The sequence below is a fragment of the Cyprinodon tularosa genome, unplaced genomic scaffold, assembly GCF_016077235.1.
Source record: "Cyprinodon tularosa strain WSP-4 unplaced genomic scaffold, ASM1607723v1 ctg715, whole genome shotgun sequence".
Taxonomy (NCBI): domain Eukaryota; kingdom Metazoa; phylum Chordata; class Actinopteri; order Cyprinodontiformes; family Cyprinodontidae; genus Cyprinodon; species Cyprinodon tularosa.
In genome coordinates, this window is record NW_024039469.1 from 73,758 (window position 1) to 125,334 (window position 51,577).

Sequence of the window (51,577 nt, forward strand, 5' to 3'; positions counted from 1 at the left end):
AGAAAACTGAAAGACAACAAAAGACAGAGATCAAACAGAGAAAAAAAAGAAACATCCTCTCTTTGAACTGTCAACTCAATACTGTAGGGTGTTTCAGTGCTTGGGTGATCCCAGAGGCTACAGGTGCTGGTCATAAAATTAGAATATCATGAAAAAGTAGATTGATTTCAGTAATTCCATTTAAAAAGTGAAACTTGTATATTATATTCATACATTACATACAAACTCATATATTTCAGATGTTTATTTTGTTTAATTTTGATGATTACAAATGACAACAAATGAAAATCTCAAATTCATCATATCAGAAAATTAGAATATTACTGAAGACCAATAAAAACAAAGGATTTATAGAAATGTTGGCCAACTGAAAAGTATGAACATGAAAAGTATGAGCATGTACAGCACTCAGTATTTAGTTGGGCCTCCTTTGGCCTGTATTACTGCAGCAATGCGGCGTGGCATGGAGTCGATCAGTCTGTGGCACTGCTCAGGTGTTATGATAGCCCAGGTTGCTCTAATAGTGGCTTTTAGCTCTTCTGAATTGTTGGGTCTGGTGTATTGCATCTTCTTCTTCACAATACCCCATAGATTTTCTATGGGGTTAAGGTCAGGAGAGTTTGCTGGCCAATTAAGAACAGGGATACCATGGTCCTTCAACCAGGTACTGGTAGCTTTGGCACTGTGTGCAGGTGCCAAGTCCTGTTGGAAAATGAAATCTGCATCTCCAAAAAGTTGGTCAGCTGCAGGAAGCATGAAGTGCTCTAAAACTTCCTGGTATGTGGCTGCGTTGACCCTGGACCTCAGAAAACACAATGGACCAACACCAGCAGATGACATGGCACCCCAAACCATCACTGACTGTGGAAACTTTACACTGGACTTCAAGCAACGTGGATGAAGTGCCTCTCTTCTTTTCCTCCAGACTCTGGGACCTTGATTTCCAAAGGAAATGCAAAATTTACTTTCATCAGAGAACATGACTTTGGACCACTCACCAGCAGTCCAGTCCTGTTTCTCTTTAGCCCAGGCAAGACGCTTCTGACGCTGTCTGTGGTTCAAGAGTGGCTTGACACAAGGAATGCGACAGCAGAAACCCATGTCTTTCATACGTCTGTGTGTGGTGGTTCTTGAAGCACTCACTCCAGCTGCAGTCCACTCTTTGTGAATCTCCCCCACATTTTTGAATGGGTTTTGTTTCACAATCCTCTCCAGGGTGCGGTTATCTCTCTTGCTTGTACACTTTTTTCGACCACATCTTTTCCTTCCCTTCGCCTCTCTATTAATGTGCTTGGACACTGAGCTCTGTGAACAGCCAGCCTCTTTAGGGATGACCTTTTGTGTCTTGCCCTCCTTGTGCATGGTGTCGATGGTCGTCTTTTGGACAACTGTCAAGTCAGCAGTCTTCCCCATGATTGTGTAGCCTATAGAACTAGACTGAAAGACCATTTAAAGGCTTTTGCAGGTGGTTTGAGTTAATTAGCTGATTAGAGTGTGGCACCAGGGGCCATCAATTTTGAACCTTTTCACAATATTCTAATTTTCTTATATGATGAATTTGAGATTTTCATTTGTTGTCATTTGTAATCATCAAAATTAAACAAAATAAACATCTGAAATATATGAGTTTGTATGTAATGTATGAATATAATATACAAGTTTCACTTTTTAAATGGAATTACTGAAATCAATCTACTTTTTCATGATATTCTAATTTTATGACCAGCACCTGTATGTTATGAATGGCTTAGATTCTCCTGATAGGGTCTCTTAAACAGGGTGACAGGCCAGATAAGGTGCGCTTCAAAGGCTTTCATTACGACCAGAGAAATGGGACAAGTGATATCGCCGGGCACAGGGGAGCTGAGACCTCACCCTGGAGCCAGGCCTGGTAGGAGGGTTATTCATCGTCCAGCCCAGACGAGTAGAGCCGCAATTGGAGACTGAGGTGACCTGATTCATGAACACCTACACTGGCTCTGGGGACTTGGAGTGTCATTTTTCTAAACTTGACAAGCATATTTAGTGATATTGGCCAGAGATAGTCGGGCATACTTCTACACAAAGCCTAGGCTCTGGCTTCCAGCTCCTTAAGACCAGACTCTCTTTTACTTTGGAGTTTTCCACAGGGAGAGGTGGTTGACCTGTCCCGGCCAACTCACCCGTCTCGTATTGTAGCTCACCCTGGTGAATATCAAATGCAGCACTGAGATCTAACAGGACAAGTACAGAGACAAGTCCACCATCTGATGCTATGAGAACAGCATTAGTAACTTTCATCAGCACTATGATGAGCTCTGAAGCATAACAGAAACTCTCCAAATTGGTTATTCTGTGCATATTTTAACACACTTCATAATAAACAATTTTTTCTTAAACTTTCAGATAGAAAAAAAATGTTTAGAAACATGTTGATAATTTACTATGTCATGTTAATTAATAGAGGGTTTCTTAAAAACTTCTGCCTTTTAAGGTAGCTGTAACCCTAACCCATATGTCTGTAGGGGGAATAGATCAATAATATCCAAAATAGAAGTGGAATTCCTCTTTTGTCCTTTATTTTTGCTGATGTTAACTAGCACAGGAGAGGACTCGTGATTTTTTTTTTGTCCATCCATCCTGAATACTGACCCATATTACATACTGTAGTTGTTTCAAGTTGGCATTGAATTAATTTCTGCCATTTTTACTCCAATCACAAAATGCCATAATATTTTTGTTTGACATATGTGTCCTCTGGCCAGCAGATGGTGATGTCTGCACACAAAACCTAACTACCTACATAAGCTGATTATGCTCTTATGCTCTCATACTAACAAAAAAAAAAAAAACAACAAAAAAACACAGCCAGACAAATCCAATCATCTGGTCTGTAAAATGCCTGCAGACACATGAAATCCACCGTTTTGTAACTGGAAAACCTGTAAAATAGATTATACTTACATAAAAAGGCCTTTTGATAGCTTAATTTAGTATATTTCTGATGAGAAGCTTCATATTGTACTTGTAAATATTTAATATGCCTATATATTTTTGCACAGCTTTTTTAAGGATATGTTCGATTGCCAGTCATAAAACAGCTGCTTTTTAGGTGACTATTAAACATTTCGGTGCATAGTGCAATTGCAGTGTCCTCAAATATGCCGTGTCCTCAAATATCAGATTCCTCAGTCATGTGATTTGTTTTACATTTATGAGAATGACAGTGTTTTTGGGTGTCTGGCTGGGTTATTCACAAAGCAGTGCAATTTCCCTTTTTTTCATCCTTGATGTACACTTTTTGTTTTATTTGTGTACATGATTGCAAAGCAGACTGCACTCTGAATACATGCAGATGCTTACCAGGTCCAGCAGATGTGAATAGTTTTCTCCTATTTAGAGTCATTTATTGCAATAAACTCAGCATACTGTATATCAACATCTCATATCTTGCCTATAATAAACCCATGTATTAAATCCTGCTATGTCAGTTTATTTTTTCATTAAGTGTTGACATGATTTACGAAGAAACAGCCATGAAAATACTAAAATACAATAAAAACTATTCCTATGCATAGCATTTTTTTTATTATTGTTTTAGTTTCAGATCTTTGGTCGATATGGGTATTACAGAATTCAACAGATTCCTATCAGTGATCAAAAAAACTAACCTCTAACTGTTTGATATATGCTGACATTCCTGGCTAATTAAAAGCTAACCGCTGTTAAATTTGAAAATCAAAGGGTTACCCCTGTGAAGAACTGTTTGGTGAGATATAGGAGATGACTTACTGTTCCTTTCTCCTTATAAGTTGCCAGATCAAACTGAAATTCCACTATGGCCACATCTAAGATGGCCATAGTGGAATTTCGGGTGTTCACAAATTAATTTCAGAATATCAACAATCTGTGAGTTAAGAAACACAAATCCTTTTAAAGGAATAGTACACCCAAAACATGATTAGCCTTCATTTTCTACTCACCCCCATGCTGAACAACACTCTGGAGTACTTTTTTGATATCTCAAATGCATCTGGAGATCTGGGAGGCTTCTTGCTGTCTGCTGACATTCAAATAATGGAGGTCTATTGTGCCCGAGACAGAAAGGTCCATAAAAGTCCACAAAAACGTGTCAATATTCCTCCATACTGCTCGTCCAATGTATTCCAAGTGTCCTGAGTGGGTAGCATCCAGAATTTACTCGAAACGAAGTCATTTAGAATGTTTTTAGAGCATAAACAGTAGTGTATAGGATTTCCTGAAAGCGCGCACATGCGCGTTCACGAAGCTACGGAAGCCGGCAGACCAAACCAGCGCATTCAGCTCGGCAAAGAACTCATGCTCTTCCTCAACACTGAAGTCCTCAGACATTTTTCTTTCGTTGTTTCTTTCTTTGCACAGGTAAACAGCACATTTCTTCTTCTACGCTTGCATTATTGGCAGAGCAGACGCTGAATGCGCACTTTCATCTGGTTTGGTCTGCCGGCTTCCGTAGCATCGTGAGCGCGCATGTGCGCGCTTTCAGGAAATCCTATACACTACTGTTTATGCTCTAAAAACATTCTAAATGACTTCGTTTCGAGTAATTTCTGGATGCTACCCACTCAGGACACTTGGAATACATTGGACGAGCAGTATGGAGGAATATTAAAACGTTTTTGTGGACTTTTATGGACCTTTCTGACTCGGGCACAATAGACCTCCATTATTTGAATGTCAGCAGACAGCAAGAAGCCTCCCAGATCTCCAGATGCATTTGAGATATCAAAAAAGTACTCCAGGGTGTTGTTCAGCATGGGGGTGAGTAGAAAATGAAGGCTAATCATGTTTTGGGTGTACTATTCCTTTAAAACTGATGGCTTATGACCACGTCATCATAAAAAATAAAAAAAATTAAAAAACATCTATTAATAGTAAGACAGCCACTTGCCTTCCTAGCATAACAAATACTCTCAGCTGGTTTACTGGTTATGCCTAATTGTTCAACCACAGCTATCAAGGTGGAGGGGGACCAACTAGAAACCACTAGCTGTTAATGGGAGGATAATGCTCTAATTTCTTTTACAGTTTACTGGCGATCTTATTTGGAGTGGGCAGTAAGTGTTCTCTCTTTTCACTGACTTAATCACTCTGATCATTTTTTTTCTTTGCTCCTTTGTAATGCCTCAGAAATTAGACCCAGAATTCAGGCAAGACAGACAGTGGATTACTTAAAACTAAATTCAAATAACGACGGATCAATGCTGCAGGGGCAGTGGCTGCATTGGCTTCAGCGACTAGGGTATCTATCGGAGGGAAATACAAGTTAGTGACTGCAATAATCTAACAGAGGATGATTATGAACACAAGAGTCACTAACCTAGTTTGACAGTTTAGTCCGTGCCCAGAGAACAAGGATGATTCCAACTGGTCGACTGAACATATGCAGTGGACGATGCCAGAGAGTTCCAGACACGGCAAGCCAGAAGGCTGCAGAGCAGACAGGATATCAGATCCAAGCTGACGAAGGAAGACAGGGTAATCCACACGGGGAAGTCAAGAGGCAGATCCAGGTTCAGTCAACAGAAGAATCCGACAGGAAACTGAAGACAGGCAGGCAAACAGAAACAGATCAGGGCCAGGCAATCAGAAAACTATAGTAATGCTAGGGAACTCCTAACACCAAACGGCTTGGAAACTGCCAGCTTAAATTGGTAACTGAAACAGGTGGATCTGATGAGTGATGACGAACAGGGCAGAGTTGGACAGGTGAATGAAATGAGCAATCAAGTCAGCCATTAGAACCAAAATCATGACGCATCTCCAGGTGAGTTGCGTAATTCTTTCTACACTGCAAAAGCGATCTAGAAATAATATTTCTCAAATTAAGTGTATCTACCCTTAATTTGAGTAGGTAACTAAGATGATCTGCCAATGGAAGGATTCTTTTTACTCTTACAATAAGATAATTAATTAATATGCACTTGAAATAAGAGGCTGCAATAGGTTTTGTTATTGTTTGTAAAATGTCTTGTTCCACTTGCAAAGTGTCCCACTTACATCCTAAATTCAAGAACAAATGCACCTATTGTTAGAAAAAATTATTTGTTTAGATTTATATTTTTTCCGACTGGCGATCTGTTCAGGGTGTATAATTGCACCGCATAAATTCTTATAATATTTTTACTAGTTCATTAATTCGATGCTCATCCGTTTTATATGATTTTCCACTTACTCCAACAACTTAGCTTTGTTGTGAGACCTGGGTACATTAAAAAAAACATTAAAGTATACTTTCAGCTGATTTTTAGACAGTCTGTGTTTTTACACGTTCCTGTTTTCCTCTATATTTTAAAAGCCTTATGTTATGTTATGTTATGTTATGTGATGTTGCAGAATGCTGTATATTCTTAAATGGTTTTTCATGGCGGGGTTTTTCTGGATCAAAAAGCTCCAATATTGTTTCAGATGTGTGTGCAATTTTCAGAGATACATTTCTGTCATCATTACAGAGAGCATGTCAAGATTGTTTAAACATTTTTGGTGATTGTATAGTACAGAATTCTCCACAAAGTCCATGCAAAATGGCTCCTCTCTTTATTTACTTTGCTAATCAAATGAGGCTGTGTTACACCGATATGTACTTCTTTCTGCGTCACTGAGACGATTTGAAAAGCACAGTCAAATTGAAGTCCAGCTCTTAAGAGTCTCAAACTTTCCTGCTGCTCATTTAGCTGCTTTTTAATTTTAATTTTTTTTTTTACATTTTATCCAGGAGAGATATGTCCTCCCACACAAAACAACCACATTTTAGTTAAAGCCTTTTAATGTTATTGGATCAAACTTATTTATATTGGTTAAATATCACTATTTTAATTACTTCTGAAAATGAATTTGGCAGAATCTGCTAAAATCAAATAAATAGATTAAAACTAACAGCAGTAATAGGATTAAACACCTCAAAATTATTGAGAGAAGACATACATCAGTCTCTAAGGCCAGTATTTTGTTTGCTGAGAATAGCACTTGTTTTTCAAAGTTTACTTGCACACAAGCACAGAAAAACTTTGCATCCTCTAATTTAAACACATTTTGGGAAACTGTGACTTAGTGGGAAAAGTATTCTTCTCTCGGTCTTTTAAAGGTTGAAGGCTTGATTTCAGCTTGCTCTTGTAACATGTTAATGTGCTCTTGGAAATGCATAACTTCAAGCAGTCTATGAATCTGTTCAGCAGTGAAGAAAAAGGCATGTTTGTGAGCTTAACTGGGTAAATGGAGCTTTAATGTAAAGTGCCCGGTAAAAATGATTAGAAACAAAGTAAATAAAACAACATAAATCAATCCATTCACAATTGTATGTATCTTTTACAGAAAACTATAAATTAAAACAATCTCCTGACATGATAAAATACAATAACATACACCCTATATCTATAAGGGGAATTCAAAATTAAAAAAAAGACTTAAAGTGATAGGGAAGTCCTATTTAAATTTCAAATTATTCTGGCTTTAACATGTATATAAATGTACTCTTTATCAGATTATATAGTCCCAAAAGTTAGAAAATTTCAATAAAAGAAAAAACCTGCCTTATATTCTGTGGGGGGTTTTTTCTCATTATCTTATGCAGGCCAGTTAGTTATATGTCAGCTTGAACAGCTAAATTCGCCCAATCATATACCAAAGGTCATCTGTCAATCAATTTTTTTTTATTAATACACACAACGGTTGAAATAAGATATAAAAATTATTTCCTTTCCCATTGAGTTATGTCCCAGTGTTCACGGGGATGGACGTCTGTGTCTTCAGCAGGCGTAGAGCTAACAGAACTGGCAGCGTTGTGAGGCAAGGGCTCAAACATGTACGGCTGTAAGCCTTCTACACCAAACCAAGCTTCTGCCGCCCTGGCGTCCTCTTTGGTTCTGGGTATGCATTGTAAGTTTGAGCTAGACCCTAGAGTCTTTTAAAGTCTGTTCTCAGATATAATAGGGATGATGTGCTTAGCTTTTTAGTGTTAGTGAGGACGCAGGTAGCAGTGTTCTAGATCAGCCGCAGCAGTCTTATACCACTTTTTAGGCAAACCTTTGAAGAAACCACTGCAGTGATCAAATTTAGTAAAGATCAACGCATTAATTAGTTTTTCAAGGTCCAGCTGAGACATTAGTCCTTTAATTCTGTACACATTCTTAAGGTGACAAAAGGCCGACTTTGTTAGTGTGTTGTTGAACCTCTGAAGATTCAGGTCTGAGTCCATCACTGTACCCAGATTTAGAGCCTGATTGGTTGTTTCTACCTGTAATAAACAAAGTTTTGCACTAAGATTTAAAAACTCTTCCTTAGGTCCAAAAATGTATTTAGACTACAAAACGAGTTTTCGGTTTTAAGATATTTGATCTTTTATATTTATCTTTATTACTTTTATTTGTGGTATTTTGAGGCTAACAGTGTGAAGTGCTCTACAAGTAATATCAAGTATTATCATTGCAACTTCCTGTAAAACAATCATTCTCCTCATTCTAACGGGGGAAAGCCGATCCGGTTTCCGTGTCTTAACATTTGTACAGCAGTCTTTGTAGATCTCTCACAACACGCCCACTTATTGCATGCTCAAATTTAGGGCCCCTTATTTGGAAACTGAAATAGGTTATAGAATGTGTTTATGGTTCTTGCCCCCTAGTGCCCTTTCCTTTCCCCTTAGCTCCTTCTAGTTATTTTTCTCTACACCTGCTCCCTATCAAGGAGAAGAATTTAACTTTATTGTCAGAAGTACAAAGCAATGAAATTCAGTCTCTGCATTTCATAGGGGAGCAGTGTGGGGTTAAGGGTCTTGCTCAGGGACCCAGAGTAACAGTCTCTGGGAATGATTGGGGCTTGAACTCAGAACCTCTGGGACCCAAGCACACTGCTCTAACCACTAGACCACCACTCAACCAATTAAACTAATTAGTCCTCCCATTGTTCTTTTCTCCTATATATATACACCTCCTGTTCAGTTACTCTTTGCTGGATTCTAGCACTGATCTCTATTTATTCACTGGATTGCTGATAGCCAGAAAAAAGTGAAGTCACCTCCTACCATCTTGGTAATTCTCACTTTCATGGAGAGGTGCTATTGAAATGCCTACGTGAAAAAAAATAGTTTTCTGGCTCTGGAAAGTTTCACAGTTAATTTAAAAGTCACTGGATGTATTCACCAAGAAAAACCATATATACGCCAATGTATCCTATAGTATAGTATGTAGCATAACATTAGTCTGGCTTAGAAAATAGATAGTATAGTAAATGGAAAGTAATTCATGTTGAAATGTCAATGTAGTAAACTTTGTAATCTTTGTAATCTAGTAATCTATAAATTATATTTAATATGTAATTACCATAATTAATTTCAGAATAGCAACAATCTGTGAGTTAAGAAAAACAAATCCATTAAAAACTGATGGCTTATGACCACGTCATCCTAAATAAAAAAAACATCTAATAAGAGTAGGACACCCGGTCACCTTCCTAGCATTACAAGTACTCTCAGCTATACGACCACTGGTTTACTGGTGATGCCTAACTGTTAAACCACAATCATCAAGATGGAGGGGGATCAAGTAGAAACCACTAGCTGCTTCAAGGGAGGATAATGAGGATAAATTTCATTTAGTTTACTACTAAGTACCTACCAAGGGGCAATCAGAAATCCAGTGAATAAACAGAGATCAGTGGATTCTAGTCATACCTTTGGATTATTCCTCCCCAGTGTCTCCTAGGTCTTTGGTTCCAGAGTTTCTGTCCATCGGTTATGAACCATAGATTGTATTCGTAGAATGTATTCCTAATACCTTTTTAAAAAAAAGGCTTTGTCTAACTGACCATTTCAAACAAAATGTCATTCCCTAGAATAAACATTCTGGATGTCTATAAATTAATTTCAAATCTCCACATTCCTAATATACAGGTCATCATTTGTATTATTTTGAATATGAAGAAAGGTATTTCAGATATCATAAATGCATATTCAGTCAAGCTGATAAATGTCAAACTGGCCACTTAAAATTGTGAACCATTCTAGATATATAAAACTTATTCTTTTTACTAATATATATTAATTCTTATTAGTATATATATATATATATATATATATATATATATATATATATATATATATATATATATATATATATATTTTTTTTTTTTTTTTTTTTTTTTTTTTTTTTTTTTTACTTTCTAAAATTCAGTCTCTGCTACAAAAATGTAATTTAGAAAATATGTTATTACAGTTCAACCTAGGAGTGTGATTTTGATCAGGAAGAATCTTTTTAGTGATCTAAAAATGAAACAACAGAGAGGAGTGCTTTTATTAAATGTAAATACGGCCTGCCATAGCCCACTTCATATAAACTTATGCATTAATTCGAGCAACAATCTTCTCCTTTATAATCTTCCTCTCTTTTGCAGCTGGAGCACTGTTTCTCTGTGCATAAACACCTTCTCACTTTTTTTATTTTATTTCTGCTTTAAAATGTCTAGTTCCAGGGGGGTGAAATAGGCACTTCCTGATGCCTGTTGTCAAGGCAACTCTCTGAATCTGTGCACCACTGATAATGGCTTTTCATACTTACTTACACACGTATTAAACTCTGTGTGGACCTACTTAGAGTTGATTAAACTAATTCATAGCAGCTGTTGTAAAATCAAAAAGTCAGAGTTTCCGACATTAGGAAAGGGACCCCTGCTTGTCTACCTATTAGCTGTCTTATCCAAGCGGGAGCTGCTCCTGTTCTTCACTACTGAGCTGTCTTAGTGGATGTCTGCTTGACTGGGCCTGCTGCGACTGATGTAGTCACAACTCTTCTAATCGTCTTAACATTGTACTTTATTGATACAACCTATCCAGTTTTACTATACCAACCCTGGTGTGGTAAAATCAATCAAGAATTAGGACAAAATTTCCATTTGCATCTTATTTGCAGCTGCAAATGTGGAGAACACACTTCTAAAACTAGTTTAAAACAGGGAAAAAGGATTTCGACAGGTTTTAAATGTGATTGTTCTTTATCATCGCCTTCTGTCTTTGTCTTAACCTGTTCAGAACCATACTGGAAATGTCTGGTTACCGACGTTTCAAGAGTTTGGTGAGGTGATCGTAAACGAAATTAAACAGAATCAGAAACTATATCATTGTTGCCACAAATATGGTTCTAGTTTAGACTGATTCCTGCATTGAGGTTTAGCCTAGCACATGTCACCAGTATTCACATTGAAGCTCAACATAGCTCTTTTTTTTATTTGCTGATGGAGTTATCTCTGTAACGCTATTATACTGTATGTCTCCTTCCAGCTAAGGCACACCTACTTCTAAGAGAAGTCAAAGTCCGAAAATAAACTGTGGCTTCATCTTTGCTATCATGCAAATATGCAATATACGGTGCTCATTTGCCAACACAAAGTAAAGCAGTGAAATATATTTTAAAAAACTAGAGTCTATTAAATAGTGTAAGGGTTGGCTTAAGAGAGTGAGAACTTGATGCTTAGTACATTGCCAAATAGATATCATTGTGTTGTAATATTGCAGTGCCTTGTTGAGGAGCAGTGGCGTGCTTTAACTCAGAACATTAAAATGAGAAGGTAAATCTTGAGAAAATGCAAAGACATCATTTGCACAAGGTTGTGTGTGTGTGTGTGTGTGTGTGTGTGTGTGTGTGTGTGTGTGTGTGTGTGTGTGTGTGTGTGTGTGTGTGTGTGTGTGTGCGTCTAAGTTTTCTTATTCCAAGAAAATGGGATCAGCATGGACTCTTTTAAACACCGTCAATAGTTTTCTGTACTGTATTGCTACGATTGCACACTTACTAATATTTGCTGTAACAACTTTGAAAGATTTTTTTTCAACTTTGCCTTCTGAAGTTTAAAAAAATTCATTTAAATCCTTTACTTTGACAAACTGGTGTACTTGTTGATGTCACTTTTTAAACAGATGATTTTCCATCTGGAATATTTTTCCAGTGAACACGCGCATCAAATGGTTATAGTTTTAGGACAACAGATAAACGAAGACATTCAGTCATCATCATTTTCAAACAGCATTTTGCTCACATATGAAACAAATTATAAAAATTATTAAATTATTAACAAAAATAAAACAACTCCAGGTTATAAATATTTCAGTGAAAGACTCATAACTAAGCTAGTGAAACTCAACTTAAATTACAACTCTCTATGTACACCTAGAAGGAAAAGGAACCAATGAAATTACAGGTCAGCATAGATTTTATATTTGAGAATCAAAGTTTTCTATAAAAGAAGTTGAAAAATGGTAAAACAATCTCTAAAACTAATTGTAATCAGTTTGAATGTGTTCAATATGATTATTAATAGAAATCAAATATGCAGGTAAATCATTATTTTGGTGAAATATCTTAAAGAATGATTTTCCTGATCAGAATCCAGTGCCTGTTCAGATATTTGATTCTCAATGTCATGTGATTATTCCTGAGGGGATAACTAAGGGGGTTAGGAACCCTGAAAACAGCAGAGGGAAACTATGAGCATGTGGACGCAAACAACAGATAGACAATAATGTGTCAGAGTAAACAGTAGCAAACAAGCTGGAAGCCTATTTGGCTTCAAGCTTAACAAAGTACCATGAATCACATTAAACAGCACCATTAATCTTTATAAGGATACCAGCGTGATCTAACAATTATGAAGCAAATTAAAAAATAAATGTATAAGGTGAGTAAAAACTGATAACAGACTCATCAGAACTTATTTTAAAGGACCACTGGATCATATTCCAGCATTTATTGTAATGAGTCGAATGGAAAAAAAGTGAAAATATGTTAGTGTTTTAAGAGAACCCTGTTTACCCTGTTCATGTTTCTCCCGATATTACATTTGGCGCATTGGCTGGGTGAGATTGGACTCTGGCAGTGACAACCAGGGGCGTTGCACGTAGGGTGAAAGGCCCTGTGTTGGCTTTAAAAGAGTGAGGCACTGCTCTTTGATGTAAATGTGTAATTGCGCATGAATAAAGGTTGATCTTAGAAAAGAATTACTATAATTGTTGGATGAGACAAAAAATGTTGTAAACAACACATTTATCTACTGTTTATCCTTGGGGCTTCTCCTCGTGTTATTGGCTACTGAGCTTCCTCAGCGGATGTCTGTCTGGCCTGCTGCGACCAAGGCTACCAGCCCCTTTGCTGGTTTTGGGTGCTGAGATTTTTAAAATCAGCACTCTTCTCATCATCTTAACACTTTATTTTATTGATATAAGCTATCCAGGTTAACACAAAATGCAACATTTCTGCTTGTAGGAAAAATTATGGCTTTGTGGAAGTATTGTCTTTTAGTATCACAACAATTAACCCTTGAGAAGAACTTACTGACACTGTTGGATGACATGAAGAAGCTATAAAAATTGGAAACAACTTTTTTTCTACTTCTTCTTGTATTGTAGTGATCTTTTAATATATGTACAATGGTCCAGCGGGGAAAATCCAGATGGAGAATAAACTACTTGCTACATGCATCAGGCAGTTCTAAGTCATACCGGTTGAAGCTGCTACTCTATTGATATTCCGTAAAAATTCAAAAAAATATCCACTGGACTTGGTTTTCAAGATTTGAAGACGTTTCGCCACCTCTCCAGGAAGCTTTCTCAATTCAAATGGCACACATTTGAATTGAGAAAGCTTCCTGGAGAGGTGGCGAAACGTCTTCAAATCTTGAAAACCAAGTCCAGTGGATATTTTTTTGAATTTTTACGGAATGACTATGACCTGGATGACTGAGAACCTTCATCAGCATACTCTATTGAGACCCAATGCCACTGGTGTGGTTGAGCCTCCTGAGGCCTCCAACTGATTGGTAAGTTAGTGATAATAATTTGGATATTTAGCCCCACTCCATTCACACATTCTATCAAAGGATGTGAAGAATATAGTTATTGTTCAATGGAGGCCATAAGAAATCTTCTTAGCAGTTTCTCAAAAGACATGTGTAGGACCAGAAGAAAAGGAAGGTGTTTCTGTTCAGAAAATCTAAAACTAAGGCTGTTTCTAATTTCAAGAACGTGAGTACGGACTCATGTCCTTGCCAAGTAGGTTCTTGAGAATAACACAGAAAAGTATGGACTTGTATAGACATGGGGAGAACAGGAGCATAAATATGGATCAATTGGAACAGAAGCATACTTATGACATCACCACACGCTCGGCTCGCCTGCATTTCACCTCTTGTTATTAATCGTCACCAGATAATAAATTCTTACTTTTTTTATTTATTTGGGGAATAATAGTTAACACAGTCAGATAAACACAAATCAAATGAACATTTTGCCAAAGAAAACAAAAAACTTGCCATCATAGCCAGCGGTCGTTAACACACCGCTATGCAGAGAGAGGGCTGCTGCAGACGGGCTAAGATTAGATCTGGTTGCCGTTACCCTCGGAGGTCCGCTGGTTGCCGCGGTCCTCTCAACTTCGGAAATAATTTTTTTAATTATGCATTAAAACAGCAAATGGGCCAAAGATCGGCAAATGGGCCAAAGATCGGTAAATGGGCCAATAAAACATACTTTTTAGAGTACAGAAGCGCATGAGAACGCACATGTACACATATTGCAAAAAAGGCCTACATTTTATTTTATAACCTATGTGTATATAGTATTTGTGGAGGAAAAAGAATCCATGGCGACACCCAGTAGAGACAGAACCATGCAGGTTTCCTTTAGCACTCACATATAGCCTTGTCTGGGTTAAACCGATGATATATGGAGCTTAACAGAGAGAAGTTTTGACTGGAGTGTAAGTTTTCCTGTTAGCAGAGCAAACCAGAACATCACACAGAAATCAAATCAAGTTAATCTGCTAGAATGGCTCAGTCAAAGTTTAGACCTTCATCAAACTGAAAAATCTGTGGGAAGGCTTGAAAATTAATCTGACTGATTTAAGCTAAATCAGCCCTTCAATACGAGTATTAGGGCCAGGCTAGAGATTTTTGTTTTTCTTCTATTTCAAGAATAAAGTCATAACATTATGAGGATAAAGTCGAAAAATTACAAGAATAAAGTTGTAAGATTACGAGAATAAAGTCGTAATTTACGAGACTAAAGTCGTACAATTACGAGAATAAAGTTTTAAGATTATGAGAAAAAAGTCACAACGAGAATAGTCATAAAATTACAAGAATAAAGTCATAATATCAAGAGAATAAAGTCCTGAAATTATAAGAAAAAAGTTGTATTTTATGACAACTTCTACAAGAAGCACTTTCTTCACTAAAATGAGAAATGTGGAGCATTATGTGAAATAAGGAAATCTTTGAGCGAACCAGCATCAAATTGGGCACCATGTCCTGCAAGTGGACTCAGGTTGCTGTTTGGTGGAGCTGGTCGGAGCTCAAAGCTTTGTTTCCAAAATGGGTCTTTGTATGCTGATTTCATTCTCGTAATATAACAACTTTATTCATGTAATGTTACGACTTTATTCTCGTGATGTTATAACTTTATTCACGAAATAGAAGAAAAAAATCTCTAGCCTGGCCCTAATACTCTGTTGTAAAAACCTAAAAACAACAACCTGAATTTATGATAGAAATATGTAAAATAAGCATTGCATTGGAACGGACAGAAACGCCATGCATGCAACTCTTCAACCTTTTTTTAGTATATTTTTTTACCCCTTCCCATCAGTATATTGCTTTCCTTCTGTCACATAAAACACCAATTATATGCAATAAACTACATGCTTTTTACATGGCAGAATACAAAGCCTTTAAAGAACGTTTTTTGTTTTTTGATAATAAGGTTTAAGGAGTCATCTTACATAACACCCTCAAACGAACTCTAAGATGTCTTTATAAGACGAGTAGCTTCGCTATGACCTCCTGAAGGAGGGGACTTGATTTGCTAGACAAATATTCATGGAAAATCTGAAGGCTCTGGGCCTTGCCTAGCCAGACCAGCATGCATGGAGACGTACCATCAATGCAAATAAGCTTCCAACAGAAAACTGTGACACATGAGCATCCAGCAACTCCCCAAAACTCCCAAAAGAAAAAAAAAAAACAGTAGCACCTCCCTGCTCAGCATAAGCCAGTGCTGCAGACGAATGTGAACACTTATTTCTGATTGCTGATCGGCTGTTGGTAGATATGGAACTACATTCTTACTTGGTTAGCTAGTTGCAGCAAAGCAAATACTTTAAAAACTTTTTTTTTTCTGAGTGCTGGTCAGAGCAAACAGAGGTAAGAGCTGTTTTTAATGGATTCATTACTTTATTTTGGATATCTTAACATTGTTTAACATCTCTGTAAGGATTTTAATCTGTTAAAATGAGCTCAGTTTTATATTTGTAAATTTTACTTTTCACTGGATGAAGTTACACAAATAAAGGCAGCCTATGTTGAAGTTTTTTTTTAGAATTGTATTATATTTCCAGTATCTCTTTAAACCTCAAAGCTATTACTTTTATTTAAATAATATAGAGGTGGACATCTACTTCAAATATAATAGATGCACTCTGCAGGATTTTATTGAGAAATCTGCTATAGTGACTTAGTGGATAAGTTTATAGAACAACCTACTTTATCCCAGCAGTGTACATTTATTTAATTCAATTTAACTTGTGTTTTTTGTTTTTGTTTGTTTGTTTGTTTGATTTTTGTTTTTTTTTTGTAATAGAAGTACTGATGTTACACAAAAACTATAACCAGTAGCCTCAGTCCTGTTTCATAAATCAGCTGTGGAACAATGACCAATAGCAGGGACTGTCATCATCCAACAGTAAAATATTGTGGCTAAAGAATGAGCTATTTACAGGCTTCTTCATGTAGGGTTTTTTTTTTACAGCTGCCTCTGTGGGCAGGAGTTAGCAGTTCCCTGTACCAGAAGCAGTAAAAAAACACCGACTTGTTTACATTCATAGACAAGATGCAAAGTAATGCAAACGTGTTTGCCTAGGAAAATACGAGCCAAGCAGCTTCAGCAGAAAAATAAATGAGAGGGTTTATGAAATGAATAAAAAAAGTACAGTCTATAAAACTGGTAAATACAGACCAGGAAATATAGTAGAAGCTTAAATAAACCAGGATAATGGCATTGTTCTGAAGAGGATAACCGTTTGGGGTTATTCAGTTTGACTTACTAAGCCGTAATAGAGAATGCTGATTTGACCTTACCAGTGTAGCGCTAAATGGTTAAATCATGAGTTATAAAGTGAAATACCAGGTCACAAAAAGTCTTAGTCTTCTTTCCAACTTTTTTTTTTAATAATTCAAAATGCAACAGTAATATATTTATCTATCTATATATCTATGTATTTTTAAACAACATTAGCAAGCATATATATTTTTCCATTGATTTTAAATAGCAGCAGAAGAACGATTATTTCACATATTTAGGACTATTTTGACTCTACTGTTGTATAAACAAAAATATGTAAATATATGTATAATTGAATGTATGTATAAATAAGTTAAAACAATCCATTTTTTATGCCTCACCATACATATATGTATTACTAAGCATGTCAGTATTGGAGAATAAATACAACTTTCCTTTTGTTCTGTTGCTTGTTTGTTTTGGGGGAATTTTAAGGACATTTATATGCATATTATCCCTGGCAGGTTAAAGAGTAGAGAGAAATATATGATTTATTCACGTTAATACTTTTATGCATTTAGTTCAATGCCTTTACAAAAGGGCCAGCATTAACCTTTTTTTTTTTTATTTCGCATTAACTTGTTAGTTTGGTTTTACTGGCTCTTCTGGCTGTGGTTGTGAAGTAAAAGTATTATTTATTAGACCGGTTCAAGTCTGAATTTAACTTTAAATGGAAAGTTCCCACATGCATTAATGACTCAATACCCGTTACAGCCACCTACTATTACTAAAACTAAAGATCTTATTCAAAGTTATTTTTTTAAACGAATTATTATCATATTTAAGGTGAATTTGGTTGTTATATTTGTGATCCCCCACCAAATGAGTTTGACAGAACATATAGAGATCTCATTTAACAAATATTCTTCTATGTCGTCTGTATTATCCTACCAGAGGGACAATGTGGACCAAACAGTTTCTGTTCGTGGTGGTAATCCTGGGCATGTATCAGGTAGAGATATCCCTTCTCTACTTTAATATAACTGTACAGCCTGCATTATTTGCTCATAAGAAAATGTAAAGAACATATAAGAAAAACAAGATTTGATTCAATAAAATATTTGACGCTCTGAGACCCATTTTTGGCATTTCCTTGTTTTTGCCTTCGCAGGTTATTTCACAAGGTGAGATTGCTGACAGCACATTTTTCTGCTCTACTGTAACTCAGCACCTGTATCCTTTGGTTTAATCAATAACTGATTCCTTTCATCCACAGTCAGTCATTTTATTAAAGATGGCAAACTAAATCTTTGCTTTTGTTCTGTTTTTCCCTCTGAAATTGCCCCTGTGCTAAAGACATTTACGTCGCTGAAGTAATGGTGGAGAGCAACGTCACACTGAGCTCTGAAAACATCCTGGCAAGTTGGAGCAAAGACACAACTATTACAGCAAACACTGTGATAATCAGCAGCGAACTGGTTGCAGGTATTCTTTCTAAACAATACTTTCAGTCTTAAGTTGCTTTAGTATCACTAGTGTGGTCTCCAAACTTGCAGAACACAAAAATCAATTAAATAAAAAAGTATTTTTTATCTGTTTCTACCTGTTGGAAAGTTATTTAGGTATGCGATAGCTTAATGCAGGAATGGCAAAAAAAAACATCCTTAAGATGTGGAGACCTTTATGTTTCTGGCTCCAACACAGCTGAATAGAACCTTAATTATGTCATAAGTACGTTACCATGTTTTACAGAGGTTGTAAAGTGAACCATTCATTTGATTCAGCAGTGTTTAAACAAGGATACATCTCTTAATGACTGGAGTTGGTCAATCCTATTAATCCTTTTTATGAAAAAAAAAATGAATTTTCAGGAAAAGGTACCTAAGATTTTTGTGTTTTGGAGAGTTTGCTTTTTGATTCTGGGTGTGGAAGACATTTTAAAGTCCTTTATTACAAAAGAGAACGAGTTAAAGGTCACTCATCTTTTTTGACAAACAAGTGAAAAAAAAGGAATACCAAAAATAAATTTTTTTTATAAAAAGCCTGTGAATTAAATGGATTTGAAAGAATGTGTGAATGGAGTGGGGCTAAATATCTAAATTATTAAAACTAACTTACCAATCAGATTCTGTCCCCCTTCTATGGTTGGATGCCTCAGGATCTGGGTATCTCTAGAGCCAGCAGCTCCAACCTGTATGACTTAGGACTGGAATTGCAGACAATGGATACATAAAAATTTATTCAAGTTCTGCTAATTGCCTCATTTTGGGCACCCTTTTTACTACGTATTTTCTATAATGGGCAGAAGCATATGCTATCGGTCTGTGACAGTGTATGTCACTTCCGCAAAAGCGCAATTCATTTAGGGTAGTTAGCGCCATTTCTGTGGTGAAGAGACAGCAGCAACAAACAAAAGAAAACTAACAGAGAGTAGAGGTGTTCTAGTTGCTTCTTTGGAAATAATGGGACACTGGTGCTGCGTCAAAGGATGAAATAGTAATTCTAAACAGAAAACAGCAGATGGGGCCGTACGGTTTTTCGTATTCCCCACTTGGAAAAAAAATACGGACCGCAGACAGAGGACTTAACAAAGAGGCGTCGGGCTGCATGGGTCGCTGCTGTAAGAAGGAAAGACATCACGTTTCATAAAATATCTCCTCATGTTCGTGTTTGCTCTCGGCATTTTCACAAAGGTAAGTCCTTATAAATATACACTAATAGAAATCAACACGCTGAAATGGTTTGCTTATAAAGTTGCAGGAGTTCATGTAAACCTACTAAAACATGCTGTGGAAGAGAAGCGGAAAGTGATGTTTGTTTTATTTCTTTTTTAGACCGCTAAAATTTAATAAATAATGCATTCTCTGTATATAATCATTTACACAATCTGCAATACAAATATATTTTTTTATGAATAAATATATATAAATACAGTGTACATATAAAAACACTGTACATATAAAAACACTGTACATACCCACTCATCAGCCAACTCACTGCATTTATTCATCCTGTGCAATCTACTTAAGTTTATTTATTATAATCCTTTGTTCGTCCTGTAAGCTTTTCAGTTTATTTATTTACCTCTGGCCTTACTAGTCCGATGTACTTGTGCTGTTTTGGTATAGCAAATTTCCCCACTGTGGGAAACATAAGCATATCTTATTTTATAACTCATCTAATCTAATGGGCTCTGTTATTTAGGTGCTTTATATAGTGTTTTGAATAGATGTGTAAAACACTCAACCTTTCATCTACTTTGCAGGTCAACCCGCATATGAGATGATGGAGACTGACCCAGACTGGGCTCCATCCCTGCATCTGGGCCACACTGACATCAGACCAACAGACACAGACCGCTCTTTAAGACGTGGTTATCGGGAACAGCTGAAAAAGAATGCCCTGCAAGCAACTGAAACGGGGCTCCATCAGGCTGATGAAAGGACAGGAAGGACAGACAGAATGTAACCTGTGTGTGCTCAGGTGTGCAGAGATGAACCGTCTTTTGGAAGAAAACAGAGAGCTGCGGCGTGAACTTGATGAGCTACAGATCTCTGATTGCTTCTTTGGAGACAGTAATGAAAAAGTCAAGTACTATACGGGTCTACCAAACTTGGCAACCTTTATGGCTTTGTTGTTTTATGGCCTCTCATGTCTGCTCAAAATAAAATTCTCAGTCCATTTCAAATGCTTCTGTTAACCTTCATGCGTCTGATATTGGATCTGCCCTCACAACACCTTGCTTATCTCTTCTGTGTTTCACCAAAGACAGTGTACAGAACATTCAATGAAATGCTGTAATTTTTATATGCAAATCTATTGTGCAATTGTGTGGCCAGATAGAGACACCTTGCACAAAATTATGCCTCATCAGTTTGTGGAGGCCTTTGGACATACTGTAGAGTCACAGTGATTAGTGACTGTTTTGAAATTTTCACAGAGAAACCAGCTAATAAATGAATGCAAGATCAAGTACTGTTTCAACTTTATTCTTCTTTTTTTATTCTTCTTTTCACACAAATAGAATTTTGCTTTTTTTAAAGTTACTTTTGAAAAATAACAGCAAAACAAATATAAGTTTCACCATCACTTCAAATATTAACAATGTTTCTGAGGTTGTAAAAATGTGTGTACAATAAAGAGTGGATTTGAAATTTGAAACAAGTGTTGTTATTATCTTTTCAATCAAGCAGAGAATTTATGAAAATGCAATACAAAATCTCAAATACATAAATAATGCAGAACAGTGCAGGGCTTCAAATGTTTTACTTTGTCTTCCTCCCTCGTATATAGCCGATTGCTCTTTAGATTAAATTAGAAGATTTTCATTTTCCCAGGACTTGTTTTCACTGTGGTCTGTGGTCTTCTGTAGAGATATTACCTAACGGGTGATATCTGTGAAGAAGACTGCAGATCCCAGTGAAAACAGGCCTGGATAAAGTGAACAGCAAATACAGTGTGCAACTTATCAATGTGCAAAAATTATGACAAGTTTTTTCGTTCAGCCTGATGAGCAGCACAAACTGCTCTAATAACTGCAGCTATCTGTGCAACTGCCCACAACATCTGCCTTGTCACTATAATAATAATATATAATATCGTTCCCTAGCAGCTTTAGAAAGTTTGTCTGGGTAGGGTATCCGTTCAGTTTTCTTGTTCTTTTCCATTTAACTGATAATCCTCACTGCTGGCAGCGCTCTCCTCTTGTTTTCTGCTGTTTTGTTTTTCTTCCGCTCACCACAAAAATGGCGCTAGGGGGCGTGTCAGTCACGTGTCTGACAAAGACCGATTGCAAATATGCTAATACTTTTTACAGACATTCTCTGAAAATGCAAACATTCAGTGTAGCAGAACATTAGCAAGGAATGACTATCTATACTGCATTGGCATTTACTAAAAAAACAAAAGCTACCTCATAATATAATGCAGACACTATTATGTTTCAAAGGGAAGGTGATCAGCATTACCTTTTAAACTCATAGTGTTTTTTTGTAGACCAAAAAGCCTGGTTTTCCCAGCTTTGTTTTCAGCCAACTTTTATGCACTACATTCTGTTGGTGTATAACATTAAAAATTGGCTAAGGTTTGTATAGTGTTACTAAAGATTAAAAAATTCAAACCCCTAGTTATTTTTATTGATGGCAGATTTAGGCCAAAACTAATTAAATTTTCGGTTGAAATCAAAAGCCATGTTGGATTGCATTTTTCACTAAGATATCAATGGTAGCAATACAGGATTTGAGAAATAAAGCAAACATTTTTAGATTGGTGTCACATTGTTCGTCAGCTGAAATTTAAATACCATGGTTTTGTTTTCTGTATTTCTGTCACCTCCTAGAATGCCTAGTCATTGGGGAGGACTACAGCTGTAACTGCTCTACAGGCTATGCTTGGAGTAACGAGGTCTGCTACAGCTATGGTTGCTGCAACGAAAGTACATGTAAACAAAATGTGTCTCAGGCAACATCCATATGTGTGCCCAAGACTAATGGTAATAAAGTATTTTCTTATACTAATGAGCACATCTATATTCATTTCTAAAATAAAAATCTGTTATTTAAAGGAGGAAAAAAAAACACTAAAATACCGTACAATGTATAATTTAACATGTTCTAATTGTTATATAAGAATAAACTAATGGCAATGTTTGTAATTATCACAGTTCTCATCATCGTATCGGCACCCACTAGTATCACAGTCACAGATGTATGTCTCTCTCTTCTAAAAATAAAGCTGATATATCCGTTCCAATATTAGCTCATGTAATAATGAAATTCTTTCTTTTCAAAGATTAAGAAGAAACTGACGGAGATGAATGCCGTGAATGGTTCAATCGATAACAGGTAATGTACTTCCTGATTTTATCATTAAAGTTCATTAATTGTATAATCTATTGGCAAAACAGATGGTTGGCTGTAAAATTACACCCTTGGCATCAGATTTATCAGATTTAAGAGAGACAGACAGGCTTACAGTGGTGAGGATAAATGCACAGCTAGAGGTCATGGTTCAGAAACCTTCAAATTGGAGGGTTGTGTTTATGCAGCAGTTTTCCAGTTACAGCATATGCCCAATACACATAGCATAGAAAGTGGAGTCTATGTGTCACTAGGTTCAGTTTTCAGATAGCATGGAATGAAAATCTCTTGCAGTTAATGAAACATAACCAAACCTGGCCTAAGGACCAGGTTGTCTAACACTCAAAACAACCCAGATTTTTGAAACTGACACTGAATTATAGAACTACGGAGCCCCTCTGATGACATGGTCAAAAAAAATGTTTAATTGAGGCCACGCAATAAGTTTAACGTGCGCACGAAATACTTATTAATAATATCAATAAATCCGCCCCTGTTTTCAGGCTTATGTTAACTGTAATGACTTATCTTGGACAGGCTGCTATGTAAACGGGCCTTTAGTCCTTCATTTAGCTATGCTGCGGTTGTTTACACTACGCCTTTTCCACCTAAAATGGCGTCTTAGCAACAAATGTCACGTGACTGGCGGAGACCGACTGGGTAAGCAAATCGAGCACGCCTTAGACCTTAGAGAAGGCGCGCTCGATTTGCTTACCCAGTTGTCCAGGAATTATATTAATATTATTAATAAGTATTTCGTTCGCACGTTAAACTTATTGCGTGGCCACTAAGTAGTATTTCGTGCGCACGTTATACTTATTGCATGGCCACGAAATACTACTTCGTGCGCACGAAATACTACTTCTTGGCGACAATTAAAAATTTTTTCCATGTCATCAGAGGCTCCGTATAGAACTGAAAGTAAAAATACACAAACTGCACATTTTCAAAGCAAACAAATAAATAAAAAAATAAACAAAATCAGTTAAATTTAGTGAAATTTATTTTCAAGCTTATGCCTTTAATTGGAAATTAAGTCAATATAGATTCATGTAGGGTTTGACAAATTCAGTTTCTAATGGCAAAATTTTCTACCCATACTTCACAGCATTATTATATATATTACTTTTATTTTTCCTAAAAACATTCCTGTTTATTAACTGTTTTTTTTTATTCTGTTCCTTAAATTATCTAGCGTCCATCCCACAATTCCTGATTATAATGAATTTAAGGTGAAAGTCAATGTTGACGTGAACTCATCCAAGCTTCAAGACCTTCTGGAAAGTTTATCATCATCAATATTAGTTTCTACACAAGGTCAGTACATCTTTTGATACATTTTTTTTCATGTTTTTAAAACCTTGATTTTAAAAGAATTTCTGTATAGTGGCTAACTATGGTTTTACTCGGAATTACTCTAATTTTTCAACCAAATCCCTCAAAACATCCCACAGAGTTTGGAGAATGGTTTCATTTATTGTATTACAAGAAATGTTTTTAGGTGCTTGGACCCTGATTTCCAGCAAAATTGTTGATCTTTGGAGGCTATTTTGGTAGGAAAAATCAAAATAGATAATAAAAAAAAAAATGGGCTTAAGAAAAGTAAATAAGCATAAATACGGCTCTCAGTGATGCTCATGTTCATGTTAACATCTTGATCACTTCATGTTAAATGATATAGCTTGCATTGCTTGGATAAATTGTGATGTTTAAGAACATTATATCCATTTACAGCTGATTCTACCTGTTAATTGTGGTTTTTTTTTTTCTCAAAAAGACTAAATGAAATCAGTGCTTTTCAATCAATCGCTGATATTTTTGTCTTTCAGCATGGCTCAGGTTAAGCAGAAATAGCTGAAATATGTTTTCTCTATATTGAAATGCTTTAATTTAGCAATTGCTCTGTCTATAATTCCTTTCATAGGAATGGTAAACATTAAAGGACCTTCAGCTACAGTGAAATATGAGTCAGATCAAACTTTCAGTTGCACTTTTGAGTACGACTCGGACAGTGCTAGCTGGAACCAAACAAAAGGGACTCAGAACCTTGGCGTCAGAGAAGGACTTCTAACAGAAATAAAGAACTGTCCCCCCACAGTGGATTACAAGTCCTGTTCTGAAATGACTCTAAAAAAAGTGACGGGTGCATGGGAAGGTATGTTTTTTTGTTGTTTTATTTTACCTCACAAGATAACTTTAAACCTTCTTTTTGTCCATGGACCCATTCCTTATATATATGTGTATTTTTTTGGTCCTGATATGATGCCGGAAAGCTGGCTGTGCGGTATTGCATTATTCTACTTGGATGTAAAAAATTGCCATCATGGCTTTGTCAAGCTGCTGCCTACCTTTTTGAAGCAAGAAAAAGACGAATACAAAGTGAATCCAGTAGAAATTTTTATTGCCTACTGTATCTGAAAATGGGTAACAGTAGTTGAATAAACTTTTGGCCCTATTTGTTGGTACTCGCCGATACCGATACCACCATTTTAGTGCTGGATCGAGGCCCCGCCTGATACTGGTATTGGTATTTATTGTGATGACCCCTCCTCCCACCTGCAGCTATAATAACTTCAACTCTTCCAACATGACTTTGTACAAGATTTCAGAGAGTTTTGAAGACATTTCTCACCATTCTTCCTCCCTCATTAAGAATCTGATGGATAACGTGATAATATATTAAGTAATGATATAACACGGGTATCTCCTGCAGAGCCTTTTTTTTTACCTTCCATGTGCTGAATATCTCTTCCTTTCCTCTATGTTTCAAAACATTTTCTGGCAATTTTCACACCCTCCATATGGCATGCATCTGTTTTAAGCAATTTCCTGTTTTTAAATCATTTACTCCAGTGGATAAGATCAAACGGGCATGTTTTACCTTATCCATGTGAGTAAAGTACTAACATTATGCTGGAAAAATGTGAAATCTAGATAAGTCATTTTTTCTTAAAATAAGTGTATTTGTTCTTGAATTGAGGAGGTAAAAGAGACATATTGCCAATAGAACAAGACAATTTACACTTAAAATAAAAAACAAAACAATTGCATTGCCTTATTTCAAGTGCATATTATCTAATTATCTTATTCTAAGATCAAAAATACTTAATCCATTGGCAGATCATTTTATTTACCTACTTAAATTAAGGGTAAACACCCTTAATTAAGGGTACACAGTACACCCTTAATTTAATTTCTTCTTATTTCTAGATTGTTTTTGCAGTGTACATTTAAATATGAGACTGAAAAAGTATAGTTTATTTCAATTATCATTGACTTATAGTTTTTATTTAAATTTTTTAATTACAATTAATTTTATCAGAATTTTGCTTTAGACATATCTACAGTAAGCACATTTCTTTGGGAGTTCAAAAGAACAGAGTTAGAATTTTCCTTTGTGTCCCAACAGGTACATATATGTGTATATTTACCATTGGGAAAATCAGACATACTGCCAGCACTGCCCTGGATGTGGCTCTTCTGCCGGATGAAATCACCATGACATACAGTCCACTCATTGCAGACTGCTCAGAAAAACCAGAGACTCCTGCAAAAGTCACTGTAACAGCAATGATTCCAGAAACCAAAGAAACATATAAGTTGACATGGGAGGAAAATGGAGAACAAAAATCTGTAGAAAATGGTAGAACAAACATTTTTTTTGACTTTCTTAACAAAAAACAACTGAATTATGGGCTTAAAATCACATAACATGCTAATCTATCTTTACTTTACAGTTTCTAGCAAATCCGAATTCAAACACACCGCTTATATCGATTGTAGGAAGGACAATACAATCCATGTTGTGAATGTCACCTTTAAAAACTCAGAGCATCAAATCAAACATAAACACGTTAACATCTCAATATTGCAAGGTAAGGAATACGGTTTTCCATATTTCATTTGTTTGAAAATGTTGCCTTATAGTAATATAACATTTAGAACTGTGTAGCTTTAAAATATTTCCTTTCCAGATATTTGTTTTTAAATATTCCTCCTATTTTCACATCTTCTTAATTGTTTTTCCTCCAGGCCAAAAATCATGTGACTTGGAAACTGAAGATGGAGTGGATTGGCCTAAAACTCCCCTTGAAACAACAGTGGAAAATCCAGAATGTCCTGCAGGCCGGATTGGATTTAGGAGCCGTACCTGTAATAAAAATGCAGTGTGGGAGGATGTTATATCCAAGTGTATCAGTGAGGAACTTGGAAAAGTTGCAAATGCAGCTGAAGTGAGTTCGGCTATAATGTTGCAGGACACAATTTAATGAAAGAGATTTTTCAGATGCTTTGCATGGATTTATGCTGTGTTAGCTGACGCATATAACAATTAAAATCCAATTATTTCCCGCTGTTGAGCACTACTGAGAATTATTTATAAAACAAGGGTACTTCATCTTAATGTTGGAGGATGTGTTTTGTTTTTGTTTTTTCATGCAGTTGCACTTTTTGCACATCTTTTGCTTCTTTATTACTATTTTTTTGTGCAGAACTTTCGGAATGGACTCGGAGCTACTCCAGAGGTGGCTAAATCCATATTTGAAGGGATTAAGAACACCTCTTCTTCAGCTAGCTCTGGTAGTTCTGTTGATGATTTAGCTGACATTGGTGCTTCCATCAACATCTTTGGGGTTATGAAAGATGCATCGAAAAACATTGAACTGGGAGAAGAAATGTTGAATGTAAGTAGATTTAGTTTTTGTGTTCCAATACACAATTTGGAACTTTTGAAACCCATGTATTTGGAAGTTAAAGGTCATCAGGCTTTGTTCGTTGATTAATACAATTAAATACTGTGGAACGAATTTAATCATTGTTGAAAGCATTCAAGCATTATATCTGATATGTCTAAAATAGATGCAAACTGCATCACGATCACGACCACTGCAAAAACAATCTAGAAATAAGTCAACACTTCTTAAATAAGTGTATTTACCCTCATTTTGAGCAGGTAAATAAGATGATCTGCCAATGAAATCAGTGTTTTTACTCTTAAAATAAGATAATTAGATAATATGCACTTGAAATGAGACAATGTTATTGTTTTTTTATTATTTTAAATGTAAACTGTCTTGTTCAATTGGCAAAGTTTCTCACTTTCCTACCCAATTCAAGAAAAAATACACTTATTTTAAGAAAAAAAAAATGACTTAGTTAGATTTACATTTATGACAGTGTGATAAAATCATCTTAGATATGTAAAGACTGTAGAGATATCTTTCTGTCATATCTAATTGTCACTGAATTAAAGCACAGTTAGTTTTTATGCTATAGTAAAACATAATAAATATAACTCAACATGTGATCATACTCTTTCTTTTGTTGTTTTTCTTCGAACTACTTTCCAGGACGTAGTTGAAGCAGCAAGCAATATGGTGAATGCTTCCTGGGATAGCCTACCTGAAGAAAATATTCTTGAGATGTCCTCTCAGTACCTAACTAATGTGGAGGGTTTGGTCAAGGAAATCAAGGTCAACAACAGTGAGGGATTAAACAGTTCAAACCTGGAGCTCAGATTCTGCTCAAATGATGACTGCAGCATATCTATTTTTGGCGTTGGTGTGAATATGAACAAGACCAATGGAACAGTGAAGACCATGGCGGTGAAGAATCTGATGAATAAATTGAAAAGCAAAAAATTACACGGGAAAAACCACAGCAGCCTTGTGCTTTCAGCCACGCTTGTGGACAGCAATGATTCAGATATAAATATCCAAATATTCTTTCCTGATGAGCAACCATCTGCCACAGAACGGATATGTGTTTTCTGGGACAATGATGCGAAAGACTGGTCGAGTGAAGGCTGTGTTGCAAACATCACAGATGACAACCAAACACTTTGTATATGCAACCATCTCACTGCCTTCTCTGTCCTCATGGCCAAGAGCGCCAACGTGTCCTCTGAAAGTCTTGAAATGATCACATATATCGGCCTAGGTGTATCCATTTTTTCCCTGCTGATCTTCCTTTTTGTTGAGTCCCTGGTTTGGTCGGCCGTGACAAAGTCAAACCTGTCGCATTTCCGTCACACAGCAGTGGTCAATATTGCCGTCTTTCGCTTGCTTGCTGATTGCAGCTTCTTGGCTTCCATTGAGCCCGACAGCCTCTCTGAAGACATGTGCTTGGGTTTAACTGTCTGCAAACACCTGTTTTATCTAGCCATGTTCTGCTGGATGCTGTGTCTGAGTGTCATGCTGGTCCACCAGCTCATCTTTGTTTTCAGTCCGGTCAGGAAAAGAGTCTTCATGTACCTCTCCAGCATTGTAGGCTATGTTCTTCCAATGGCACTTGTGGGATCAAGCTATGTGTATTACAGATACACTGAGCAGGAATACTTTGATAAAAAGAGCTGTTGGCTAAGGTATGATCGACTGTTGGAAGGCTCCATTCATGCATTTCTTCTTCCTGTAGGCACCATTGTTTTGTCAAATCTCTTCTCCATGGTGGTTGTCATTGTCACCTTGGTGAAGACTTCAGTTCCAGACAGCAGCAAAGCAGATGACAAGGACACAGCCAAGAGCATTCTTAAAGTGGTGGTCTTTCTAACTCCTGTCTTTGGGGTCACATGGATTTTTGGCTTTGTTTTCCTCATCCTGGAATATGACAGCCCCCTGCATACGCCTGTAAACTACATTTTCACCATCCTCAATTCTTTCCAGGTAATTTAGTCATAATTATCACATTAAGCTGCTGAGATCATAATGAGTTGGACTGTCAAAACGCCGCTGATCTGAGCTTATTCTCTATAGAGATACGAAAGTGATGGGTAATGGCCGTTTACTGCATGTGTATTTATTACAGATTTATGATGTGAAAGGGGCTTCTAGGTCATAAGGATACCACCCGAAACCTAAAACCCAAATTGATTCCCAAAGACTAGCAATGCCAATTCAAAAGGAAATTTAAAGTCAACAGTAGTCATACACCAATTAAGATATGAACTATCTTTATTATCAATGAGGAGCATTTATTCCTTAAGTGCATATAAATGTACTCTGGTCTGGATTCCTAAAAAGTTTATATTTTGTCGATTAAATAAAAATACTCCATAACCAGAACTTGCAGCCAGTCCTTGCTATCTAAAACCATTTAAGACATACACTATATTGCCAAAAGTATTTGCTCACCTGCCTTGACTCACATATGAGCTTAAGTGACATCCCGTTCCTAATCCATAGGGTTCAATATGACGTCGGTCCACCCTTTGCAGCTAGAACAGCTTCAACTCTTCTGGGAAGGCTGTCCACAAGGTTTAGGAGTGTGTTTATGGGAATTTTTGACCATTCTTCCAGAAGCGCATTTGTGAGGTCGCACACTGATGTTGGACGAGAAGGCCTGGCTCTCAGTCTCCGCTCTAATTCATCCCAAAGGTGTTCTATCGGGTTGAGGTCAGGACTCTGTGCAGGCCAGTCAAGTTCATCCACACCAGACTCTGTCATCCATGTCTTTATGGACCTTGCTTTGTGCACTGGTGCACAGTCATGTTGGAAGAGGAAGGGGCCAGCTCCAAACTGTTCCCACAAAGTTGGGAGCATGGAATTGTCCAAAATGTCTTGGTATGCTGAAGCATTCAGAGTTCCTTTCACTGGAACTAAGGGGCCAAGCCCAGCTCCTGAAAAACAACCTCACACCATAATCCCCCCTCCACCAAACTTTACACTTGGCACAATGCAGTCAGACAAGTACCGTTCTCCTGGCAACCGCCAAACCCAGACCCGTCCATCAGATTGCCAGATGGAGAAGCGCGATTCGTCACTCCAGAGAACGCGTCTCCACTGCTCTAGAGTCCAGTGGCGGCGTGCTTTACACCACCGCATCCGACGCTTTGCATTGCACTTGGTGATGTATGGCTTGGATGCAGCTGCTCGACCATGGAAACCCATTCCATGAAGCTCTCTGCGCACTGTTCTTGAGCTAATCTGAAGGCCACATGAAGTTTGGAGGTCTGTAGTGATTGACTCTGCAGAAAGTTGGCGACCTCTTCGCACTATGCGCGTCAGCATCCGCTGACCCCGCTCCGTCAGTTTACGTGGCCTACCACTTCGTGGCTGAGTTGCTGTCGTTCCCAAACACTTCCATTTTCTTATAATACAGCTGACAGTTGACTGTGGAATATTTAGGAGCGAGGAAATTTCACGACTGGATTTGTTGCACAGGTGGCATCCTATCACAGTTCCACGCTGGAATTCACTGAGCTCCTGAGAGCGACCCATTCTTTCACAAATGTTTGTAAAAACAGTCTGCATGCCTAGGTGCTTGAATTTATACACCTGTGGCCATGGAAGTGATTGGAACACCTGATTCCAATAATTTGGATGGGTGAGCAAATACTTTTGGCAATATAGTGTATCTTGAAATATTAGCTCATCTCTAACAAAGGACTGTTTTAGTAAATCTATAAAATGGCAGCCATGTTGGTGCTACCTGATGGTAAATAAATAAAACCAGCAAACATTGAGCTACTGAAATTATTTAGAGCCCAATTCCAACATCTTGAAAAAAGCTTTTGCATGAACTCAATATTCAGTGGCTCTCATAAATGCAAACTTCCCTGATGAGAATTCAGGTGTTTCAGTAAGTTGGATAAAAAGGACCTTGATTAATAATTCTTAAATATTTTGCATCCCAGCTGAAATAAAAGGCTTTGCATCCTTAAACCACTACATCCTTTGTTGTTATTATTTTCTTTATTTTATCATATATATAATTTTAGGCTTTATTAATAGCCATCGAAGATAAAAACAACCTTAAAATGATTTTTATCAGTCAGTAGAAAGATGAGCTGCAAGGCAACATGTAGCAACACCGAAAGTGATGCAACCGTGGGACATTAATCTGCTGTAATTTCCACATGTCTCGACTGACAAGTAAAGTTATTGAACAGATTTTATTGCAATTACACCATGTCAGCCTTTTTAAAATCTACATAAACCTTATGATAAAATCTGTTTGGGTCTAGCAGGAACCAAAGTAGAACCACAAATTCAAAGGCGTAATATGGCACCAAATTGCTCTATACACATCCAAAAAAAGGTAGATGAGATCATAAACAAAGTTTTGTTGTCAGCATAGGCCCAAAATCTTCTGTTCTAGATAGCTGAAGGATTTCCTCTTTTGATTTACATCTGAATTTACAATAAAATATCCAAAACTGACGTTTTGAAATGCCTGACCAAAATATAATAGGAATTCTGTAGACTCACACACAGAGGGCTGTCAGTCAGATGTCTTCATAACCTGGTAGTTTTGGAGAACTTTTGCAAGTTAGATGGGACAAAGATTATAAAGTCAAGATGAGACGTGATGAAAGCCCCTACCATTAAAGGGAAAGGCTTCGTTTTAAAAGGTTATTAAACTGTGTCACAGATAAAGAATGTGCACCTGGAGTCAACAAGGTTGTTGAACCTTTTTCAAATTGGTTTTTAGACAATATAAAAAACATTGAAGCTGGGTTTTAGAGTATCCGTAACAAAGCAGTGATTAAACCAACAAAATTTAGACCCTGGTTCTAGACGGAAAGTTTTGACATTTTAGGAAGGAAAATAAGGGAGAGAGCTAATTCTGTGATTACAAAAGGTCTATTAAGAGTGGAACATGTCATCATTGTCTGAAAATGGATGTCCATCAGTGGTCCCTAAGCTTAAATCTGTGACTAACACTAGATTGCCTTGGTGGAAAGCAACAATACTATAATAGGTCTTTTTTATTGCTTGTAATTTAAAGCCTCATGAACCTTTGTTTTCTCATGCAGGGCCTTTTCATTCTGCTAACAGGTCTGGCTGAGCAGAAGGTATGCTTGTCTTTTTAACACATACTACATACTACTACTGTATTTTGTGCATTTAGAGAATCCTTATAAAGCGTTAGAGGAGACAACAAATAAATTGTATGAAATAAAGTTTTACCATGTGGCCAGTATGGAAAGAGGTTGATTTAGTGTTTTTTTTTTTATCTCCAGGTCAGGCAGGAACTTGTTAAGATTGTAATGGTAAGTCCTTTAGCTTAGACACTGAACCATAAAATGAAAGAAACTCCCAGAAAAATAAATTTTGCTTTTGCATCCTTTTTTAGGCAAAAACTGGGCGGGACACTGATAGCATCAAGAAATTTACCAATAGTTCAGCTACAACCTACACAAAAGACAAGTGATGAAGGTAAGATTTCCAGGGACATACATGTTCTGCTGTTGACTAAGACATGAAAAGTGATGTTGCTAAATGTAAATGTTAAGGGAAAATGTTCCTTTACAGAAGAATTGGTGACAATGGGTCCAAAAGAGAGTAAATTAGGAAATCCCCTTCTTAGCTAGCTGTCATGGGTTCATTATGGAGACAAAACAACAATTTCCTTGTACTGTCTGTACAGGTTTCCGGGGATATCGCTTTGATCTTGGACTAAATTAAGCTGCTTAGACTAGCTTACCCCACATTATGGACCCAACACAGCTTTACAGAATTTATTTTCACCATATCACCATATTGTAGGGACTCTGGGTCTGTTATTCACCAATCAGAACCTCATTTGTCCCAGGGGGGAGTATTGGCGAGGGGGTTGGGTCACAATACAATATCATCACAATATTGTAATATCAAGATATATTGTGGTATACTACCCATCTAATATCAAAATGAAATGTAGATATAAAAAAAAGCAATTGCAGTATATTCATTATAAGATACTGATCATTCAGTTATTTTGGTAGCCATGTTGTTTGGGCTTTGTGGCGGTAAAGTAGTGCATTACCCCACCATTGATTTAAGGAAAAAATTCATTTTTTAAATCGATATTAGAAGCTAAATGATCGATATTATATTGGGATCCAAAAATCATGATATATCGTAAAATCGATTTTTTTTTCCCCCATACCCATAATTTTGTCCTTTTATATCTATGATGAAAATATTAATATTATATTCTCATTGGGAATGACTTCGTTCAACCACATCAGTTGTTTTTTCTTCCTTTAAAAAATGTGTAACGCTCAATGTTTATTGTCCTTGTTATTTTGACTCCTAATCAAAGCAAAATAATTCCAAATGACATCTTCCTAGTAGATATTATTATCACAATGGAAATGGATAATTAAATTTCAAAATATCAAACTTCTAGTATGTCATAGGTTTATGCACAAACTAGATGAGTTTTTTTTTGTCTGTGTCATAAACAGCTATTTACCAGAGAACTTGATTTGCATTATCCAGTTCTATAAGAGGGACCATATTATAGTCTCTGTGGAACATGGGTGTTCTTTGGTTAAGGAAATACTGTGGCTATAATTGCAAAAGCGATGCAAACTACTATTGCTAACTTGCTTGTCTGGTTTGTGTCGGATCTACTGCATGCAGAAGAAGGAACAGTGGCTGAACGTCCATCAGTTGGTCAATGATTCAACTGCAGACAGTGGGCAACGTTTATTTAGCTTACTCCAATAACTGGACCTAAAGAGTCACACTGGGTCACCATTTCTTCTGCGATCAGTTATGAATGTCCTATTAACTTCCATTGGGATGCAGTGTGCTGGGCTCCTACTTTTGCTAATTATCAAAGACTTAACTTATAATAGAACTTCTGTAACACATATTCAATTTGAAAGCCTTTTTAGGGAAAATAACACTAGTTTAATTCAACAAAATAATCTTGGACTTAATATTTTGAGTTATCAAGTAGGAATTACTTGACCATGTCATGTTTTACATAAATTTAAAACATAATTATGCAACCTGTACCAACCAAAGAGCCTTAATGTGAAATTGCCTTTGTAACATTAAAACTTATGATTAACTACAAACATCTACAATAGGTAAAACCTGAATTTTATTTTAATTTTAAGGCTTAAAAATAATGGGAAAACTAAACTTCATCTCTGACATGGGAGTTGGTTCGGAGCTCATCTGCCTGGCTGTGTGTTTCCTGGATGGGCCCGCCACTTACAACTGCTTTTTGTATCTCTGCTTCTGTCTCCTTGAACCCCAGTCGGCCTCGGCAGATGGCCGCTCACACTGAGCCTGGTTCTGCTGGAGGTTTCTTCCTGTTAAAAGGGAGTTTTTCCTCTCCACTGTTGCTACAAGCATGCTTAGTGTGAGGGATTGTATTTGAGTCAATGAGTCAATGCAATCAACTGGTTTTCCTTAGATAGAAAACTTTGAATCAATCTGACTGTACGATCTGGTGAACTGTAAAGTGCCTTGAGATGACATGTGTTGTGAATTGGCGCTATAGAAATAAACTGAATTGAATTCAACTTTTGCAAAAAGAGGATGAATAAATTAATTTCTGTAAGATGTTGATTAGTTTGGACAGTTATATGAACAAAAAAAAATGTTCTTAACCTAATGAGAAGATTATAGAAAATAGATTGCTACTTTTACTGACTGTAGTTCTGGAAATTCACTGCAACGCCATAAAGGAAGAAAAAAAAACAGTGGAGCCACAATTTTCTGACCCCTGCCTTAGAATCACATAGCGGTCCGTATTCGTACCATATCCTTGAGAACAAAGGCATTACGCACTTATCATTTAATTAAAGAACTCAGTTAATGATTCCCATTGTGTTGCAACAAAATGAAACCTTTGAGCTTTTAAAGGTTACAGTAACTCTTCAGTATTCCCACTAAATGCTTTAATCTGTGTGTTACAGACTGTGGAGGCAGAGAGAGCAGCGCTGATGTCTGAAGCTTCCCTGGCATCCCAGGAGGCAAGAAGTTTGCATTCTGCTTTTGGTCCTCGGACTGATACATATGTGTAGCTGATTGATCTAACAAAAACATTAAATATAATCGAAAGCTTATCAAGTAGAAGACTGATATTTGAGTAGCAGTGAGGTGATTGAATTTACAAAAATATATGGTAGACATACATTCTATTTTTGTCATTGTCAGACATAAATCACCAACATTGTCGAGGGTAGGGCAGATATATATATAGATTTTCCTTATTATATTTTTTGAAAAATAAAGCAAATAGCAAAACATGATTATTTAGCTGTAAGTAGAGGATTTAAAATACAAACAGCAACTAAGCAGATTTACTTTCTGTTCCAAGCCACTGTATATAGAACAATTAATCATTTATCAAATCATTTCTGTTTGTGGTCCTTTAATGATAAAAATGTTAACTCACATAGTTTGAGAAGAGGTGTAAGCTGTATACAATGCTTGTATATGTCTGTATTTATTAGACATTGTAGTGAAATAAAGATTAATTTAGAAATGAAAGCTCTGTCATACACTTTTATTGTGTTTAAATTGTGGCATGCAGTTATTTTACAATAGAATTGGAAGAAAAAAAACAAAGTGTATTTCTTTTATCTTTTGAATAAGGAAGGAAAACTTGTAAATCCTCTAAAATGGGTTGGTGTGAGGTCTTCCAATGGACAGCATTAGAAATACTGCTTCTGCTACACCACATTAGAGATAGGAGGATAAATCACAGCGGAGTAGATGGTGAACACCTGAAAAAGAGATAAGGCATCTGAGTTTTTGTTCATCTTTGTTCCCCTTCTGGTTTCCCTCCTTGAAATGCAGAGACCAAATAAGTGCACTCTATGGAAATTAGAGTACAGCCTTGTGTAACACGGTTGGCAAGAGCAACAAACAAATAGTTGTGGCACAGAGAAACAAAAAGGCGCTGTTTCTATGACGCAGTAAAATAATCATGTAGACAAAAAAGGTATAGACAGAATAACATTTCTTTTATCCAATTAAGGTGGCTTATATAACGCTGGTTCTTAAAAGCCAGTGTTGCCTTTTAGATCCAGTCTTGCTCTGACCCTCAGGTCATGGTGAGCTGAAAGCCAAGTATATCATATTTGATACATGAGCTGTTGAGACCTCCACATCATGAGTTAAATATTTTTTGTTCTCGAAAACCCTCATTCACACAATCAGACATATGTAGTGAACAAAAAAACGCCCAAAGATATGCCCAATGTTTTAAAATTAATGTAAGCCTCATTTGTCAGGAAGTTCAATGACAACTCTAAAACAATTATTTAATGGTCTAGGCTTTAAAGGGTTAAGCAGGGATACTGCTTAAAGCTGCAGGAGAGTAGCTCTGGAGGACCTTGGCTGGAGATCACTGACATACTGGATATGGGACCACTGGTGCATCATGTGTTTTCTGTTTTGTTCAAAAGTTGTGTAGTTAATAAGTTTGGTTAATGGTTATAATGTTAATGTCTCTCAGCGAGAGATAAAGAGAGAGAGGGAGACAGCGATGTTTTTATGATCTAAATTTGACTGCAGGATTCTGCTTTTGCATTTCTTCTGATACATCTCTGTAGTTTATATATTTGTACTGGCCTTTTTTACTTTCTGTTTTATTTTAGGATCTGTCTACCACTGTGTGCTGTCAGCTTTTTACTTCCTGTAACCCTGCTGTATCTGTTTCTGAGGTTGTTTTGCCATTTTTTGCCAACTCCAGCTGATATTTAATCAAAACCTATAAAATTAGATTTTAGTTTTTGTATCGTATAGCATTGTTCATTCTCATTTCCCTTCAGATCGCGGCTTCTTCAACAACTTTGGCTCCTTAAAGATGATTCGTTTCATTGTATTCATTGCAGTTAACAAAAACAATCATTAACAAAAGCCAACAGCCTCCATTGAGCCAATATCAGCCTGACCTTTCAAGCTTCAGTTTCCAGGTTCTCTCGTGGGGTCGAGAGGGAAAGTTCTTGTATTTCTTTGTAGGGGTTGAGATCAGACCAATTCACAGGGTATCTTCAATTATTGCCAATTTTCCCTGATCCTCTGAGTCAATTCTTAATGGTCTGTCCACAAGTAAAAAGTAAGGACGGTGGACTTGCTGTCTGTCTACTCTCACAATCAAAATGTCTTTATTCTCATTATTAAAACATATTTGATATAATGCCACTATGGCCTAAATGGCATACTAACCAAATTCTAATATTTAAGTTCCTGCATCCTCATAATTATCCTCTGGTGCTTCATCAAATACTCAGGTCACCCAACCAGGACTCCTTGTAAGATCTGGATCTCTTCAGGTCTTCCACCTGAAAGCATCTTGTTTGATCTCTGAATCACAGGGTTCTAGCCTGATCTCTGTTTTGGGCTTATTTTCAAGGAATTCCGAAAGTTATCTAAAGTTTCAAGCTAAAATCATTGCATCATAGTGTAATAGATGCTCCATTTGAAATAAAATATAAACTGGTATTGACTGCAGCAGCAGAATACTTGGGATTTATTCTCTTTTTTTCTCCTAAGCCTCCATAAAATGATTTAAAAAAAAAAACTTTTATGTAGAGTATTAGTTTAAATAATACTTAATACAAATACCAATCACAGTCTGATATTTTTATTTTTCCGAGTAGAAAACACACAAACCTTAACAAGGCTTTTCCAGCAGCCTCCACACACATGCCTTAGTTTAAACCATAGCTGCCTCCCTCTGCTTTGAGGGTTCCTGTCTGATTTCTTCCCCTTGCACTGGATCTGAAAGGTCTTTGGGTTGAGCTGAACGTTCTACCGGTACCTCAGTCTTAATCAGGTGGGTCAAATCTGGAGATGTGAGAGTTAAAAGTAGGTTTAAGATTTTATGTTCAAAACATATACACCTTGGAATGTGTGGTTTTAACCCATTACCATTGAAGTCAGCAGTTATAATAAGATCATCATTCTTGAGAAAGTTCCTCCGCTGGAGGTGGCTGTGAGAAATAAATGTGCTCCATCCATAGTCCACACTTCGGAAGCACTGGCAACTCTCGTCCCAAACTGCTCCAGACGCGGTAGTCGGCTTGCCAAATCTGGTATTATTATCTAAGGTGAAAATTGGTAAAGACAGAAATCAAGCTTGGATTGCACAGAAAACCTCATACTTTAGTCATATCTGTCCAGAAATTCCTTTGAAAAAGGTGATGCTGGCCAATAAGTGAAATTATTGCCATAACAACTGATAAACCTTTTGAACCTAAATTTCCATAAAAAATGCATTACAGAGCTGTGGAATATAAAAGCAAACCAGTATAAATCAGAGAATATAATTTTTTTTTTTTTTAGCTGAAGTCTCTTGAACAAGCAGTGTGAGTCAATTTAATTTTTTTTAATATATTTAATATTTTTTATAATCTGGCAATAAAAATTAGGTATCTATTATTTTATTTTGGTTTTGTGAAGTCAAATTATATTATATTGTATCCATTTTACCAGACATAAAAGACATATTTTACTGTGAAGGTTGCAAATAAGAGTCCAATAGCTAAGAGATATGATAAGATATGATAAGATATGATTTTGAAGCCCAAAATTTCCTAGCAGATCTTGAACTTGTCATTCAACAAACAACCATGCAGTTTCTGTTAATCAGCATAGGGCTGCACAGTAGTTTAAAATAGAGCCCATGGTAAGGGATGTAGTTGATCATCTCTTTCCCTGAATGTTATGCATATCGAGGCATTTGGTCAGTTATTTAAACATTAAAAATGACAACAAGATTCTTTCCCTGAGTGTTTATTATTTTTTCTGCAATTTTTGCTTTGCAACAGATGCAGGTTACAACCTTAGAAAAGGTCCTAAATGAAAAAGATTGAAGTTTGACCCAACTTACTATTGCAGAATTTGTCAGAAACAAACAATATGGATTTTCTGTGTGAACATTGAAATTGTTTTCAAGATCGGCATCACCTAAACATGGTCGAAGTTAAGTTCTATGATCACAGTTTCATCAAGCATAATAGTCTGAATAAAATTAACAAAATTATTTCGGTAATAAATCCTACCTTAACATTTTCAAAGGAATTGCACTTAGTTAATACTTAGGAATAGCGTTTTTTCTAAACAAACACAAGGTTTTGTTGGGCTACTGTATAAAACCTCAAACTCAACGCTATTCCTGACATTTTGAATTGAAAAAGCTTCCTGGATGGAAAGCAAAACATCTTCAAAATTGGAAACAAAGTCCAGTAGATTGTTTTAATATTCTTCTTTTATTTTTGGAATACCCACAAAGTTCTAAAGGAATTATTACATCATATACTTGTGTATAGGAGACTTTTAAATGTTTGAAAAAACTTAATACTGGACATTTAAATTTGTATCCATGCATGGCTAATTTTGGAAAAAAACACCAATGCTGAAGTATTACCTGCTCGTTAGTTAGCTGAACTTCTTAACTCTGAGACCAGTTAATGGCACTTATGACAATTTTAGCTAACAATGTTATCCTTAATCATGATGCATTTATTTATTTATTTGTTTGTTTGTTTAAACATGGAACACAACCAAATCGATAAAGTAATCTCAGTAATTTGAGTTTTTACTGATTTAATTAAGTTTCTTTCAGCTTGGAAACTTTTATGGTTTTTAGTTACCCTCTATAAATAGCATGAATTCAGATTGTCATATCATATTCCACTTTTTTGTTTTATCTGTAATTAAATCAACAAATCTCATGGACCTATCGCATAAGCGAATCTAGCAGTTGAAGTTGTACCATAAAATTGTCAATCCTCTGCCTACCTGTAGTGAAGCTTCTTGTAGACGACATCCTCAGAGTAACATCTGGGTGCTGGTCTAGAGCTACAACTGTGGCCTGCCTGTTTTCAGCAGGCCATTGCATCACTCCATCATTTTCTCCACTGCAGAGATGCACGCAAACACCAACATAGTCTGGGTATGAACTATGTCTTCCATTAGGGTAAAGACTGACTCCAAAAGAGTAGCCCTCAGAGTTATAAACACATTTGCTTTTTACAGCAGTGCCGAGGGGTGTTGTAGCAAGAACTTTTGAAAAGTTGGGGATTTGCCAAACAAGACTGGGACAGACAGTCTCAGTGAGAGTGATGTCATCGATTAAGATGGCGCCTGTGGAGCTTGTTGATCCTCTGGTTCCTTGGAAGATGTAACGGAACTTATGGGTCATCTTAAGATTCACATAAGCTACTTTCCAGGCATCATCACCTTCACCTGAGAAACAAGTTATTGAAGTAATGGTTAGTTTTTCCAGGCATATTCTAAACTCAGTTATTTGTTATTGACCTTCCTAATTGGTAAATGGTAAATGGCCTGTACTTATACAGCACTTTTTCAAGTCAGGAGACTTAACCAAAGCGCTTTACACTACATTCAGTCATTCATCTAGTCACACACACACTGATTTGACCGAGCTCAGGACTCAAGTGTGGTATACCTGTAATGGTGTGAATTTTTGTTAAGGTGTTCACAGCCCCTGTCCCATCATCACTTCTGACCCATACCAACAGTTTGTCCCCAGCTGCCCCGGTCATCTTGTAGAAAAACTGGAGACACTGTTCTTTTCTCTTTGGATAGAGGATACGGGACTCCAGCAGGGCAGTGTTGCCTGCTGCACCGGAAGATGCATCAAACTTCATAAAGTAGCCTGAATCTGAAATAGATTATTCCTTATCAAGTGAAAATTGTATTTTATGTGTTTTTTTTCTTAGTTTTAATATTCAGTTATATGCTTTTTATGATTATAAAACCTGTGTAGCACCTCTACAGCGTCCCACTAGGGTATGATCTTCATCACTTGGACTGCTCAGCGTCTGGACCCAGTCTGCGTTGTCATCCTCATTCTGGATCATTCCACAGATGTTTATGAGCTCAAAGGAGCACTGATCCAAGAGAGTATGTGATTCAGCTGAAACATGATTGATATAAAACAAAATACAATCTTATTAAGGCTGGAACCCCATAAAAAATACATACAATTACTTCATTCTATATATATTTATAGATATAAAGTTAAGCAATTATATATTTTTAACTCTCTTTTTTTAAAGGAATTTATTATTTAATTCATAATTTAAAATGTGTTTTAAGTATTTAATAGCATTTAAATAGTCTAATGGTAAATTAATTATAATATTGATAATATGACTGATTATAAATAATTTATTAAATGTTAAATCTGCTTATTTCATGGTACATTTATTAATTTTTAAGGGACATTCACCTTTACTTGTTTCATTATATATTTTAGTGACACCTCAGAGATCCCTTCCCCACGTTGGGGAACAAACCATCAGCAGGCAATGTGATCCAAGTTTTAAAACTTTGCAGCCTATGTCAGCACTAGTTTTCTCACCTCAGCATCCTGAACACGGGATGACAAATTTTATAAATGATTCTGATTTTTTTTTAAATCTATATCTTGAAGAACCTCAGGAACAGTGGATAGACCCTTAAACTATCAGCCCAAGATGGTCAGGCAAGGGTTAAGAGGAATAAAATAAGATGCAGTTGTATAAAATGGGGTGCATCGTCTATCATATTTTTTTCTATGTAGGTTTTCATTTTATTTTATGATATTTAGAGCATTATATATTTACCAAATATATCGACAAGACTGGTAAGTTTTGAAACAGAATGACAGCAGTGTATTCCCTTTGCAAGGAAGGATTTAGAAAATAAATTACAGTCAATCGCTAGATATTAAAAAGCAGAAATAAAAAAAAATTTTGGTCATTTTTATCCAAATTAAATATAACAAAAGGACATTTATTCTAAATGAACATTTTAGATGATCAAACATTTGTTCTCCAATCTATAAATATTTCTGTGGTGTCTTTGCAGCTTCAAATTACACAGATATAACAACGGAGAGAATCCAAGCATTGTGAAAAACTGGTACAGATCTTTGACGAACAATAAACATCAGCATATCTTTAATACGGCATCTAGTAGGAATACCCACCACAGTCATACATGCGGTTCAGCCTGGTGATGTCTACTTCACTGAAGTCCAGCCGCTGACCAATGACATCATTGAAGTATGGTATGGAGGTTGTAATTGTGGGGACACTTTCATTCTTGTTAAAGGAAAACGGCCTGTAGTGCATGATGGATTCATAGTCGTACGGGGTGTTCAAATCAGTGATGAAGTCATCATCATATTTGTTGAAATTGTGCTGCTTCCCTGTTGGAACAGAGTTACATTATCACCAACGTGGAGGAATGTTTATAAAAGATCAGCAGATAAAGTTGAAAAATAGACTAAAGTTCCATTGGAAGCCAGACCACCTAGTTTGCATATGGAAGTGTATACCTAAATACAGTTTTGAAACACTGCAGAACAGGTATTGTAAGATTCTAAGCTATGTTTGAAATAATGCCATAAGCTGCATTTTAATTTTTAATTTCTTTTTTTTGCCTTTTAGCAATGTCATTCTGAAAAAAAGCGAGATCGAAGTGCATAACATACACGTATTAATGTTTTACCACTAATCTTCTGAAATGTTGCATTTAAACTAACACTATTTAAATGATATGAGAAAGCTCTAGCAACTTAATACTCTCTGAACACCACAACGTTCTGGTTAAAAAAGAAAGTCAGTTTGTGTTTCCACACTTTTTGTGCACCACAACAGCACTTTTTTTTAATCTGAAAACATTGTAAAAACTCCCAGTCTCGACTCTAATGTAGACAGAAAAATGTGTGTTGGTAAGCATGTGCATCTTGTTGTGTTTCCAAGAACACACTGCCAACTAATGGAGTGACAGAGACATTACAATAAAAAGTTTTGAATAGTGTTTTGTGCAGACGTTGAAAAATTGTCCCTTTGTGATGGATTGCTGTAATGTGCACCGGGCCTCAAGTACCGTATGCAGTTTGGAGACTTGACAAATTTTGAAGTGAGCTAATCCACACACATTTTTTACCTCTGCATTAAGTTACATATTGCTAATTAAGACGTTCAATATCAGCATCCAAATAAAAAAGTCACTGGTAGGAAAAGAAAAAAGCAAGATAAGCCCTAGTGTCACGATTTGGTGGTGTTGGTAGAGGACCCAAATGCAGAGACGAGTTGGTTGAGATGAATTTAAGTGTTTTAATGGGCTTTCAGGTTCTGAGGCAGGAGGTAAACAGGCTCAGAGGCAGGAGTCAAAAAATCCAACAAAAATATCTTCAGAACCAGAATCTAGGAAACATCAGGGAAAAACCAAAACTAAGAACCAGGAAGAGACAAGGAGGGACAACAGAGAACTGACCAGAGGTTTGATGAGATGTAAGACGAGGATCCAGCAAACAAGAACTGAAGAGGGAGGGTTTTTAAAGGGGACAGAGACAAGGAGAGAGCTGATGAGGAAATTGGCAACAGGTGCTAGCAGCACAGAGAAAACAGCAAGGGAGGACAGAGCAGAGAACAGAGCTAGGGATAGAGGACACAAGAGGGCAGCAGAGGACAACAAATGGAAAACCTGGAGGACAGGAACTAACAAGAAAACAAAATAATAATTAGACATTAAAACAAGAAGCAAAGTAAGACTGAATACTCTAAATAAACATAACAAAACCAAGACTGTGACAGTACCCCCCACTTAAGGGCGGATCCCAGACGCCCTAAAATGTCCAGAAACAAAAACAACCCACCCAGGGTGGGCGGAGGGGGAACCAGGAAGGAGGGCACGAAAACAAAACAGAGTCCAAAAAACAACCCACCCAGGGTGGGCGAGGGCAACAAAAAGTCTCTGGAGGCAGACGAAGAAGAGTCTCTGGAGGCCGGCCGCGGGGCCGGAGGCGAAGAAGAGTCTCTGGAGGCCGGCCGCGGGGCCAGAGGCGAAGAAGAGTCTCTGGAGGCCGGCCGCGGGGCCGGAGGCGAAGAAGAGTCTCTGGAGGCCGGCCGCGGGGCCGGAGGCGAAGAAGAGTCTCTGGAGGCCGGCCGCGGGGCCGGAGGCGAAGAAGAGTCTCTGGAGGCCGGCCGCGGGGCCGGAGGCGAGGCAGACGCTCTGGAGGCCGGCTGCGGGGCTGGAGATGAAGCAGAGTCCTTGGTGACCGGCCGCGGGGCCGGGGGCACGGCAGACGTTCAGGTGGCAGGCCGTTGGTCAGGCAACGAAGGGGGACCATTGGAGGACGATGTCTCCGTTGCAGCAGGAACCTCGGAGGAGAACGACGTCTCCGTTGCAGCAGGATCCTCGGAGGAGGACGACGTCTCCGTTGCAGCAGGAACCTCGGAGGAGGACGACGTCTCCGTTGCAGCAGGAACCTCGGAGGAGGACGACGTCTCCGTTGCAGCAGGAACCTCGGAGGAGGACGACGTCTCCGTTGCAGCAGGAACCTCGGAGGAGGACGACGTCTCCGTTTCAACAGCTCAGCAACAGTCTCTGAGGGGACCGCGGACCGCGGCTCTGGAACAGGGTCTCGAGGAGGCCGTCAGCTGCGGCTCAGGAACTGGAGCAGGAGGGGTCGCCGACTGCGGCTCAGAAACAGCCTCTGAGGTGGCCGCCGACTGCGGCTCAGGAACAGCCTCTGAGGTGGCCGCCGACTGCGGCTCAGGAACAGCCTCTGAGGTGGCCGCCGACTGCGGCTCAGGAACAGCCTCTGAGGTGGCCGCCGACTGCGGCCCAGGAACAGAGGGGCCCGCCGATTGCAGCCCCTGGACAGGAACAGAGGGGCCCGCCGATTGCGGCCCCTGGACAGGAACAGAGGGGCCCGCCGATTGCGGCTCCACCTCAGGAACAGGGGAGCCCGCCGGTTGCGGCTCCACCTCAGGAACAGGGGAGCCCGCCGGTTGCGGCTCCACCTCAGGAACAGGGGAGCCCGCCGGTTGCGGCTCACCCTCAGGAACGGAGGAGACCACCGACTGTGGCTCCACACCAAGAACGGAGGAGACCACCGACTGTGGCTCCACATCCAGCATGGAGGAAACTGCCCATGGCGGCACAGGTTCAGTCTCTGAGGTGGCTTGAAGTGCCCGCAGAGGGCTCTTGGCGGTTTGGGGCACCCGCTGAGGCGTATCTTCACTAACCCCGATCTCAGAAGCCTTTCGAAAAGTATGCAGAGCAGGCTCAGGGGTCTCTGGACGGCACAGAGCAGGCTCAGGGGTCTCTGGACGGCACAGAGCAGGCTCAGGGGTCTCTGGACGGCACAGAGCAGGCTCAGGGGTCTCTGGACGGCACAGAGCAGGCTCAGGGGTCTCTGGACGGCACAGAGCAGGCTCAGGGGTCTCTGGACGGCACAGAGCAGGCTCAGGGGTCTCTGGACGGCACAGAGCAGGCTCAGGGGTCTCTGGACGGCACAGAGCAGGCTCAGGGGTCTCTGGACGGCACAGAGCAGGCTCAGGGGTCTCTGGACGGCACAGAGCAGGCTCAGGGGTCTCTGGACGGTACAGAGCAGGCTCAGGGGTCTCTGGACGGCACAGAGCAGGCTCAGGGGTCTCTGGACGGCACAGAGCGTGCTTACGGCGATGCCGTCTCTTACATCGGGGGGTCTTAGAAACTGGGCTAATGGGTTCTGGTTTTACGCTAACTGGTTTGGAAATGGATTCATACGCTAAACTGGTTGGTATGTGAACTGGTTCTGAGGCTAGAAAATCAGGCGAAGTAACTGGCTCTAAAACTAAGGGGAAAGATATACTAAAGTGATCAGAAGCTAGGTTTGCAGGTTCACTAACTGGTTCTGACTCAAGGCTAACAGGTCTGCTAACGGGTTCGGATGCTAAGCTAACTGGTTTACTGACTGATTCTGGCTGGGGAGGAGAGATACGAGGTGGCATAAACGGGAAAAGATCATCTCTATCCCCATAATAGAAATTCCAGAGATCAGACTCCTGAATGTGGGGAGCTCTGACTGTCTGGGGTTTTATGGCTAGAGAAGCAGCAACGCTAACTGGAGAACCAGAATTACTTCCGGGTTCTGGCGCTAATGATTCTGGAATGCTAATGGGCTGAAAAACAGGAGATGCATGAATGATGGCGGGTTCTGAAGCTAGTGGAACGAAAACGCTACCGGGCTCTGGAACTAAAGGAAGAGAAGTGTTAACAGAAACTGGAGAAACAGGGTGACTGACGGACTCTAAAGCTAAAGGAACTGGTAAGCTAACTGGTTCTGAGGCTGGACCACTTCCGGGTCCTGAAGCTGGATGGCTAACGTGAGCTGGAGAAAACGGAATGCTGGCAGACTCAGAGGCTAGAGAAACAGGAAAAGAATCTGGTTCTGATCTGGGATCTGACTGATGGAGAGCTCTAGCTGCAGGGGTTTTGATAAGTGGCGTGAGTTTGAGTTTTCTGACCGAGGGAACAATCTGCTGATCTAACAGGTGCTTACTGGGACGGAATAGACTGACCTGGTGAGGAAGAGGACTGAGACCTGCTGCTGGCTGAACAACAGAGAGAGTGGAGGGGTCAGGCTGACCCACTGGAGATGGAAAGGCCTTCTTGCCCCGGCGGCGGTTCCTACGCCTGGAAGAGGCAGAAGGCAGAGGCGAACCAGCAGCTGCAGCAGATGGAGGCTCGGATTCGGAGGTTGGTGGAAGCTGAGTTATGTCTCGGAGTGGTGGTTTGGGTGGTAAAGGTTTATTGTGTAGCTGAGCAAAAGCATCCTGTATATTCCACTCAGCTACAGCAATGTAACCAGTTTGGAGAAAAAAGTCACGGAAGTCAGGTAATTTTTCCAGTTTCTCATTTACCTGCCTTGCTGCACTCACCCGCTTCCAAGGTGGGCTGATCAGAGGTAGGCTGTCCAATGTAGAGATGAGCAGAGAAAGAAAATCTCTTATTTTATTTGGGTCTGCTGGGTCCATGCTGTGGGCTGGATCCTTCTGTCACGATTTGGTGGTGTTGGTAGAGGACCCAAATGCAGAGACGAGTTGGTTGAGATGAATTTAAGTGTTTTAATGGGCTTTCAGGTTCTGAGGCAGGAGGTAAACAGGCTCAGAGGCAGGAGTCAAAAAATCCAACAAAAATATCTTCAGAACCAGAATCTAGGAAACATCAGGGAAAAACCAAAACTAAGAACCAGGAAGAGACAAGGAGGGACAACAGAGAACTGACCAGAGGTTTGATGAGATGTAAGACGAGGATCCAGCAAACAAGAACTGAAGAGGGAGGGTTTTTAAAGGGGACAGAGACAAGGAGAGAGCTGATGAGGAAATTGGCAACAGGTGCTAGCAGCACAGAGAAAACAGCAAGGGAGGACAGAGCAGAGAACAGAACTAGGGATAGAGGACACAAGAGGGCAGCAGAGGACAACAAATGGAAAACCTGGAGGACAGGAACTAACAAGAAAACAAAATAATAATTAGACATTAAAACAAGAAGCAAAGTAAGACTGAATACTCTAAATAAACATAACAAAACCAAGACTGTGACACCTAGTTAGTTGCAGTATCCTAACAGTCATGGCTACAGATACCACAGCAACAAGTAATATCATTAATAACACTGATTTGAATCTGTTAATATAGAGAAATGCAATGATCATTATCCTAATATGCACCCAAACTATTAATGTTATTTAGGCTAGTTGACAAATATTTGCATGCAAACCAAAAGGGGAGACAATGTGAACAGGCACACCGTGATGTTGTTGGCTACGTGCATAATTATTGCCATTGGTTATATATATACTGCATACCTAATGCAACTCTAGAACCTGTGAATGAAATGAAACGATTAAAAAAGTAGTTAAACTGAAATTCAGCTAAATTTGTTTGAAAAGACACTCAGCTTCTTCTCTGCTAAAATGAAGAAACAAAACGTAGTAAAGCTGAGAGGACAGACACCCACCTTCCTCTATCTCATCCCACCAGATTTGGACATAATCATCCCGATCTGAACGAGACTGCTCATGGTAGAAGCCCAAAGCATGGAGAAGCTCATGTTCTACTACAGCCTTGGTGTCACACCCCTGTCCAATGGACACATTCTGGCCTTTTCCGTCATCTCCGACATATGACCAGCAACTGCATGGTTAATGTTGGAAGCACCAAATCAACATAAAAAGCTTGTGGTTTACCATTGGTGCAAAAATGTAGGCATCAACCTTGCTTCAGTGTCTCACCCGGAAAGCTTGACGAACGATATGTATGTGGACTCTCCTTCATAGGGTTTAAAGTCCACACAGGATCTCAAGCGGTATTCCTCAAATGCTTGGAGGATTACACCCTTAGCATTCAGCTCTAAATGTCAAAAGAGAAATTAAACAGAAAATCAGCACCTTTTTATTAAATTATCAGCTGGCAATTTGCATTAAATGTGCACAGTATACCTAAGGAATCTGTCAAGATGTAAGGTATGGGAAACTTCCATCTTCTCGTCTCATCAGTGATGGCATTTCTTTTGGGCTGTGCAACAAAAGGCATACTTTGAAAGCTAAAATTTGAGTTTTCAGTGAAAACTTTTAATGCAATCTTTTGCACTTACATTGACGGCGATGTCTCCCTCAAACAGATCTAATCCTGAATATCACGAATAAAAATTAAAGTAATTAATAAATAATTAAAGCTAATACACTGCATCTGTGCATGAATTATAAATAGAAATACCTCTGTTAATATCAAGAATGTCATCTCTCAATTCACCAGGATCTGCCTCATCATCTAAAGAATAAAGTCAGTGTTAGAGCAAAAAGATAGCAACCAAAACGTCTAATTTTTATGAAGAATAAGGTTTAAAAAGACCAACCGGTTAATAGTGGAGCAGCCTGCACCTATAGCAAACAAGCTCTTCTTAATAAAAACTCTGAACCAAAACAAAAATATTATCAGCCTCATATAAAGAACTGAAATCACACATTACCTTCAACAGGACAAACACTCCAATCAGAAGGGAAATTGTCTTTAAATCTCCCCCAGACCCCATGTTGATCAGGGACATGATTCTGTCTGACTGCAGTGTGGAAAACAGCCATCAAAAAAAGTGCATAACAAGAACTTTAATCAGGGCTGTTATTGTAATGAGTAACAGATTTTACTTGTGTCCTTGCTGGAGCTGCTACAGCTGACACGGCATGTTTAGGTGATAAAACAATAAACTGTATGTTATGAAATGAAGATGAGCACAAAACCCTGACAGAGTCTTATGAAAGCATTTTGATAGCCAAAAACCTAAAAAAAAAAAAAAAAGGGGCAACGCAAAGAAAAACACTCTTATCTGATAAGATAAATTTAAACTTTAAACTCTTACATTACATGATCGATTAAACTAAAACAAGCAACAACTTGATAAAAGTTAAAAAGGCCTTGGTGCGTGTTTTCAATTGGGGGGTTATCAGTTAAATCTGTCAAGGTGCCGACATGGCAGGCATTAACAGCTTCAACCACTGACAGATTCATTTTATCACCTGATCATCTAATGTTAAAAACATTAACATTTTGGCACAGTTTACTAAAAAGGTGCCAAAACTGTGTCAAATGGGATTTTCACCTTATTAAAGAGAAAAAAAGGTTAAATAAAACAGCTGATTTTCTTTGTAAGACTCACTCTGCATATGACAGAGCGTTTGATCATGACTGTTTATCTTGAACTGTGTTTTGAGCAGCTCATAGGGTGAACTTAAAGGTCACTACTCCTTATAATCTTCGTTATGTACAGAAATTGCAACACCTAAACACAGCTTTAAATAAATGCAATAGGTTGCTATGAAGGTATAGCTGCAGTTTCAGAGGGTAGCAGCAGCAGTGCAACAATAATATATCTATGCTCTGTACATAAAAGGTTTTCCTTATCTGTGCAGTCTAATCTAACTTTATTTGTTTATTTTCATTTTATTGTCCTTTATGCTTTCATTTGCCTGTTGGTTTTGCCATTGACACAACTAAGTTTCCCCAAATTTCTATTCTAGCTAAAGCTCAGACTGGATGAAGACCACCTGAGAAAAGAAGTCAGCTGTCAGGATCCCAGTTTTTGTGTTTGTCTGTTTGTCTTGTCTTTTGTGTTTCTCCCTTCCACCACCAGGAGGCGCCTGGCTCCGGTTCGCCTCCTCACACACCTGCAATTTGTTGCCTCATCACCAGAATGTTCTTAAGCTGCTGGTTGCCACTAATTCGACGTCAGTGTTTGCCAGTTTGGGGTACTCTAGCCAAGCCTTGTTTATGCTGAGTCTAATCTGAGTTTTTGCATTTTGAGTTTTTGTCCTCTAGCCAAGCTGAGATCACTCTCTGAGTAAGGAAGTCATCTTCACCACGACCCGTTCAAGTACCACAGGAAAACTGAGTTGCAACCAGCAGCTGCATCATTCCACTCCGTCTGAGTTCTGGGTAAACACTGTTCCGCCCTCCACTGAATCAATCAAACTCTGGAAGACCAACACACAGACTGCACTCTACGTGTCTCTTCTTCTCTGAAAACTTTCCGGCTGAGCAGAGTTCGGAGGAACTCTGCACCGAACTCATATACTCTTCAATAAAACCTGTTGAACTTTTATACTGTGTCTCTCTGTTTGGCTTTGCTGCATGTGGGTCCAAGCCCTTAAAAAAATCATGACACAAGCAGCACTAATGAATGGCGATCTATATAAATATGAACCTTCCCTCCAGTAGTCTTTAGAAGCCTCCGTTCTTCCAGGTTTAAGTTTGATTCATAATCCAATCATTTCATCCGCCCCCTTTTTCCGCCTAATTTGAAAAAGTCCCACATCATAATGATACCAACACCATGTTTCACCCTGAAAAGGATATGTTTATGGTAAATTTTTGCCTTTACACATAATATTCTAAAACTTGGCTTAAACGATTTTTTGGCCACATCTCACCCTAGAAACTAACCCTAACCCTGTCCAAATGTTCTTCGTTTACTTTACAGTTTTGAGCTACTTTGCTGATCTATAGCATAAATTCTCAATTAAATTATGGTAGTTTTTGAAAACAGTTTCCATACATACCTTGTATAGCTGATTGGATTATTATTTCTGTTGTTGCTACATTTCTAAAAGTACTGATTAAAGGCATTTGCTAAATGGATTTTGAATGTACTTTAAG

At 38.1% G+C, this 51,577-nt stretch overlaps 2 protein-coding genes across 2 annotated transcripts; one reads left to right on the forward strand and one right to left on the reverse strand.

The window, feature by feature from the left end:
• The first annotated feature begins 16,031 nt into the window (after window positions 1–16,031).
• adgrf3b (adhesion G protein-coupled receptor F3b) lies at window positions 16,032–36,119 on the forward strand. The gene is made up of 18 exons (XM_038269004.1): window positions 16,032–16,191; window positions 18,002–18,059; window positions 18,219–18,231; window positions 18,404–18,532; window positions 22,386–22,538; window positions 22,710–22,753; window positions 22,838–22,890; window positions 24,101–24,222; window positions 24,830–25,060; window positions 26,315–26,538; window positions 26,612–26,780; window positions 26,938–27,137; window positions 27,396–27,587; window positions 28,254–29,564; window positions 32,657–32,695; window positions 32,864–32,893; window positions 32,977–33,059; window positions 35,543–36,119. The coding sequence occupies exons 2-17, from the start codon at window positions 18,009–18,011 to the stop codon at window positions 33,052–33,054; spliced, it is 3,039 nt and encodes a 1,012-aa protein (XP_038124932.1). The 5' UTR covers window positions 16,032–16,191; window positions 18,002–18,008; the 3' UTR covers window positions 33,055–33,059; window positions 35,543–36,119.
• On the reverse strand, window positions 36,120–49,557 carry mep1a.2 (meprin A, alpha (PABA peptide hydrolase), tandem duplicate 2). Its single transcript, XM_038269007.1, has 14 exons — window positions 49,398–49,557; window positions 49,284–49,308; window positions 49,145–49,198; window positions 49,023–49,057; window positions 48,868–48,943; window positions 48,661–48,778; window positions 48,387–48,562; window positions 42,577–42,798; window positions 41,374–41,520; window positions 41,050–41,265; window positions 40,380–40,826; window positions 38,508–38,681; window positions 38,250–38,423; window positions 36,120–36,355 (listed from the first exon to the last, which is right to left on the reverse strand). Exons 1-13 carry the CDS (start codon window positions 49,473–49,475, stop codon window positions 38,293–38,295), a joined length of 1,899 nt encoding a protein of 632 aa, XP_038124935.1. The 5' UTR covers window positions 49,476–49,557; the 3' UTR covers window positions 36,120–36,355; window positions 38,250–38,292.
• Between the last annotated feature and the right edge of the window lie 2,020 nt (window positions 49,558–51,577).

Coding starts and splice junctions, on each gene's coding strand:
- adgrf3b (XM_038269004.1), top strand. CDS start 18,009: ATGTGGACCAAACAGTTTCTGTTCGTGGTGGTAATCCTGGGCATGTAT. Junction 22,754..22,837: donor CTAGTATCACAGTCACAGAT/GTATGTCTCTCT, acceptor TTCTTTTCAAAG/ATTAAGAAGAAACTGACGGA. Junction 24,223..24,829: donor AATATTAGTTTCTACACAAG/GTCAGTACATCT, acceptor TTCCTTTCATAG/GAATGGTAAACATTAAAGGA.
- mep1a.2 (XM_038269007.1), bottom strand. CDS start 49,475: ATGTCCCTGATCAACATGGGGTCTGGGGGAGATTTAAAGACAATTTCC. Junction 49,199..49,283: donor GGCTGCTCCACTATTAACCG/GTTGGTCTTTTT, acceptor TTTATTCTTTAG/ATGATGAGGCAGATCCTGGT. Junction 49,058..49,144: donor CATTCTTGATATTAACAGAG/GTATTTCTATTT, acceptor CGTGATATTCAG/GATTAGATCTGTTTGAGGGA.